The following is a 72089-nucleotide window of genomic DNA, read 5'->3' on the forward strand; positions in this document are numbered from 1 at the left end:
AGCTGACGGTGCGTATGTTAGAAACCGGTGCAGCGGAATGGCACTTGTGGTGAGAATTGATGGTTGTGAAACCGCGGAAAGACTCTCACCAGGTTCTGCCATCGAAACTGAAAGTGTTGGGAAGTGTTAATGGCCGGTTCAGTAACTTGTGATAAGAAGATGTGGTTAAGGAAGTGTGGGTGGGTGGTTGTGACTGATTGTGGATGGTACGTGCGGAGCGGAAAGCAATGCACTGGGTTGAGGAGAGATGCAGTAGGGTTGCGTCCCTGCCGCTTTTGTGGTTGGGATGTTGGGACGTCTGAGATGGATGGAGGTTCGGATGCTGACCTTGTGGGTGACGTGGGGATTCACAGAAACCTACGAACATCAACTGGGAGTTTTACAAGCAGAAGCTGGGTCCTTCAATCGTGAACATCTTCCAGGACTCCGTGAGATGTGAGTTTGTAGAATGTGGTCGTGTGCGTGGTTGGAGTTTTGACAGGGTTAGAGTGGTGGTTGTTGCTGGATGTGGTGTCGTGGTTGAGAAGGTCGGAGTTGGAGCTTTGTGTTGAATTGGTGTGGCGTTGCAGCACTGGAGAAGGAGGTGCCGGAGTACAAGGATGAGTACACCGCAGACTATCAAGCCAAGCACCAAGCATTGGTAAGCAATCGCGGTACTGAGGCAACGCGGGTTGTGCAGAAGCAAAGGATGTGTGGGGTAGTAGCGATGTGTAGAGGTGTCAGATGGTGGCGGCATGTTGTACGCGTGCGAACATGAGGAGGAGTCGGGGTGGGTGAGTTGCGTGGGCAGTAAGTTGTGGTCATGGTGGACATCCTGCGGAGAGGCAGTGAAGTGAAGTACGTGGTTGGGTGTGTTTGTTCACGAGCAGATGGCGAAGGCTGCGGAGCAGGAGGAAGACTCGAAGAAGAAAATCGTTGCTCTGGAGAAGGAGATCGCGAAGGTGCAAGAAAACAAGGTAACGACATTGCGACGGACGCAGCGTGGTTGGATTGAGTGGCGGGGCTTTTTGGGGTTGCGCCGGAGCTGAAATGTGTGCGTATGCAGTGCAGGAAGGTACAGCGGCGTGGTGTAGTGACGTGTTGAAGTTGGTGTTGGAATGTGTGCAGGCTGCTCTGAGAACAATGACAGTGGACGATTACTTCGCGAAGAATCCAGGAGCCAAGGAGAAGATCGATGATGAGATCAGGAACAACCTGTGGGGATACTAGTTGGATAAAGTGCGGGCAGCTGCGGTTGGTTTGGTAGGACAATAAGATGTGGGATTAGAGCTTTTGTTTGTTTGAGAGGAGTTGCAACGGTGTAGTCGCCGAGTGCTGAAATGCTGTTATAATGCGGCAATATTGAAGTTGCAGATTCAACTACGATGGGCTTTCGCGAAATACGGATTTCCTCCCGATAATTAATCTTGGAAAAGGAACGACCCCCGAATAATTAATCAAGTTTTTGGGAACCGACTCCAGCTATCTAGTGCGGTTTGTTGTTGTGATGATGACTAAGCTCTGATAATGAATAACCTGTGATAATGAATAACCTCTTATGCTCAACACTTTTTTTTTTTTCTTTTTTTTTTTTTTTTGCTGCAGCGGATTATATAAAGTAGCGGGGGGGTCAACTGTAATGAAGAGCATTATCTGTGATGAAGAGTATGTGAGAGCTTGAAATGTATTTTTCGTGAAAAACTGCCGTGTGGTTCCGGGAGCTTAGTCAAAAGCAGGAACAGCCTGGCGATTTTGTTGAGGTGGTGGCTGCGGATCTCAATTGACTTGGTTGACCTAGCGCTCATGGGATTGGCTGGACGGTACTTAGTGGTTGCATGTGGTGTTGGGATGGAAATGAGACGGATTTAGGCAGCAGCTGGCCGGCTTCTTGCAATGCAATGCTGCACACATGCACTAGTAAGAGGTGAGCAGAAGGAAAGGAGCAGAAATAGTAGTTGGGGACTGTGGGTTTACGCTTGGCATGACGGTGTAGCCGAGAGCACTTGGCAGATGTCCAGAAGGGACGCTGTGGTCGCTGTGCCGATAATCGAAGACGACGGGAATGTATCGCGTTGGGTGTGAAAGCACGGGGAGTCAATCTGCGCTTCAGGAACGTCCGTGTCGAGGGGGAAGTTAATTAGGTGTTGAATTACCTTCGGCTTAGACGAGGAAAGTGGAGGAAGAAATGGATTGATCAACTTTGTCACAGCATTGGCGAGGTTGACTCAGTGGTCTTCTGTGGGGCAACGCAGTTGTTTGGAGAGGAGATGTTTGCCCGGTTACCCTTAACATATGGACGAAAGCAGGTTCCACAACGTGAAGCTCACCACGAAGCGTGGCAGGAGACCGAAGGACACGAGGGTTTGAGAAGGCTCAACGCGGGTTTGCAGAACGTGTCGTGTTCACGTCACCTGTTTGAAGCTGATGGGTTATGCTTCAGGGGACCCCAAGAGCAAGATTCCGCTGGTAGTGATTGAAAAATGATCTATGTGAGACTTCAGTATAGAGCTCGGCGATGAAGAGGAGATCAAGAGTAGGTGCGCGGACGAGAAGAAAGACTCTGGCAATGATTGCCTAAAATGCGGACACAACATGTTGTAACGTTCGCTGCAATGAATGGAAGTGAGGTTTTTCTTTTTTTTACAATCTACAGACAGGGTGCGGTGTGGGCAGACTGCTTTTACATCATATTGTAACATGGTTGGGCACCATTTGAAACTAACCAGGTTGAAAGGCGTTTGGTATATTGCGCACCATCGCTAGGAAATGGAGCTGTACACTGTAGGCTTGGAAAGGATATGCCGAGATCGCATCTGAATGAACCCATGTTCAGAGCAGCAAAACCCTGTGTCTGTTCTGAGTTCTCTATGAGCTGGCTATTCCGTGAATGTCGACAAATTTTGCAACGTTTACGAGATTGCTGGTTTGCTAACTAATGTGTATACTGGCTAACTAGCTGTGATTGATAACCACCAATTACATTAGTCTGGTGTGGCTAATTTGCTAGCGATGGCGGAATGGTACTATTTGTCTTGAAATGTTTGAGTGTCGCGATTGCCCTACCTTAGAAGTCGAGCTTTCTTTGCAGTGAAAACCACCTGCCGGCCTTTCGGACGACGCTCTCTCGAGTCAGGGACGGCGGGCACAGCGTTGTAAGTTTTGTCCTTTTCGGCAATGGCAGCTATCAGATCTTTGCGAGGAAGGTTGAGCAAAGGATTCCAATAAGCCTGAAGGATCTTGACGGCCTCCTGGCTACCGTCGCTCTCACTTCCACTTGTTGGACCTTCGACACCTGCGTTCAACTGCCACAAAACTCGCACTGCCTTTGCCTTCTGTGACCCTCGAACTTATGAACCGATGGAGGATCGTTCAACGGCTTCGATCCTGCAAACGGCGCCGCAAGCTTTAAAGTCGACATTATTTTGGCACACAGATACACTCGGCCGGCAGCCAATGCGTTGAGGAAGCAATGGTGAAACGAAAACAATACGAAATGGCGGATATTTTTCTGCCATTACTGATGCAGATCTGTCTTTTAAGCCCTTGGAACTCTGGAAGGATTGCATCAAAATCGCAGCGAGTAGGACAGCAGAGCACACGATATGTGAGTATGGGCAGACTCAAGCTGGATAGACCTGGCCATTGCGCAAGGGTAGCAACCAGCAAGATGATTGGGATGCTGTCACTGAGATTAATGTACACATGGACGCGCTGCATATGTTACGTTGGCTCCCCTATTTGCGAAAAGGTTCTAAAAATATATCCCTGGCATCTCCCACTGTCGTACTCCCCCAGTCCGAGTCTTCCACTTCATGCTTCGTCAATTTCGGGATTTGCGCGGTGAATCGGGGATGGACGCTTGCATCGGACCACCTCGCACCGATCGCACCCATCGTGGAAGGAAATTGCGGTGTGGAGCTAGCGACGAAACCCTAATTCTTGATCCTACTTGAAGAAGGGAATCGCATTTTGGCCCGCCGGAGTACAAAGAGTACGACCAATATTTGGGAATTTCTGGAATTATGAATGTTGGGTTCATGAAGTAATGGATTGAAACACACTTTTGATTGCTTGTGATGTGGAGTAAGAAAAGCTGGTCAATTTCTGAAAAAGAATGTTAAAATGAAGAGGATAAAAAATTTAGAGAGGGAGTGTATGTTTTTATATTTTAATATTTTTTACTCTCACCTTTATTGGTATTTTTAAAAAAACAGATTATTATCATGTTTGAAGAACAAGAAATTATCGTATCAATTTGAACATATTTAAAAATGGAATACATTAATGTGGAGCTGATGGAGAAACATTTTTTTTTATTATTTATTTTATGTTGGTATTATAATCTCATTTTATATTATATTTATAATTTTTTTATATTGATATTATGTTTTCTTTTGATTTACATTTACATAGTTTAAAAATGATTATTTATGTATTTTATGAGTGGTAAAGAATTAAAATTATTTATTTCTAAATAAATATTTTAAAAATACTTTATTTTTTTTAATAATGTAAATATAAATATATTTATGTTTATATAAAATAAGTAGTAAAACATTTATTTTATAATAAATTAAGAATATTCATTATTTTATATTCTAGGCAAAGACCTAGTTAATACACTAATTGAACATGGTTGTTAAAGCAGATTTTTACCAAATAATTATCTTGACACATGGGTATTCTTTCTATTATTGTTTTGTTTAGGAGATGCTTGTCATAAAATTTCCTAATTGCGAGGTTATTAAAAAGTAGGTGGTAAAAAAGGGAAGAAGTGGAATAAAGTTTTCCAAGTAAACACAAATGGCCCAATGATGGTGCAATCAATACACAATGCATAGAGGTAAAACCTTTTGAAAATTTCAGAGAATTTGTGAACTGTAAAGATATAAAAATGTTTGTAGTACGGCTGTAATGTGGAGAAATGGTGCACTCCAATTCTAGAATTCATGAAAGTGTCAATAAATTGGTCCATCTTCCAGGAAACTGGAATGTTACAATCTGAACGAAAAATGCCACCGCTTAGTTTCACCCATCCATCCACCAACGTCATTCATTCATTCCTTGCCACCTCCGAACACGATGAGGTGGTTGACACATGTTTTAAGGGATAGAAACAAGGCCCTGCACATCGCGTCTGCCATGAAAGCTCGGTTGGATCCATCCATGATCCAATCGCACCATTTGTCACGAGAGAATGAATTCACGGCGTGGTTTTTCGGGGGAGATTTATTGCGGATGTCGGGCTAGTCTCCCGATCTTTCCGCACTCTATGATCGGGGAATGAATCCAGCAGCGATGTACAAAAGCAATAGAATGCGCTCATGGCTGATCGGTCTTTTCCCCCGCATCTCTGCCATTGGAGGACGCCGCTCCAGAGGCGGCAAGAAATGGAGCGGCAGGACGTGACAATGGACTGGCCTGCTTTTTGCTTTTCATTCTCTTTTTATTTTAACGCTCCGCGTTCTGACGAGGGAAAGGTCGCAAGCTACAACACTGGCTTCAGTCACTGGTCGAGGAAGCCACGAGAAATATCTGTGCGGTGATCGCTTTCGCACTTTTCGACTGCGGCATATACTGTGAATGATGATTGTGGCTGCTGCCAACACGTTCCGTCCGTTGAGTCTGCGGATCCGATTACTATTGTAGTCAGTTTTCTTTCGAAGTGCACTTTTCTTGCTTTACCTGGTAACAACTGCCTAATGCAAGTTCCGCATCATTCACAGAACGCCAACACAGTTTTGTTAGGATAGGTTAAACAGACATGAAAGTCTTTAATCGCCGTGTCACATGTGCCATGTGCCATGTGCCGAGAACAAAAACATGAGAAAGAGGCATAGATGTTGTAATAAGAATATATTGCGAATGTGTCTGACGACACTGTTTTACAAGGTGCAGAGACCCAACGAACTTCGATCCGTAGGTACTGCATTTTCCACAATTGATCCAGTACAAATTACAACTTCTGTTTCTGATTACCGAAGTCTTGATATGACTCCCAACGAGTTGCTAATTTTGAGAGCATCAGATTTTCTGCCTGCTCGAAAAAATATTTCTAGCAACTTCTAATTGCGGGAGCGATTGATGCATGGTGTGCTTAAAATATGTGTATCATACTGTGAATGTCGTCGGCCCGTCGATCTTCTAACTGACGGAGCCCTAGTAAATGTATATACAAACCTATGGAATAGAAATTGAAGGCATTCCTGTTCGGGGGTCGCGAGCCTGCTAGCTATGGCGGAGTGGTACCACTGGTCGTGGAATGTTTGCGTGGCGCGATTCTCCTTCCTCAATCGCTTGGCTTTCTCTGCTGTGAAAATGACAGTCTTCTCCGAACGGCGGCGGTTCCCTCGATGCAGTTCAGTCGTCTCGTACTTTGATGGGAGATTGACTTTATTATATGTTGGAGCTGCAGCGGTCCGGTGGGCTTCGTCGTGAACCTCACGAAACGTAGCAATCCAGGCTGCGGGAGAGATATTCAGGAGAGGGCTTCTTAAACATTGAAGAACGTTTTGGCTATCAGCGATGTCACTGTCATCAGCTCCATGTCCCACGGAAGTCGCTGAAACAGAGCTCTGAACGCTGGAAACTCGTAGCCTCTTCTGACCTTGGAGCCCTCGAAGCTCGCCAACCAAAGCCCAACTTCTCAAACCAATGGATTGCACAAATGGCGTAGCGCTCAATAGAGTTGTCATGTTTCAAATCTACGTCCCGATGCGCCAAAGTCGATAGGCACCGCTCCGCAGCCTACAACCCGTGCAGATTTTCTTTTATACTACGATATTGATGCAACTGTCAAAGACTGCAATTGCATGGCCGAGCGTGCGATTAGCAATATCTATGGCAAAACGCATTCGCAGAGACGTGCAAGACGAAACTCAAAACGGTAAATCGCAAAAGAAATTGTACGTTATATGACGAAACTTACATAAACATATCTTTAAAACATAATGATCAGACCTAAAACTATATAAGTAAGTCAAATATAAACAAAATGGAACTTGTAAACCTACGGATGACTAATAGTTTCTATGCGTACTGATCAACAGTAGACGGCAGACCTGAGGATTCTCAATCTCGATATCGACTACCAGGTGCCACCACCAGCCCACCAGGTTTCTCACTCCGCATAGAGCGATGCGCGTTTCTTGTAGAAGGCAACACGAGATTACGAATGCAGTCATGTGGAGTATCAGGACGCATTGGGCATACTTTTATACGCACTGGGGCAGCTAGTGGATAAGTGCAAAACCAACTCGGTGTTGGTGCAGGTGCTTCTGATGGTGCAAGTGCGCGAGGCGAAATAAACACACTCGCAACGGCATATTCTGGCGATGCGATGAAGTGTGGACCGAATGGGCATGGTAGCAGGGCCAGAGGAAACGCGTGCGTGAGAGTAAGCAGGGCGGTAGATTAAAAGAGGCTGTGACCGATCCACGGAGCGGGGGGCACAACGGCTCGTCCGATGGAGAAGCAATCCTAGGTGCAGCTGTGTCAGCGCCGTCATCATCGCCGTCGTCGTCCTCTTCTAATCGCAGTTCCCCTGCTGACCCAGCCGGGTCGGGCCGCTCACATCCCGGCCCCATGCTGATTGTGCACGTGCTGAGAACGGTTCAATTCATCTTTGGTACATTTACAAATGCTCATAACATGATGGCTTTAAATTTCTAGTGTATATATATATATATATATATATATATAAATACATAAGTAAATAAACAGGGAATTGTTAAATCGACCCACCCTTTTGCTAAATCAACCCATCATGTGACTAGCGTGATCTTTGCGCGTGTTTAATCAATGAAAATGATTTTCTTTCAAGTCCTACCAAAGCGCTCATCTAGTATTCAGTAGCAGTTTTTGAAGGTTTACAGCAGGACAACACACTTGTAAAAAATGAAACGTATGATGGCCACGCCAATTGCCACGCGATGGGTTAATTTATTAAAAGGGTGAGTTGATTTAATAATTTCTAATGTGTGCATATGTATGTATATATATATATATATATATATATTAAATTTTCTTTAATTTATTAATAAAAAATATTGACATTAAAAAATTATTCTTCCACTATACCTAAAGAGTGCAAATGATAAAATGATTTATCTTGTAAATCATTTCTTTTTGCTTTTTGTTGGGTGTTTAAAAAAGTGAAATAATAATAATAATTATAATATATCTCAAAATCTATTTCGTGTGATGTATTAATAATTTTATTTATTTATTTAGACTTCTTGTCATTCATCTTGATCTAATAATTGAATAATATTATATATAAATGACTAAAATCTAGCTTCGATGTTTTTACAAATATTAATATGATGAGTCAAAATATGTAATTAAAAATGATGTAATTTATATAACTATTAAAGATTTTATGAAATAACTAGCTGAACCCATGCCAATATCACAGAAAATATGCAAAAAATCAAGTGTTTGTTACAAAAAATTTATTATAAAGAGGACATGAACCCATGCATTTTTAATGACATGGGTTCAACATATATTTTCCATTTTCTCCCTTACATCTCCACCAATTACTAATCCTTCATTTTCTCTGTGCCTTGCACCTAGACTGTTAATGTTTTAAATTTTAAATTTTAGTGTCCATGAGTACTCTTTATCATCAGAATGCCTTGGTGTAAAGAGCTATTCTCCAAGGTTTCTTTCACGCTAAAACAAACACCCTATTTTGATATTTCATCATCAATTGGTAGAAGAAGAAGATCAAAAGAAGAGGATGATGATGATGGTCAAGTCCCTTGAGGAAAACCATTCAGAGAAAATCACCATGTTGGTAGCATCTCTTGTCAATAGAAAATTCTGCTCCTGTAAATAATTTTGATCTTTTTACAAATTACAACTTATAAACTGACTGAATTATGTAATTATTGTCCAGCAAAATTTATCTCCATGTACATCTTTTTATAAATACCTTAATATAATAGAGTTACAAATTATGTTATTGTACTTTAAGTTTAATCTCATACTCTCTGGCACTCTTTCTCATTACAATCCGTGCAAAATCCTTCAAAAGCTTCATCTTTGTCTATTCTACATATCTCATCTATTGATTAGCTCTAATAGAGTAAAGAAAATATATTTTTAGTTCATCAGTTCAAAGCATAATATTCAATGCATTATGTTCACAATTTTGAATACCCACCAAAGCCTATATAATTGTTCATAGACTCATAGCAGTTACAATTCAATGGTGTAAGAATTGACTGAAAATAGTTGCAACTCACTTATTAGATTATATGAATGATCAATGCAAAGTTGCTTTAAAAAAACCTTTAAGAATGCCTTAGTTGTACACAGATTGGTAAAAGAGCTTTTTTTTGCAGTAAAAAAGGCATGAGGTAGACTTTTTGTTGAAGGCTGTTGTGAATCTTCTTCACCAGCTTGAGATAATCGTGCTTACAACTTTGATTCCAATTTAGGAGCAGTTTTCAATACCATTTTATTGCAGAAGAAGTTGGCGATCTTCTCGAAGGAGGGGGTGGTGAAGTTCAACACCACAAGATGCTACGATTCCCATGCTCTCCGCCTATGAAAATATCTCAGGTACCAACCCGGCTTTTGTAGAATATGGAGAAAAAGTGGGAATACAAAAATGAGATTATATTCAGATATGTAGTCTTGAATAGGAGCACTTCTTTATATACAGTAACAAGGTTAATCCTAGGTTAAATGAATGTATCCAGTTATCTATGAGATTTCTACGCCAACACGCCCTTTTACTCTGAAACTATAAACTTAAAACTAAGAAAATCCTAGCGACGATAAATAGTGGACAGAATTGTGGAGATTTTTGAATTTTTGATTATTTCTATTCTGCTGTTCTTGATTGTGAAAAAGGTTATAGTGGTTACGATAACTGTCAAGGAGCGTCTTTTGTGTCCTGCATCGTTGATTTTTTTATCAAGGTTCTGAGGAAAAGCTGGTGTATCTTCCTGTTTTCGATGCCGAGAAGTGCATACAGAAGTGGTGTCATGTGGTTGTGGTTCTAATTTTGCTACATTTTCTGAGGTTGACTCCGCGTGGGACATTCACGTAAGTCCCTGTTTACTGGACTGTAATTTCGATTTTCAGGAGGCTGCAGAATTCAGTGAGGATGTAGGTAAATTGATTCGGGAATAAAACTTGAAGGTTGAAGTTGAGAAGAAGATCTATGGTTTGATTTTCGAAGAACTTCTACAGAATGCATTGTAGGAGATCGAGAGAAGCGCTCTTGATTTGCGTTCAGTATCGAGGGAACATTGGATGCCGTAATCATACCGCGGCTGGTTATAAATCTAGAGTGTTCGGACGACGTTTACAAGTTACAGCGAATTCTCGGTAGAGTATGTAGATTGTGAAAGAATTTTTATTGGACCAAGAGAACTGGTTCTGTAGTCAAGGAAAATATGTTGATCAGTGGGTTGTTATTTTCTCTAAGGATGTATGCAGCTCACTGGATTATGTTGGAAATTTTGAAAAGGGCTGGTGGTTGGAGTCTTCAATTTCGATTGAATGGATAATTTCATGATAGTCTGGCAATTGTAACCTTCGTCTGAATTTGTGAAAAGATTGGCCCAGGAGTTTAGTGAAAAAATCTGCCTTTTATTCTGTAGATGGAACAAAGTTGAGTTGTATGTCACCACTTGTGATCCTTTTGTTAATGATAATGTGCTGTGATTTGCTTTGTACGCTGATTTATATTTGGATTGGTTGCCATCTTTATTCTGGCTTCATTGTCGCAGTGAATAATAACTAGTCAATTTATCTCTAGCCCAAGATCCTTTGTTAACTTTTCTAGCCAAGCTACTTCTCTTGCTGCTTTTTCAGACATATATTCAGCTTTAGAAGAACTGAAAACAATTGTTTGTTGTTTCTTTGTCATCACTTGGACTAAATACATCACTTGACATCACTTGTGCTTCACTAAGACTAAATTCAAAACCTGTTGTTGATTTTTCATTTCCTATATCACGTGCCCAGTCAGCATCAACATACCCAAAAGTGTGAAGATGAACATTTTATAAAATATTCCAAAATACTGAGTCTCTATTAGATAGAGAAAACCACTTTTAATAGGTTAAAGATGTGAAATTTGAGGTCTTGCCATGAATCGACCACAAATTCTTGTTGTATAAGATATATCAAAATGCATATGTTGAAATTAAGTTAATTTTTGAATGAGTGATTGATATAATTTTGGATCACACAATGACATTTTCATGTTAGCTTATATGTAACATGATATAGATAAGATAATTATATAGATAATTAAAACCATGGAAGTTTCTAAAATTGGAGTTAGGTTAGTAAATCAGATAGGATCCACCGTAGAACATTCTAGAAAGGATTTAGGGCAATTATTTATGTAGAGCCTACCATAGAATCTTTTAGAAGAAAGCTTAAGGCATTTATCAAAGTAGGGCCCACCACCTAAGAACATTTTAGAAAGTCTAAGGTAGTAAGACATGGTATAAATAGGAATGGCCAAGGCCTTTTGGAGCATCTGGTCAGATATGGCTTTGGACTCTTTCTCTTAATAAAGTTTGGTTTTGCATCTTTTTATTTTGATTTGTTTTGTTTTCTTTCTGTTTGCTCACTTTTTTCTTTCATGCCTTATTTTGTTTAGTTCTGTTCAATTTTATTTTGGTCTGTTTTAACCTATTTTATGAAGAGGCCTTATGTTGTTGTGGATTGGAAGGATCTTGGGTTTTTGATTTAGTCTATTCTTGTTTCATTATAATTTTAATCTCTCTACCATAGATGTAGAAACATGATGGTAGTTTGTCATACCAAATAATTTTAATATTTGAATTAGATAAGCTCTTTGTGTCACAAAAATGTCCTAGAGTAATTGTGTGCATTTTGTTTTAAGAAATAATGTAATATTTCCTTCTCCTAATCCAAACATCTCAAAGCAAGATTCAAGTTGTGTTTTGAACCATTGTATCCATTTCACACAATTTCTTGTAAAGAAAAGATCATCAATATACAAAACAAGAAGAATTTTTTATTCATGCTAAACTATGTATAAGTTTTAGGCACCTTGACTTTTTGTAAATCCTTGGCCTTTGAGAAATGTGTCAATTTTCTTATATCATTATTTAGGTGCTTGTCAAAGTCCATATAATGCTTTGTAGAGGCAACATACTAAGTGTTCTTTACTTGTGATTTTGAAGATCTAAGATTGAGTAATAAATACTTCTTATTATAAATTTCCATATAAAAATGTTGTCTTCACATCCATGTGATATAGTGGCCAATTATGTTGTACAACAAGAGCCGATAGTAGCTTGATTGTTCTCCATTGGACAAGAGCCAGTAGTAGCCTGATTGTTCTCCATTGGACTACAAGTGTAAAAGTGTTTTCATAATCTATTCCTGTCTTTTATTCAAATCCTCTGGCTACTAATCTAGCCTTGCATTTTTGCAATGTTCCATCATTTTTGAGTTTAGCTTTGTATACCCATTTCGTGCTAATTGGAGTATTTCCTGGAGGTAATTCAGCGAGCGTCCACGTGCCATTTTTATGGATGGAGGATATTTCTTCTTGCATAGCTTGACTAGTTAGGTTGTATAACTGCCTCATGAAAGTTGGAAGGTTCAATAGGTATTTCGCACAAGCCAACAAAGTATTCATGAAGCCATCTTGGAAGGTGACATATCCATTCCTGTTGTTAAGAATATTGACTTGTTGGTTGAGAATCATCGGTGATGTTGATAGCAGTCCGATCCGATGATGAAAGTTGATCGTCAAAGGCTTGCGATGATGGTCACGAATCGAGGTCCTCGATAGCACTCTGGTAGGAAGCCAAATGAGGAGATTTGGGCGGCATTGGAGCAGATTCAATATCACCTGAATTTGGTGAAGGAAGCGGTCGCGGATTCTCTTGAGCTGATTCCTGTGGACTGCCGGTTGTGTCAGGAGCTGGTTCTGATGAACCGTCGGGGGTGTCTATATGCAGAGATATCAAGGGTGTTGATGTTGGTAGCAAAATACGTTATGTCTCGTTGGTAGGATCCGAAATAGATAGCCCTGTGATATCCTCGTCGGAAAGTGTGATTTCTGAATATGGTGTATCGAAGAACCTGTCTTCCTCGAACATGGCATTGCGGGTAATTACAAGGTGCTGCAGGGAGGGAATCCAGACGCAGTATGCTTTGGATTTGGAATCTGTTCCGAGGTAAATGCCCATGACAGAGCGGGCTTTATCCCCGTAAAGAGCTCCTCGGATGTTGCATGATGATTGGATCTGGTGGGTGTAAGATTCATGAGCTGGATCGCGGTGCGCGCTGCTTCTGCCCATACGAAGGTAGGTACGGGGCAGCCGAACAGCATGACCCGCACTTTATTAAGAATCATCTGATTCTTGCGCTCTGCAGTGCCGTTCTGCTGCAGACTGTGGGCGGCGGTGAGCTCACGTAATATGCCGTGTTGTTGTAAGTGTACGGTGGATTTGGTGCTAAGGAACTCCCCGCCACAATCGGATCGTAGGCGGAGGATTTTGTGCCCACTCTTTCGTTCCACCATGGTTTGAATTTTTCTGAATTTGCTGTGTTTCTGCTTTGGTAGTTAGAAAGTAGATCCATGATTTTTGACTGAAATCATCAGTAAATAGAAGGAAGTATCGAGAGTTACCTGAGTTTATCGAAAGCGGACCGCAGAGGTCAGTGTGTACAAGTGCGTGGTGCAAGGTTTTTCGATGTGTGGTGAACTGTGGGAAGTGTTGCCGGGTCTGCTTGGCCTCAAAACATGTGGTACATGCTTGGTCGATAACTGGAAATGCAGGAATGCCGGTTGCTAAATTGCAAGTCTTGATTAATTTCAAGCTTGTGAAGTTAATATGGCCCAGGCCTTAGTGCCGAAGGCTAGACAGAGTAGACGCGGCGGTTTCTGTATGTTTCTTAAGAGAGTGAGCCTCAAGATGAAAATTTTCTCAAAGTATGATCAACTAATAGAGTCCAGTACTGCTGTCTCGTCGGCCAGAGGCTAATGTAGTGCATGGTTTGGCTCGAGATAATATAATACATGATATATGATCAAAAATTGCGAGATGCCTCAAAAGCAGCCTCTAATATATCTTCAAAATAGTTCGAGTCGTCAGGATATTGTTCCAAGACATCGGCTCTAGGGTGATCTAGAGGCGGCCGTGCATTGTTGTATGAGATTTCAATTCTGCCCGAAGAAAAGGATCTGTGTGGTGGCCAATAGATCGATGGTGGAGCAGTGTAAAGCTTTTTAACTTGAGAATGCACCATGCACCTAACTATGGAATATGGAAGGTAAATAGGAAAAATGCAACAACAAGATCCTGACAAGTCTAATAGAATCTTGAATAAATTTTAATTAAAATTTAATAAATCTAATCAAACTTGAATCAATTCAAAAGAAGTTAAAAATAAATTACTAAAAAACTTAAAGAAGTCATAAATCAATCTTAAAGAAAAATAATAAAGAAGTCCTAAAACAAAATTCTTAAAGAAATAACAATAACCTTAAAAAAAATATGAAACATAGGAACTTTAAAAAAATGACAAAGAATCCTAAAATAAAAATCATAAATAGATCCTAAATAAATCTTAAGTAAATACTAATCATATCTTAATATAGTCCTAAATAAATTCCAATAAAATCCTAAAAAAATCCTAATGAAATTTTAATTAAATTCTAATAAAATACTAATTAAGTCTTAAATCCTAATAAAACCCTTATCAAATCCTAAACCCAAACTAATCCCTAATCAAATCTTAAATAAATCCAAGAAAATCTTAATCAATTCTTATAGTTGTTTTAAAATCTCAATAATTATTAATCAAATCATTGATCTAAATTAAAATTTTGCTTATATTTCAATCCAGAAGAAATTCAAATGTAAAAAAAATTTGAGAAAAATCAAAATTACCAATAAAAATAAAAATAAATTCTAAACCCATTGTATATCAACCGAATTCTTTCTCCAATATAGATATTGATCTTTCAACAATGATTTCTTCTTATTTAACTATTCAATTGCTTCAAAAATTAATTCACATATAGATTTATAAGTCCAAATTGTTCTTTCTAATTTTTGCTTCAATTGAATTCGAAAATTTTGCAAGATAATAAAAAATCCTCATTAATCCTAATTTCCAAATATCTGAGATTCTAATCCAATAAAATTCTTACATCCTTTAATCTAATCATTTGATCAACATGAAATTTTTCAAAAATATTTAAGTCAATTACAATAAAAAAAAATTATAAATTTTTACTTATAAATGTACTACAACATTTACACAATCCTTAAGATTGTAATTTTCATTTTATTTTTAATAGTCCAACATAATTGAATATATCTTTTATTTTTAAAAGCCCTTAAAAACTTAATAGGCCTACAAATCACATGAAATCAACCCTCAAAAAAGACTATTTTGACAGCATGTCAAAATCTACTCTTTCATCAACCAAATAGTCTTAAAATTGCCATAGATGCATGGTTATGTACCTTAGGGTCTGATTTCAATTCTAGTTTACAATTGGTCTACTCTACATATAAATTCTTCATATTTTAAGGTAAGTTTTACTAGAATCTATTTTCAACTTCCTTTTAAAGATTCTTACATGATTTAATTTCTTAATCTATTTAGTTTTACTTGATTTATGGACTTACAAAGTAAACATTTATTTTATTTTTTTTTGTTTTGTTTAAATAAGCTGTCTTTGTATATTATAAAATTTAGTCATAAATATCATTATATCTATGTTATTCAGTATCTGTAATGTTTTCTACTTATTAAGTACAACTATCGTATTGAGAATAGTATTTGTGACATACATGGATTCTAATTTATTTCATGTATTTTGCAAGTTGATGAGCTCCTTCATAAAGACCTATAGCTTACATGAATGTAGTTGATGGTGGAATTGGTAATTTTTTAATATTGTCTTGGTTGTTATTTTAAATTGTTGAGCTTGTGGCTCTTGAAGTGTCTACTTGGGGTGAAGTGACTATAGAAGAAACATCTTTGTTGAATACATCTTAGAGATCATTGCAAAGGAAGATGTTTTATAAAATAGATCTCCATAGTTTAAAGTTTGGAGGTCTCGATTGTCACTTGTAGGTATGAAAAAAATAAAGATTCTTTTGTGATTTAGAACTATATAAGGAATATTCTTTATAGAATTAACTACAATGTTGACTAATAGAGCTAACTATTTTTTATTTAATACTTCTAAGAACTAGAAAGAATATAAGACCCAATATGTTTTAATATTAAGTAAAAATATAAGAATAAGATTATATTTAGATGTATAGTCCTACATAAGATCACTTATTTATGCAAAGTAACAAGGTTAATCTTAAAGATGGATGACACAAATGAATGTATTTGGTCATCTATGAGCTTTCTATGCCAACAAAAAGGCCCATAGGATTGAGATTTTGGCCAAAAGTCAAATTCTACCAATCCTTTTTCTATCAACCAAAAGAAAGCTAAAAAAGCTTCACGTACAGTATATAAGTTTACAATTAAACTTTGAAAAATAACAAATTGGTAAATCTATGCAAGACAACAACTTAGTTTGGTCTTCAAATAAAAAAGTTTGAAACTGAAGTATTGAATTAAACTTAAAACTTGTAAAGTAGTATATTCAACTAAATACCTTTCAGATCACATTAGAATGAAAATGCCAATATAAAAATAGATAGTGATTAGTCATACAAATAAACTTGCACAAAAAAACTATGAAGTTTTTTTTTTTTTTTTTGAAATAAATCTAAATTTTTTATCATTATGGCTAAAGCCTTCAAATTCTACTTGATATAACACACCTCTAGACATACATTACTACCCCACTTTAATTCAATTCATGTGCTTTAGAATTGTAACTTCATTGTTGGATTCTATTCCACTTTGAATGTGTATCAATTTACTTTTATGAAATCTTTCTATTGCAAGAGCTTCATAAAAATAATTTTACATATGATTTCGTGCACACACAATGTTGTATAGCAATGCACACATAATGTACTCACATGCACATAAGATGTTCCATTAATCTGCATGTATAGATGAACTTGAAAGAATTACACACATAGTCAAATAAAAGCTTTTATTTTCAATACTACCACTGACCTTGATAATGACATCAGTTTGAATAGAATATCAAGTCACATTTTTGGCATATTACATAGTTCTTACTACAAAAAAATTGAACCATATTGTATCAATATGAGGAAAGACACCACTAAAAAGTGAAAAGATGTGATGGATCCATACTTGAATTTAATCTTCTTACTTATGCACAATCCTCATTGTAGCTTGGATTCTTTCTTTGTTGCATTGTAACACATCATTTTACATCACAAATGCAAGCAAAATTTGCATCACCAAAAAAATAGAGCAATTGATTTAATACGACCAAAAAATAAAAAATATTTTTTGAAGCACTATTATTAAAAAATAAAATGGGAGAGAGCTATGGTGTTATTGCCACATCTCACCCTTGCAAAGTCTATTAATTTTTTATTTTTTGAAATAACAAGGCAATGTTTCCAATCTATACCTTCATGCAATTATCAAAAATTTTGGCATTTTGTTTCTATCTCATTAGTGAAATCCTTGATTTTTAGAATAATATGTTTAAAAATGGTGCAATAAATAGTACAATATAACAATCCTAAATCTTATGTTCTAAATCTAAAGCCATTTAAGTACGTCTATTATCTTTGCAATTAATCAATTTTATGCACATATTGAAGTATATTAGATTCACTTCAACAACTTTGAGATGAAAATTTTACAATGTAACTACCTTGTGTAAAAAAGTAATGTAGGCACTATATATTGGACCTGGTTGGATTAAATATCAACAACATTTATAAACCTTTGTGCAACCTCCACCAAAGTTTAATGCTTCAAAGCAAATTCTATCATACTAAATAATTAATAGACTTCTAATTGCAACATATTATCAATCACAATTTCATTTGATTTGCGGTTCTATTAAGTTCTATTCTAGTTCTATTAAGGCCATATGAACTCAACTCTTACTTTATTTTTGATTAAAACTTTTGATGAAAACAATGAGACATAGAGCAAATCAAAGAGGGTTTTTGTCTCCTCTGGTATATCTTGTGTATTTGTCTTTTTCTTCTTCCTTGAACTATTTTATATAAGAGATTATATAAGTCATTCAAGTATCACAAATGAAAATAACAAAATGAATACTTTTGATAAGTTTTAAAGTTTAAACTTATACATAGGTATAATAATTATATTATATATTTTAACTAAATTATATTAAATTAGTATATTATGTTTCTTGCTATAATTTTTCCAAGTTATAACTATTTTTTTCAAAAGGTATATATTATAGTAAAATAAAAATTCGGAAAAAAATCCCACTAAGTATCTTAGAATCAATTTCTACATTAAATAAAGAAAAAAAATATAATTAAAATTGGTTTCAATTTTTTTTCTTTAAAAATTAAAGAGAAAAATAAAAATAAAATCTTATAAAATATTATATTCGATATAAATTAAAAATAAGTAAAAAAATTCTATTATTAAATCAATGCTTTTAATTAATAATTTAGTATTCTTAGCAAAAAAAACTTTGTATATAAAATAGACACAATTTATTTCTTATCTTTCTTATTAATATAAATTTAATATAGTATGATGATAAATTTTTTATAATAGACATCTATTCACACTTGTTGGTATCAATAATTATGTTGCTAAAATCCAAAGTCTTTAGTCTTTTGCTTACAATAAGCTTAATTGGAAAAACATTATACACAAGATCAACAATGTGTATATAGTATAAACATAGTGAATCTCCCAATCTTATCTATCTCTATTTTTTTTTAATTTTTTAATTTTTTTTAATTTTTTAATTTTTCTATAAATCTAATTAATCACAAATAATTTAAGTTTTTTAATTTTTTTTTAGTTCATTTTGAATCCATTTTTCTTACATAAGTTCATAAATATGTAATATCTTTTCTTATCTTAAATTGATCTAATTTTCCTACAATTGAATGTTAATTTTTTAAAATTAATTTTTATTATTTTTTTTTACTTATTTTAGTAATATTATATAAAAAGATTAAAAACTTCAATCACTCTTATAATTCGTTTTATTTCGATAAAGAAAAATTTGATGGTAATTCATTTCTCTTCATAGTATTTTTTTTTTAAAATTTTTTTTGCCTTTTAATCTAAAAGAGATTTAAAGCTAAGATGTAAGTATTAAGATTTTGTTCTTGTACATAGTTTACTATTAAAAGAATTATTAGAATTATAAATTTTATTAGTTTTTAAGAATAAGATTTAAAAAATATATATATATATATATATATATATATCTTAAAATATAGTATATCCTTCACTAATATACTACTTGAGATTTTATATTGGATTTATTTAGAAAATCTTTAAAATGATTATAATATTTTTAGAAAATATAAAACTTCTTATTGTAATAACTCTTCTACAAATAAAAAATGGCTTCTACTATTAATACTTCTTCTTTTCAAACCAACACCTTTATAAGTTTTTTATTTTAGAGTTTTTTATTTTTATTTTTATTTTTTATTTTTTCCCCCAAATTGATAAGTAATATAAAAAAATAAAATACTTTTAGATTTTATATAAAAATATACTTTAATACTTAATATCCAAATTTTATTTTCATACATTAGCTTGAAAGACACATAAAAAGCATTTAGTGACTTTCTTTATCTGTCAAAATATCCTACATATTTTAATACCCTTATTTTTGCTCCAAAATACAACTTATTCAATTTACTACTCATTTATGATTCTCTAACTTCTGTTCTATTATTTAAGTACCTTATCCTTGATTTCCTTTGTGAACAATATAAAACCACTATTATTTATTGGAGGTTTTCCATTAGTCAACTAATAAACTTTATTATTAATCTATTAAAAATCTACACTTGTCTACTTTATCTACTGCCATCTTATTTTGTTCATTTAAAAATTTCTAGTTATTAATCTAATAACCAATTATTTACTAACCATACTAATTAAGCTGCTATATATTAACATCAAATTCTATTTTGACATTAGTCTAGTTAAATAACTAAAATAACATTAAACATATATAACACCAAGCACCAATGCAATGTCATTAAAAACAATCTCATGACTACATAATTATTTAGAAATTACAAATTGTCTTGATAACTATATAAATTTAATTCCTAGAAAAATAGAAGGAAACAAATTGGTCTCATGGATATTTTTAAATTCAAACTTTGGTCATCATTCATCTGCTTCTATTTTGGTCAAAACGGTTGTTATTGACTACTTGCAACATGTAAAAGTCTATGATACATTTTCATGCATACATCATGGCCCACAGAATTAAAATTTTGAGGTTGCCCTGTGTGTGTTGCACAGCCTGCGGTAGCTACAAGTTTATAGCTGCCCTGAGTAGTTTGGGGTAGATTTCTTTGAAGTTTGGATAAGAATAATTGTGGGCGTGACTATTTCTTTCTGCCAAGGGGTTCTATTAATCCTGGAATCAATTGCTGGGAAGTTAAGTTTTCATTGGGCAATTATTCAGTTTTCTCGTGGTTAGTCTTTGCAAATTTCAGCGGTCGCTGAAGCAATTTGCAACCTCAACATGAGTGTCCATTGAGCATTTCAATACACTGTGAAGAACCAGGTGGTACAAATTCCAAACCATTATTACAGTTTCTGCAGCGACGAGCTAAGGGTAGGATGGAGTGGACTTTCACACTTCAATATTGAAAGTTCAGCCTGGTCTACTTCTCTCCATCCGATCAGACATTGGAAAATCATTACAATGCTCGGTGATGTATCAATCCTTTCACTCAATTCATGTTATTTTGTTTCTTTTTAAATTTGTTCCATTTGTTTCCCAACGCTTCCTACACATCCATGATGGGAAGAACTCCAAGATACCCTAAACTCCAAAATGATTTCCTCAACATCAAGAACGCCTATTTTCCTGTAACCGAGAAACCAAAGTTGCAGTCCTGTTTCAAAAGAATAATTCCAAAACATGTTACAAAAGAATTAAACACGTTCAATTCCTATTTTATTATAACAAACGTTTACTGCAACATATAGGCGTCTCAGGGCATGTTTCGAAACACATGAAATCACAATTTTGATCGTTCCGTTGCAACCATGGTTACGCCGGAGGATAAACCCTTTTGCTATATCCTTTAACTAGGCCTGGCTGCTCAGATGGCACCAAGTGCCTGCACATGGAACAGGAGCATGGAAGACTACGATACTTGAGTTTTGTACAATGTACTATCGATCGAGTAGTGCTAGAACTAGCCAGACTGTGCAAGCCACCTGAAGCTGGACCAGTCTGATAACCAGTACGAATACTCAATTCTTGCACGGTGTTCTTAATATCTCGCAAGAAGGGCTTCAAATTTGGCAAGATGGCTTCCCCTTTCTGCTCAGCCGATTCCTCTTTGAATCTCTTCACCATATTGGTAACTGTTTTCAATGGGATTCCATAATTAATGCCGGAATTCCGGAATCCGCAGACTATGACTCCAACACACTCGCCTCTTGAGTTGAAGATCGGTCCGCCTGAGTTTCCGTGGTTTATATTTGCATCTAGTTGGATTGCATCTCTAACAAGGGATCCATCAACATTAATGGGTTGCTCCGGGAAACAAGAGACATGACCATAAGATACAGTCATCTCGCAAGAGAGTGGGAACCCAATTGCGAACACAAAGTTCCCGACATTCAAGGCCTGTGATATCAAGAAAATGAACCCCAGTCACTAACTAATCCTAATGGTCGACAACTTAATTGGCTTGATCTGTCACTTCGATTGCAAGACAAGGCAGCTCCAAAAGAATGAAACAAGGGAATCCAAGGAGAAAGGAGGAGCAGAACTAGACGTAGGGGCTTATCTCCGAGCATGTTACAACGGGGACCAGTTTGGAGCAACATCCCCGCAATTTGATCATGGCGAGATCCTGGCTTTTGTAACGTTTCACAACAACAGCCTCGTATTTGGTGCCATCCGGAAGCGTGACTTTCAAGTTATCACTGATTAAGACGTGATTGTTGGTGATAATATGCCCGTGAGTGTCCCATACACTCCCACTCCCACTCGAACTCATTTTCTCGGTGGAGGCCATGATGTGAACCACGGACTCTTTACACTTTCGCGTTATATCCTCCATATTATACTGTATGGCTGCGCAATGACAAGGGCCAACTAACTCTCATCACAACTTGATTCTTCCAGGTACTCTAACTGGCATATGAAATATCAGCATGTTGGATTATCTTGCTTCTTTATTCATTGACATAATCAAAATTTAAAATTTACGAATTTAAAAACAGAGCTTTGAACACCTCAAAATATGTGCGATATCCCCGCATCACCGAAGAGGTATTGCTTCTCAAGAGGATCTACACCAGATCAGAATTTAAGCGTGACTAGCTATACAAAATCGCAGATTGTCGGTAGATACCTGGAGCAGGCGATGTGACAATCGGCGACGCAGATACGTGCGGTCGTGCTGGTCTATGTCCAATAATAAGCTGTAGATCAACGAATTGGGAAACATATTGTCAGAAGAGTAACCTTGCGCAATTTTTGTTTGGTGAAACGACCTCAACGGACCGTGTCGGCAAGAATGAATCACTCCGAGCCCAGCGCCATTTCCACCCAATAATTGCAAGTTGTCGACATGCACAATCTCAACTGCGTTCAAGACACTTGCAACAGACAACGTCTCCGGAAGGTGCACGAAACTGGAATTTGAATCCAAGAATACCACGAACGATAACTACAACGAAGCAGAGTAGTTGCATGACAGTAATCAAACTAACCTGGTCTGTTGATGATACGGACCTTCTTTCCGCTGGACTTGTTCACATCAACAAACATCTGACCTTCATTGACGATTTCATAGGATGGTCTCTGAGAAGACATGGCAGAACCAACAACCAGTAGTTGATGACCACTACCAACACCACCACCACTACAAGCGTCGCCGGAGCAGCTACCCCTTCACCCTTGCCTAGTTCCCACTTCCCCTGAGGCAACTTGGTACGATTACTACCATCACTAGCAACACTAGAATGGTTGATGGAGAAACTGGCCCTGCACCCTGGCCACCATCCAACTTCCCCTGAGGCAGACCAGGACATGAACCAAATAGACCCAGAAGTGCTCTCCTCATGTTGCACGGTCCTTATTATCTAACGGGAGTGATGGTCGCTGCGAAAGGTTTCCCTATTGACTATCGTAGCGCCAAGATCTTTTCTCTGTGCAGACAAGTGCAGACAACAAGTGCAGGAAAAATGCTGAAGTTTGTTACGATTTTTTTTTTACGTTAAGTGAGAACTACATAAATAACCGACATAACTTTTAATCATTGCGGCAAAAGTTCCCTCAAATTAGGATTTCATTGCAGGATTCTACCTAAACCAGGGTTCTGCGCAGCCTGCTACCCATCCAATGCCTTAGAACACTATGTTGAGCAGAATTTTAATAAAGAGATATAAAATATAAAATCTTGCAACATTTGTAAGACTTAGCAACAATAGGGTAGGTTAAAATGGGTGTTGTGGGGGATATTATGTAAACCACTATGTGCAGGGTTCAATGCCTTATAGCAGTAGGGTCTAATGGGAGAAGGCATTACTTGTGTACATTGATGTTTAAATTTGGATTGATCACTGTCCTTTCCTTTCCTCCCTCTTCTTGGTCTCTCCTCCCTTGGGACTCCAAAGTGTGAGGCTCATTGACTTCTTGCATGCGGGGCACGGGTAAGTAGATCAAAATAAAATCAAAACAAATTAGCCTTGCCCAAATTAGATGAAACTAAAAAAATTACCAATTCTTAGTCCAGAGGACACTTCTGATGAGTTTCTTGTTTAGAGAATAACAGATTAACATTGCAACTATCGATATATTACATCAGCCATTCAGGAATTTTAGAGTAAAATAATATAACAAATGATTTTCGTTGGTTTTCAAGTTTTAGCTTGCACACAGATATGATAATTATATTATACATTTTTGGATGAACTGTTTTACTTCAGCATTTTTCACTTTGTGAACATAATTCTTCCAAGCTTAAGTAAAATTAGAGTTTCGAAAAAAAAATCCAACAAGCACCTCGGAGTCAATTCCCACTTTGCATGAAGATGAACCTTGACCACTGAAATGGATCTCAATTTCTCTCTTTCAATTGTAACGAGAAGAATAAAAAGTAAAAAAAGTGACTTAAAAAACGTTCTTGTATGCTTATGATTGAAAGATTACGTCATCTTGTAAGTCTGAAATTCACAACTGTGAAAGCTTCAGACCGTCACGAATTAGGGCAGACACAACAATATAGGCTCAATGATACGTGATATCATTCACCGACAGTTATGTTTGGCACTTCCCATACGTAGTAGTTACTAGGGAACAGGGCTGCCTAACGCGTTCAATCAAAGACTTGAATCTATACTTAGCAATTCTAAGCAAAATAGCTTGCACTTTTCATTCCATTTCTGCATATGAAACAGTGGCAAATTATCACTTAACTTGCAGATTAATGATTTTCTCATTTACCTAAAAGAGTAAATAACGTCCTCTGAAGAACCACAGCAAGTAATGAAGACAATGCAGTTGGAAAGTTCAAGGATACACTGCTTTATTAACAGTGCAAAGTACAAGGATTGCAGGATGAAGAGACTGAGCTTCAAGCAATGAATTTTTAACTCCATTCAAAGTCCGGCTTATCATAATACAAGCTGTACACACAATATGACGGCCTTGTGTGGGGGGGGGGGGGGGGGGGTCTCGACCACCCAAAAAATACTCCGTTGAATCTAAATCTTCAAATGATCACTGAATTATCTTACCCTCCAGCTGCTTTTTCCTTTCTGGTTCCTTACATTCATCGCATCACAAGCGGTGAGTAAGTTCAGATACGAAATACGACAGCTTGCCTGCAACACAATTTAATTCTTATCATTCCAGTAAAAGTCTGCATTATTTCGACGCTACAAATCACCCAACCTTGAAGTTTGAGGCAAATCACCGTGCGGTGATGGCTCAAATTGACATACATACCGGTCGATTTGCGGCAGCAATTTCAAAAGAACGTGTTACTCTCAGTTGTCCGAAAACTAGGAGATCTAAATATCGCCATTTTTCTGCAATGCAGAAAACAAAATGTAAGGTTACAGTCATAAACCTAAAACTTCTCACGTCATGAGGACTTAAACAGACACCGCCTGATATGTGGAGCAGGAAGTGAATTCATCCACTTCAGGGTTGGATGCTCGCTCGCCAATAGGGTCAGCACTGGAAGAAACGCTTCAATACTACAGTGCTGAGGTAGGAGAGAGGAAGTCATGCAAAAATGCTCACCATTATTGGAGCCAGCAGACGCCACCTGAAAGCATTATGCGAACTCCAAGTTCCAAGGAAACACGATTAGAATCATGTTAGGAACACTCGTAAGAAGAATTAAAAGGAGTCTAAACCTCAATCATTTCCAAGAAATTGAATCCATCGTGCTTCATTAATAATTCCAAGTATCGTTCAGAAGTGTTCTTCGAAGAAATGCAAAGATTAAATGATAACAGCTCCAAGGAATCCATTCTACATTTGGTTTCTGATTATTATGCAGAATTATCTATCATTATAGTGTTGATTAACACAGTTTACTAGATAGAACAAGAGCAGGTGAGAAAAAGACCAGTATTTGGAGCACAGCAGAGGTGCCGGTCGTCAATATGCACTGTATCCAAGCTCAGCATCCAAGCTCCAACCGCAACGTCCTCATTCTTGTACTCTTTTAGATAGGCACTGCATAAAAGGAATCACATGTTTAACGAGATCAAACCCACACAACCCTAAGTAGAATGACCAGCAGAATGGGTACAACAACGAAACCGATACCAATAAATAAATAATTGCAAATACTGGTACTCACCTGTTAATTGAGATATACTGAGCCAATGATCTCGAAAGACCATAAACTTGCCCAGCAGCATGCCGATGGTACCTGACCCACAAGCCAACGCAAGTCCAGGTTAGGCCAAGTATGGCATCTAAGATATCATAAACATAGTGATGCTACCAACACAAGCGACATGAAGGTCTCTGACATCACAGTGGAGTTCAAGCATTAGAAGATTTAATTCAAGCGTCCATGCTTACTCTGACTTTTCGTCTCCAAACTTCCACCAGTCAGGCTCATACCACTGTGCGTTTCTGCATCACAGCAATGAAAACGATGTGTTATGTGAACAGGAAAACTTCAAAACGATTGATACAAGCAATCATAGAAATGTTGCTAGAATAGTAGGCTGAAGTGAGAAAGTTTAAATAAGTAAGCAATATAATCAACGATTAGCACCCATGAAACTTCAAATAGAAAACTCTACAAAACTTACGGATCATTTACAACCGTCCCGGATTTCATGCAACCCACATAAACTCTGGGCTTGTCTAGGTGACTGGATAGCATGCTTCCCACCATGTCTGCTCGATGTCACGTGTATACAACATCACAATCATATGAGACCGTTTAAGTTATGGGAATCATATGAATATAAAACAAGGAATTGTAGCTTCAACAAAATGCACATCGTCGTAATCATCTGGCACAGACGATCGTCAAACCATCAAATAGTTGGAAGATAGACTTCGTTCCACTTCTTTACAAGTCCTCAAAGGGACTTGATAATATAAGAACTTTGGATTAACAGAAGTTTCCAGTACACGTGCAATGACTGTGAAAATGCAGCAATACAGATAGAAATGATTTTCTCACCTATACTCAGACCGACATTGTCATCCATCTTCACATAGAAATCTGCGTTCCACGTATTGACCACTTTGCTAAAAAACGTTTTAGATTTCAGCGTCAAGTTATCATCACTCTCGACGTAATTTTCCTGTAGAGATATGTATCACCGTAAGAAGGAATTGATGACGCATTCAATCTAGCAGCATTCATAAACCCTAAACATGGGGATAACTAAACTTAACAGCAATAGCAAGGTCACGAATTTTGTTATATATTCCTGAATTCTACAGAAGTTAGCTGGGAAATAGGAGAGAAGAGCAATGCGTGCCAAAAACGGACAACACAAATAGATGAAAAAGCTGAGTTCGGAAGGAAACTATTTGGCAATATACCAAGATAAGGAAATCGTCCGTTTCTTTATTTTCTTGATCAATCTGTCGGTCCAATATATCTCCTCTGTTTGAGCTGCATCAATCCAAGATTAAGTCTTTATTATGATAATAATGATGATAATAATAATAATAATAATAAGAAGAAGAAGAAGAAGAAGAAGAAGAAGAATGTGAAAAGCAGAAGCAGAAGATTAAAGAGAGCACTGAGGGATGTTTAGAAAAGTTGAAATAAATAAATAATAATTGATGCTTTAAAAACTGTCAAACGGCGAAATAGCAGAAACAAACCTGCGTCCAATAACATAGCGAATGATGATACCTTTATTGCTCTCAAGCTCCTTCAATGCAGGACCTGACATCAAAAGGAATTGCAAATGGGAGGCGGCATGGTATGTTACATACTACTGAAGGATGTGTTTAATAAAAGAAACGGTGGAGTAGAACTCTATTTATTCAACTACTTCTCATAGTTACTCCCACACCCTATTCATAGTATGTATTAAAACTACTTTACCTCTTGAGACATAAGAAAGATCTCAAATCATAGAATCTTATACAAGAGAAAATGAACCATCAAGTACCATTAGGTATCCAACTCTTCCGTGAGGATGCGCGGCGAGACTGCCCACTAAAACTAGTGAAGATTCCGATGACTACAAGTTTGTGATCTTGAAAAAGAGTTTTATTGATGGGCTTGTACCCTTGGCTCTTTGCTGCAGCTAACTCTAGTTCTGTATCTGCTAGCTTCTTCTGCTGTTCTCTGCAAAATAAAGTCTTCGATTAGTCCACAAGCATGAAATCATGATCTCCAAAACCTAAGTGCTCATTCTCAGCCCAATTCTGGAATGAGAATTCGTCACATTACAATGTAACAAATTAGATAAAATTGATGTTTGAAATATCTGTTGCTGATTTCTAGATATGGAAGGCATGAGGCAAATTCATAAAATTCGCATTAAGGTCAAAATCCTCACTTGCATTGTATCAATCTCAGAGATTCATCCACTGAGATTGGATCTCTTGCCTGCAATGAGAAAATAGATACCCAAGTATAAATCACTGCACAAAAATAACGCCAACATAGTTTCTTGTAGAGTCGAATTCTCAACTCCATGGTTAAGCAAAGAACAATCGAAGATCCTGCAAAAAATCGAATATAAATTCGGGGATTCGAACGATAACCTGGCGACTGATGCGTGGATCAATTGCGATCAGCTGGGACCGTATTTCAGCATCCTGCCACAACCTATAGTTCAACATTGCAAAGGAGTCAAAGGCTGCAGTACTCCGGAAGTGGCTGAGGCTAATCAAATACGAACACAAGATGGATACTCGTAGCCACTTCACTTCTATAGGACTAATGTTCAATTATTCTTCGGGAAAAAAAAATGTGGTTATATGCTCGTTGCAACAAATAAGATAGAACAGGGCTAGATAACACGGCGTTTAAACTACACACGAAACGAGAATATGATTCCTAACCCTCGGCATGGTCTTCACTCAATACAAAATTTTAAACACGATCTAGGTGGAGAATTGAAAGATAAAATTTATGACTAATATAGAAAAATATTATTTAAAGAAGAAAAGAAAGGCGACAACGAAAACTACAACCCTAAATCTTTAGATGATTTGTAACACAGAACAGAGGAAAAAACCGATCCTGTGCTTTCGACAGACTAGTAATGCTATCAGTCAACACTCTACCCTACACTCACAACACTTTGTACTACAGTGATTTTAAAATCCCCATCCCCCCCCCCCCCCCCCCAAAGCAATCGTTACTAAAGGAGAAGGAGATCGATTCGGACAAGGAGCGTATATTTTGCAGCGAGCAAGAACGACCCGTTTACGTAATGCCGCACATCTCCTTGCAAACCCCGGAGCATAGGGCTCAAGACTCGCGTACCTGCCGGCAATGTAGGAACAGGCAAAGAGGGAAACCATGAGCATGACGATGCTGGTCATGCTGTCGTTCTTCACGCTGCTCTTGGGCAGCATAGCAGCACGGCCGGACCTCATCGGCTCTCCCTGGATCTACAGTGCGAGACTCGTCAGATAGTTTCCAAGTTTCACTAAGAGCACGAAGGTTTCTTCTCGAATGATAGTGCTTTCCTAAACAAGTGAGACACACAACTAGCACCACGGATGCGGAAGAGGACAAGAGGAGCCATCCAGGATCTGGACGCAGGTGTTGCGGGAGGCTGGGCCCGCCATCTCCATAGCTATCGCCCATTTCAACTCTCGCAGCGTATTTTGAAAAAATACTGTAGCCACCCTAGAGAGTCTCACGTCCCGTCTCTGCCAAGTCTCTAAATGAGAGACCATTACCATTTCATCATCTCGATCATTGCCCCTATCTCAAACTGCGGAATGAAGCTCACACAATTCCAGTCACGCACCTTCACAGGAGCCATCGTCTCATCCTACAGTGTCTCTTTTTCGTGAATAACTTTTTAGGGTTCTCTGCAGATTCTAAAAATCATTCACTATCGTCGTCGAGTACTCCTGTGACACCTCCTGTCTCCAATTTCTTTTTGTAATCCCTTCGATGATTGCCCAATTCTAACATTCTATCAGCAATTCAGAGGTACATATCTCTCTCTCTCTCTCTCTCTCTCTCTCTCTATATATATATATATATGTGTGTGTGTGTGTGCGCAAATTGGCATCGCCAACGAATCGTATATCAATCCGAATCAGCTCACAAGGTTTGCAATGTGACGATTTCAAGAGAGGAGTGAACAGGTAGCAGAGCAGAGTCCCAGAGTTTTAATTCCATTTCGTGTTCCAAATTCATATAGACACTAAAAACTGCAGTCCAATTGAGTGGATGAATAATAGCCGCTCATGAAAATAGTTGCACCGTTACTAAGGAGGAAACGTATGTCAAATTTTCACATCTTCATACGTTTTGTGATAATGTCAGTAGTAAATAATTTTCATAAGAAGAATCTATCCGAGCGGGTTCTTCAGTGACGTTCTAAGAGGAGCCTGTACAAAAACAATCCTGCTGCTACACTCTATGGCCTGCGTACAAAGGCATAAATTGACGTCAGTGTCCAATGCTAGAACATGAATCAGTGTAATTTCAAAAAAAAAAAAAAAAAAAAAAAAAAAAAAAAATTGGCTATGAAGGACTAAGATGGCTCAGGAGATGTCTTACCAGCTGTGAGCACCAGATGTGGAAATTGATTCAACTCGATGCGTCAGCCTCCTCTCCTTTAAATAGTTGTGGTGTTGTGTCACAACCAATTTGGGTGATCCAGAGGAACGCGAACAAGATCTGTATCAAAAAGCTCAATGAACTGCAATCATTCCACAAGAATCAATCAATCAGTTGCGAGACATGAGTTGGGTTTATCCTCATGAACAAGAATGTACCGAATGTGCAGCGAAAGAACAGACGATATTCAAATGGAGTAAGATCTTTGTTTATATGTTGGCAGCCTACTAAGATGGACAATGTCAAATCCAGTGCATCTGCGCTATTATTGTTTAGCACACCATTTAAGGTTGAAGTGCGTAGACCTGACTAGATCTCCAAAGAAGAATATAATACTTGTTTCTGGATTCACCTGTTCGTTGAGGAATTGAACCTTGCTGCCAGCATACCGTCGGTACTCCTCGAAAATGGCCGTCAAGTTCCACCCCTGCAGCTTTCTCAAACACCCTATCACAATGCCTGCAAGAGAATTGGCAACATCGGAATTACTTGGAAGGTTATGAGTTTAAAAAACCATAGACGCAAATACTTTTGTATTCACTGAACATTCATTTGTGCTCAACCTCAAAAGGCATCTGATGCAAATTGTTTTTATGTGCAAACGATCTGAAAAATACCTGTGCGCTGGTGACCAAAGTTGCACATTACATGAAGAGGATAATATTGCGAAGACAGAATCACCTGAGCACACAAGAAACACGATAGAGTTTTTTCCAGTATCAATAATTCAAATCCCAGCACAGTCAGAAAGATTCATAATCTCATTGCACATTGACCGCAAAGGAGAAGAAAGGAAACTACGATCAAAAGCATTGTCACAACACGAGTATGATTGGCTGCAGAGATGCTGACCTGCAAGGCAGACAGAACTTCCGCCTCAGACATTGAGGAGTTTGCTTGACGCTGGATATCGGCAAGCTCTGCCGGGGGCCGAATCAAGTCAATCCCTTGATCCTCCAAAAAATTTAAACTGCAGCCAAGTCCAGGAATCAGGTTTGCAAACAATGAAATGAGTTCACAATATCGCCCTCAAAACAAACCAAAATAGCTAAGTAAACAAAAAAGATAAGAATCTGGAGACCTAGCAGACGAGAAAATTGCGATGTCAGTAGAATTTAAACGTCCAACAACCACTACAAGAGCGAGTTCAGGCGAATTTGACACAGCGTTTATGAAATTTAATTTGCAAACATCCTAGTTACGACAAACACTCACTGAAGCGTAAGGAATAGTCCTTTGAACCGCTACCTGGAGTTCAAACAATTACAGAGAGCAAGTATTTGCTTACAATGGTTGAGATGGCTCGTCGTGGGATAGATAGATGACGGTCTTGAGATTATGGCGCTCAAGGAACGGGAAATTGAGCTGGTGACACTGGCCAGATCGGCTCAAATCGTATTCTGCCATCCCATAATTGCACGGCGGCACAAAGTACGACATGTTTGTCTTGCGCACCTGCATGATTTCAAGTTTGAGAGACGGCCAATGGGAGTAAATCTCTCGCATGACACATGCAGATCAAATGCAGCATTTGTTCTTTACTTTTTTAAATTCTCATGTGTTTCAATTGCCTCACAGAAAGAAAGTTTGCACGTGACTGTCCAACCCATCAAACCAGGACGAGACTTGCTTAAACTCATGTTAACAAAGTAGCTGCTTCAGAGAAAATGCGACAATGCATAGAACTGATGCCGACAAAACAAAAAATGCACACAAAATCAACAGAATCGCACTTCGCAACAAAAGAAAACACCTCAGTTCATAGCAACAGAACCTCCAGCAAGCAAGGCTATGGATAGAAAACCCCAAAGTCAAAAAAAATTCTCAATAACATCCCGAAATACCACCGAAACGGTGGTGTCTCTAGAAGCACAACAATCCGCGAAATTTTCTAAAAAAAACAATATTACTCCAAGAACAGACCTCGAAGCTTTCCTCGACTCAATCAACTTGACAGCACATCCAGGAGCGCGATCTCGACTTCCACGCAAAAACCCAGTTCCATATAAATGCTGCCAACAAAATGAGCGAACTAATACAACTAAGACAAGATTCGTACCTAAGATCCAGATTCAGACGCTTATGCTTTGCACATTCGAATTCCGAGACCTCGGAGATTCTAGGCTACGTAAAGCAACCATGAAAGAGGGAGCACGCTCATGGCAGATCAACCAACTCGCCATTCCTCTTTAGCAAGGTGGATTACCACTGCGAGCAACCGAGTGCTTTGGATGAACAGAGGGCACGCAAAGAATGGCTGCGCCAATGAACAGCCACACACCTATGGTTTCCGCGTGGGTTGTTCGTCCGAAGAGTTTTGGATGAAGCAGGCCATTGTGGATACTGCAAGCTCGCCACCATCCGCAGACGAAGGTGTAGAAAAGCCATTAGAAAACTTCGTAAAAAAATTCATTCCTAGGTAGGTCTCGGCAACCAATTTGTGGGATGGCATGGTAGTGAGTGTCTGAATGTGAGGCCCGAGGTGGCAAGAAAGAAAGAGTCCCGGAATGAGGAAGTCGGAGAGGAGGACCAGTTGCCATGCAATTGCTGAGATGGTGCTGGTGAAGGAGATATTGACGAGGATGATGCTCAGGAGGTATAAACTTTGGCGGAGCCAAATTTACGGGAGTGTTGCATTTTTCCTGGAGTGGAATGTCGAAAAAGTAGCTTGTTCTTGTATATATTTGAGCGCTGGCTCATGCCCATGCACGCGCCCGTCAATGCTCATGCCTCCTGTTATTACCCAACTGCAGGCGAATTCATCTCACGGAGAGGCATCTCTAAATCAAGCCTACTACACCCTGCCGGTTGTGACAAACTTCGGCGATTAATTGTCGCTCTAGAGAACGCAATTTGGTGGCCAGACAGCTCTGGCTCAAATGCTCTTGGCATCCTGCCGTGAGTCCTGCTGCTTCTCGCTTGGTAAACCTACATGTAGTCTACAGTGTTATTCGACAAGATTAAGGTGGAGAAGTAAATTTTTAAGCTGGCAAGGTAGTTTTGAGTTATAGCTTACAACTTACTAAGGCATTAGTAACCTGATTCAACTATATTTTACATAAGCTAATGGTTTAATGCAAGCTTTTGGCTATTTAGGTTCATATGTGCTTCTATCATCTATTTTGTGACATATAATGTGTCACTTGCTGACTTCTACACAGTGTAGGCTTTGCTCAAGGTGGTTTCGTTATATTTGACATCCCTTAAGTGGTGATCTAGCATTGCATGGATACATCCTACTCTGAAGGTGAGGTTGCTATTGGCAATTTTGGAACTACTAGGTTTTGCAACTACTGGGTTTTGTTGTGGCATGCTCTTTTTATTTTTATTAAACTAAATAAAGAAAAGTGAAAATAGAATAAGTTATTTTGTAGAAGATATTATCTTAAATAAGTTGCTAATAGTCAAAAGGTTGTCTCTTGGTATATGAAAAGGCCAAGAAACAAAGTCAAGAGGATAAAGGATCAACTAAAAAATATTCAAAAATTAAATAAGATTATAAAATATATACCATAGGATATTATTGATATAAATGAATAGACAAAGGATCTTAGGAATATATAAGATATGCTAAAATCATATCTTTATCATAGGTAAGATATCAATGGATAGTCACAATATAATTTTGGATGGATGTATTCATTAAAGATAGAAGTTATTTATTAGGCCAGCAACTACCACCTATATGTAATAAATATTGGAAGTAAGAGTTATCTTACTTTATACTCTCTTTGTGTGCAATCTTGTTGATGCTATATATTGTGACTTCAATGTTGTTTTTCTTCAATAGATTATGGATCTATTCACCTTTATTTATGAGTTTTGAAGTTCTTTAAAAACTTTCTTATTATGAGTAATAGATCTCATAGTTGTTGCTAATATTAGTATTTGGAATCTCCTAACTCTATTTTTTGCATCTAATTGTTGATGTAGTATTACTCTTACTTGTTGTCAAGTGCATACATGGGCTTGGAATTTATTTTTTTACCTTAGAATGATATTTTAAAACACTAGAGTTATGTTTTTTTTTTATTGAGCTATAATATTGATGCACTAATATTGTGCTTTTATATGATAAAGAAGCTTAGAGAACTTAATAGATCTTTTATAGTGATTAGAGATGTTTTGTAAGATTAGAAGTGATTGAAGAGTGGTAAAGCTTATAAAAGAGATTTATATAGTATATAAGACTTGTGAAAAGTCTTATAAATGAAGTTGAAAGTAATTAAAGAATAAAATTACTAATTTAATCATAAAGAGGCTATTTTGGATTTCTGAGGCAACAACACCTTCTTGTTGATTTTAAAACCTCTATAATTTTTGTTTATTTGTTTATCTATTTGTTTTTTTTTTCTTGATTTTTTTTAATACACTTCTTTTTTAGACATGAATTCAAGTGACGATGAAGACTTGAAAGTGATTGAAAAGTTAAAAGATGATAACTTCTACCATTAGAAGAAGAAAATTAAACTTTTTTTTAGTATCATTGGATTTTTTAGATATTATTGATGAAAGTGAAGAGCTTCCAAGCAAAAATGTTAATATAAAAGAGAAAAAAGAATAAAAATGTTGTGAAAAGAAGGCTTTTTGACTGATTGCAACCAATCTTGATGATGTAAACTTTTTATACATAATTACTTGCAATAGACCAACTAAAGCATAAAAGACTCTTTGCAACATCTATAAGAATAGAAACCTTGTCAATATTCTATAGACAAAGAAGAAGTTCTTAATAGTAAAGATAGAAGAAGATGATGAGCTTATGGTTCATGTCAACAAAGAAAAAACTCTTGCAAACTAACTAGCAAATGTTGACAAGTCTGTTGAAGATTATGATATTTTAATGTAATTATTCTTGAGTCTTCCAAAGTTGTATAACTACCTTATTGTAGCATTGGAATCCATCAAAATCAAGGAGTTTACATTAAATTTGGATATATTTTTAAAATAAGATAAAGGTAATTATTCTAATCAATCTAATAATATTAAAAGAAATATAAGTAATTACTATATTTATAAAAAATTAGGTCCATTTATATAAAATTTTTACAAAGCTAAGAAAAAAAAAAAAGATAATGCAAACAATATTCATGATAATTTTTGTAGAGATGATTATACTTGTATGGTAAGTAAAGGAGCTTCAATGGTTGACATGTCTAAGTAGGTTATAAATTTGGATGCTACGAAGTACATGATACTATATAAAAGTTCATTTGATACTTATGAAATAATTCTAGCAACAAAATTTTGGTTGAGAAACAATGGCATGGTAGAAGCCATTTGAATAAGCTCCATTGTGATGAAAATTCTTATGAAGGATCAAATCAAGAAAATCAGATTGAAAGAAGTCTTACATGTGCAAAAAAAAAAAAAAAAAAAAAAAAAAAAATCTTTATGTGAATTAACTTATATCACATAGTTATAAGGTTCAATTTGATATGAATGGGTGTTTTGTAAAGACATTGGATAAACAAGATGTTACCAAAGGCTTTAGAGTTAGAAATCTTTATTTCATCAATTGTAAGAAGGTTAATAGAGTTGAAGAGGCAACATTTGTTAAGTTTCCAAAAGATCAATAGTATAAACAATGAAGTTGAGTAAATGTCAAATCATTTTAATGAATTCTTAAAGATTCAAGGCATTACAAGACAAACTTCCATTGTTTATACTCCACTTCTTATACTCTACAACAAAATGGAGTTGCTAAAAGAGAAAATCACACCATTATAGACATAGCAAGGTATATACTTTATATTTAAAATCTTAGGTATGAATATTAGATGAAAGCTATCATAAATATAATATATACAAAGAATAGGTACTCCATAAGTGCATTCACATCAATGACTCTACAAAAAGCTTGGAGTGGCAAGGAACCTTATGTTTTACAAATGAAGATTTTCAGATGCATTATTTATGTAAAGATATTAAATTATATGAGGTCCAAATTTGATGCAAAAAGTATAAAATTTATATTTGTTGGATATTGTGAAGATTCTAAGACATATAGATTAATGTATTTAAAACCCAAGAAGACCATCAAAAGTTGTAATGTTGAGTTTTTGGAGCATAAAAATACTTGTGAGCACTTGGCAATATGTTCAAGTAAAAGTAATGATATATTTGTAGATACATCTTCAATTTCAGCAAAGAAAGAAGAAGAAGAAGATGACAATAAAAATAGTGGAAATGCAAATCAAGCTGAATAGCCAAAGAAGATAGACTAAAATATATTTTAAAATTTAAAAATTAGAAATGAAGACAATCAAGCTATTGAAGATGATAATGATGAAAAGTACCATCTTTTGAATGTGAAGAGACAAGTTTTAAGAATAAAGTAGGTTGCAAGTCTTTAGAGTACATAAAGGTGAATCTTCATTAAGTGAAAGGAGATATCTTTTGAGAGAAAAAAGACTATTTCGTGAATAATTGAAGAATCACATATTTTTTGAAATAAGTGAAGAAAATACCAATATTATATTTTTTGCTAATCAATTGAATTTTTGTGATATAATGAAGTTAATAAATTCTATGAAGTGAGAGAATGTTATGGAAGAAAAATAAAAATCATTCATCGATAATAAAACATAGGAATTGATTCAACTTCTACCAAATTTATCTTCAATTAGTTATAAGTGGGTGTTTAGAACCAAGAAGGATGCAATGGACGATGTATTAAGCATAAGAACTCAAACAAGGTATGCAAATAAGTAAAAAAATGAATAAAAGAGAGATAAAAAAATTAAAATAAGAAAGTAAATATATTTAATAAGAAATTGGAATGAGTATTTCCAAATGCTAGAAAATTAGAGACTCTTGAAACTAGACTAGTAGCAAAAAAGAAGTTGATAAAAGTGAAGAAGGCTTCATTCTTACCTCTATATATACTATCTATTTAAGAACTATGTGAAGAAGGCTTTTTTACAAGATATTGTTAAATTATATTATTATTATTATTATTATTTATTTTTATTTATTCATATTATCTAGATAACTATAAGTAAAGCCTTTTTTATTCTTTTCAATGTTTTCTTAGTCTTTAGTCTTATTTCAAGACTTTTTAGTCTTCTTGTTTTTAACAATAGCCATTCTAATTTAATATTATATCATCTTTGAATGATTATTTAATCTTTTTGAATTTCATAAGAATATATTGATTTTTTAGTTCTTTGAAATTCATGTCTTTGATAAATGAAAATCAAAAAAAATTCATTTAATTACATTATATATATGGAGTGATCAACTTCATTTCCTATAAATCTTTCATTCACAAAAAATATGTCAATAGATTAATACTATGTACTTGATAATTTTTTGAGTCTAAAAAAAGATTTTTTAAACTTACAAATAAGATGTTGTTTGCTTTCTTCAATAAATCCTTGATGTATATCTATGTAGATGTCTTTTTTCACCTTTCTATTCAAAATAGATGTCTTCACATCTATTTGTTATATTTTCAAGTCCATTGTTGTCCCAATTATTATAAGTATTTTAATCATGGTAAATTGCCTCCATATATACTATCTAATTAGAAGCTATATAGTGATGTCCTATAAGATCTTCAATATATGCCCAACTTGTAAGACATATGTCTTAATTTGCAAGGCAAGTTTTCTATGTGTGCACCACATAATTAGCTTATATAACAAGCTACCAATACGTATAATATGTGACTAACTTATTAGCCAAGTTTTTAACCTATCAATAAACTATAATTATGTATAAAATCAAAGCTATATTATGAAGCTTCTAAGAAGCTTTTCTATAAAATATTAACAAATTTATTTATTTTAATTTACTTCTACCTATTCATATTATTTATATAATTATTAAAAAAAATATATATATATATATATATATATATGAAATCATCTTTTATGTTAATGATTTGATTATCTTAATCAATATTTTAAGGATAATAAATTGATTGAAGACAAAGTTAAAAGAAGAATGTGAGATAAGTGAATTAGAAGAGTTTTATTATTATTTAGAAATAAAATTTGTAAGAAATCATGCTATTAAATCAATTACAATGAGACAAAGTAAGTACATTAAAGAGGTATTCAAATGATTCAACATGGAAGAGTGTAAGTCCATTAGAACATCTTTGGAGGCAAATTTGAAGTTGATGAAGCTCATAGATGAGGAATTTTCTAAAATTGAAAGTCAAATGCAAGGTATTCCATACAAAGTAGCAATAAGATTACTTAGGTATGCAATGGTTGGTACAATAATGGATTTTGCATATACAATGAGTATTATAAGCTAATACACATCAAAGGCTAGACCAATCCATTAAAAAAACTATCAAAAGGATTTTGAGGTATTTAAAAGACACTTTGTACTTCAAATTGTGCCTTAGAAATGATAACATTACTTTGTATGGTTATTGTGATGCAGATTGGATTGGAGATATAAATGATAGAAGGTCAACAATGAGCTATGTATTCTTTGTAAGAGTGGAAGATATTTCATGGAATTGTAAGAAACATTAAACAATTGCAACATCTCCAATAGAAGCAAAGTACATAGCAGCAAGTCATGGTACAATGGAGGTAATATAGCTAAGACAATTTTTAGAGGACATTGAACTTGTACAATTAGAAGCTACTTCAATAAAGTGTGACAACCAAAGATGACTTGATTTTGTAAAGAATCCAAAGCATCATTCAAAGACCAAGTACATTAATATTCAACATCACTTCATAAAAAAATAAATAAAATGGGAGTGATTGATATAAAGTATTATCCAACAAAAGATATGTTTATTGATTTATTGACAAATACACTAATAAAGAATAGATATCATATATTAACAAAGGCATTAAGATTAAAATCTTTTGATCAATAACAAAGTTAGAGTATTAAAATAAATAAATAAAAATAAAAGTAACATAAATTATCTTATAGAGGATATTACCTTAAGTTGTTAATAATCAAAAGATTGATTCTTGGTATATAAAAAGGTCAAGAAATAAGATCAAGTATCAACTAAAAAATATTCAAAGACTAGATAAGAATACAAATTATATACCATAGAATATCCTTGAGATAGATGAATAGGTAAAGAATCTTAAAAATATAGAAAATTTATTAAAAGCACATTTTTATAATAAATAAGATATCAATAGATAGTTTTTGTATAATTTAAGATGGATGTATTTATTAAAGGATAGAAGTTGTTTATTAAGACAACAACCACCACCTATAAGTAATGGGTATTGGAAATGAGAGTTATTTGCAATAGTTTTCAACTCTAGTAGTTTTTTAAAAGGCTGATGATGCTTGCCAACTCCTTTTCCTCCAAAAAAAACAGTGGATTTAAAATTGGTTACATCCAAAAGTGAGTATAGCTCTAGAAGTATTTGAAGCTAAAAGTTAGAAGGAATTAGGAGTAGAGATTGGTGGATATGACTGCCTCAGCTTGGGATTCTTAATAGCTTATCTTTCTAAGTATGATGTGCAGACGATTGTCACTTCTAGATCTCGATTTCAAGAGAAAATTCAAGAATGCTTGATTTTGTGCAGCTATAGATCCTTGTGGTACAATCTAGTGGTCTCGTTTTGCCTCAGGACAAGTTCGACATACCTTCGAACTCTTCTTTTTCTCTTCCAATTAGCCTAACTTCATATGCCATTGGATAGATTACTGGAGCTACATAATGCTGATCAAATAACATGACGACCAATTGCTAAAGAATTGCACACATTTGTTGTTGCAAGACTGCATCATTGTTTCTGATGTCGCACGAGTGTAGCTTATCATGGATCGGGGCTATAATTGCTTTAATATGTGTAACTAGTACTTTTTCCAATCGATACGTTGGACATTACTGGCTTCTTGATGGAGAACAAGACATGGTTCACATTTTGGTGATTGGAACACAGAGGAAGTCAAACTTGGTTTAAGTACATGAATATTTTACTAGACAGATGCAGACTGTGCATTTCGGTGGGAAATGAGACGGAACTGTCAAAAAGATTTGCCGTCAAGATTCAAGCATAGCATCTTGTCGATCGGTCAAATTATCATTAAAACAAATTCCTCTTTGTTTTTCTTCCTTCTGATTTCTTTGGTTTTCCTTTCTTGATTGCCAGCACTACATATTTTAGTCAAGGTTATACACACTATGCACTACCCTCGGGGTTCCGTGCTTGTTCAAAGCTTGACACAATCCCTTGCACACTTCACATCAGATTTGAATTGCCCATTGCTCGCTCTGAGGTAATCGTATCTGGCTTCCTGGAGTTTGGCACCTGTCGTAGAATTGCATAATCCTGCTCCATTTAGATAATTGGTTTGAGGTGATATTCACCACAAGCATGATTCTTTGGCTCTCAGAAACTCAACTGTTATGTTTTTGTGTCTTTTGTGTGTGACAGTAGCACTGTGGAACGAGCAAAGTTGTGCTTGGGTGGGGATTCCCTCGCGGCCACCACCACCGCGAGAGCCTGTCACATTGCCGAGCACCATCTTCGCTGTGATTGCTGTGTTGTGACTGTTTCAGTATACCCGATATGTTGTGAGTGTGGAATTGAATTTTCTCCCTTAAGTAGGCGATCTCAGATCTGCTGTCGTAGACCATTTCTGTGCAGCTGCAACACTACAAATGAGGATCTTCTTGCATTCCCGCAGCCCATCCCCTTATTGGTGTGTTTCTTCGTTTACATGTGCTTCGTACACATTTGTTTATATTGTGCTATTCCACATAAAATAATTGAGCGTAATACAAATTATCTTTGGATGCTGGTTTCATAAAGACATTAAATGAATGTCTAGGGTCAAAAATTGCCACCTGTTTGCACACTGGGAGCTCTCCCAACTTAGTACTTGACCTTTCTTAGTACGACCCACAGCCATGCATTGATGCATTATTAACTCACTGCTGCAATTGTACATAATTGTTATGCCCAACTGTTTTCTTAAAATATGCTAATGTTGCAGTCATTCCAATTTTAACGTGTATTACTAAATGTACTTCGTCTTGCAGCAACTTGTGGTCTTTTTTGTTGACGTATGGGGGCAAGAGGGATTGTATGAGCGAAGACAAACTCAGTGCATTACAATTTTTAGGATGATATCTAGAAGGAACATTGTTCATGGTGACATTAGATATCTAGTGTAATGTACAGTATTCTTTTCTCATTTCTGCCAGCGTGATTGAGCAGATGGCTAATGAAAAAGCACTCATAAATTCGTCCGTCGATGAAGTAGCCTGGAGACGAATGGTCCATGACGCTTAAGTACACCTTATCTCTCTTTTTTTAATTTTTGTCCATTAACCAGATCTAACCAAGTGATAGTCTTGAGGAACCTTTAAAATGAAGACACATACACAAGAATCGAGATAGGTTATTCTCATCCATCTTTATCTCTTCATACATCAAAAGGTAGTCCACCAAATCAGTAATGCCAAATCAGATACGCCAGTGATGATTTTAAATTTGGTGTTGTCGCTGCAGAGAAGGATGTGGAATTCTGAAATATAGTTTGGCCACGAATTGTGGCTCGAATAGTGAGTCCGCCGTTGTGCATACCGTAGATTCGCTGGATATAGTTACATACAAAAATGAAATACTAGATTTTAAAAATTCTTACTGATAACGAAGAAGTACAAAAATAATTCTGAGAAGGATAATTGATGTTTGAAACGATCCTTAATGCTTGAAGCCAAATTTGCTTGCATGTGCACATCGAAGTTAACTGGTGAAAGACTACCTGTGCCACCTATTCAATAATGATGAGCTTGTCTCAAAAAAATTTATAGCAGAAATGCAGTCGACTGACCTAGAAGTCATAAGTTTGACAATGGATAACATATCATCTTACTCTATTGAACAATGTTGATCCTCTTGTCGGTAATGGGCAAAGGTGCTGGCTGCTGGGCAACATGAGGATGGTCAGAGCCGTTGTACACCTTAAGATGAGTGAATAGTCTTCTCCCAAGCTGAATTACAGCAAATAAAACACATCCGTTCAGTATTTCCACATAGAATCATTTCTACTAATAACAAAACAAATGAATTCAGAAGTTCCATTGCTCATTTATTGAAGATCCATATCCATTAACAAGTCAAATAGTAGTTTCCTTCTAGGATATGACACCTCGAGCGGTCAGTTACATGAACTGCTCATGACTGTTAAAGTTTGCAGCCAACAGGTATCACTTACCCGACCCTTGGGTAGCATTCCTCGCACAGCATGTTCGACGATGCGCTCTGGTATTCTTTTCTGCAAATTATCAAAAGTCTCTTCCTTCATTCCCCCAGGCCTGCCCGAATGCCTCCTGTAGAGCTTCTGGTCCCTCTTCTTCCCGGTTACCGCAACCTTACCCGCATTAATCTAGTGGCCAGGCCCCACATATCACATGTTAGCCCCACAGACCACATCCACCGGTTCAACGTATTGACATGCTTACAATTTCATAATCGGAATAACAAGGTCAAATGCATCCCAAGAATCCATAGCTCTGCGACAATGATAAGAGAGGATCATGTTACTTACGACGACAACGTAGGCGCCCATATCAGTGGAAGGAGTAAAAGAGGGCACATCCTTTCCACGAATATGAATAGCAATTGTGGACGCCAAGCGACCAAGGCGCTTGTCAGCCGCGTCCACTATATACCACTTTTTCTCCACATTCTTGTGGTCGTCTGCCTTGGGGTAATAGGTCGAATTCCAGACATCCTGCCATTTAAAAAACAAATATATCCTACAATGTGAGATCTTATATCATCACGAGGACTATGTATTACGAAAACAGGGCAAATCTCAACCTCCTACTCTAAAGAAAATTGAATGTGGGAAGAGTACCCTGAAGGTTGTCCTACACTTTAAGGGGAAACCTCCACAATCTCTTCCGTTTGTTCAATTCTTGCCCCCACGACAAGGCTCATCCACAATGAGCCTTTCTCTGAGATTCAGAGTTCAGGCGCATTGCAGCAATAGCGACTAGAAACAATCAGCATGATAATTGCGACGATAATTCAACATGCTAGTAACGATAGATAGGCTATAGCAGTAGACCGTATTAATCCCTCACACAATAACATGAGGTTGAGCAACAATTCAGTCCCAGATTTTCTATTGTGCTGGCACCATCACTAGACAAAGTGAAGGTATGGGCAAGCAGTATAAGTTGACCCTAATTCCCTCATTCACGGGGCAACTGAGCAGGAGCAGTGGCTCACAGCAGCGAACCATTGACAAGAAGACCTAAATCCGGGCATTCCTTACGGACGTAATACAGAAAACAAGTAGATTAACCCCAATGAGTTCTCATCAGTAATTACTAACGCAAGCTCGCAAAAAATTTGTGTTCAATTCTAAGGACGCGCATCTAGTTTTGCTTCCTGACCCCAGCTTCTGCAAGAAAGAAACAAAGGCGTACATTCTTTGGAGACTTCGCAAGAACACGAACCCAGCCAAAATTCAACAACGAACCACACTTCTAAAAGATTCCAAAACGCAGACACGATGAAGTGGTCAAGAATCGACTTACAGGGCCCATCTTCTCAATGCCTTCGTACATCCACCGGTGCTCGGCGGGAATGAAGCCACCCTTGGCATGCACTTGCAAGTTGCGAGGGCGAACAAGGGGCACGGTGACGCGCCTCCGGAGAGATAAGAGCGACGCGCTGTTCCCGGTGAAGGAGGACGAGAGCTTGACAGCAGAGGTGGGGGTGGTGGTTGAGGAGACCGACATGGAGGCGAATCGTGCTGCCATGGAGGTGGGTGCAGCGGCAGATGCCATAGCTGAAGCTCAGGAACTAGACCCACAGAGGCAATGCCAAGACCATGGAGCAACAGCAGCAGCGGCAGCTGTGGATTGTGTTGCAAGGAGGGGGAGGTGCTCGACAGCTCCCAGCACATGTATCATCGGAGGAGAGGATGGATAAGGCACCCCCGACATTACCATCCCAGGTGCTGTCTTCATAATCCCAAACATTTTGGGGATTTCGCTGAGGTGCTGACGCAGCAGCTTTTTATTTTTGTCCTGCCCGAGATGTTTTCTCTCGTCCTTTCAATCCCCGCTCTTTTGCTTTTCCTGCCCAGCGTTTTTACGTCTCATCCATTTCTTTCGGCTTGGTGTTATTGGATGTATTTCTTTTATTCTCCTTTCTTTCTTTCCCTCTCTTTTCCGCTTCTTGTTTTGTGCGAAAAGAAATGTGATCCACATGTATACTTTCATGTGTATATGCCAATTATTATTAATTTTGGTATAGAATATGAGCACAATTTAACTTGGCATACATGAATTAAATAATTTAAAAGAATTAAAATAAAAATGAATAGAAATGTACATGTTGCTACATTATAATTAAAAATTATTACATTCTAAATTAAAAATTATTAATTAAAAAATTATTACATTCTAAATTTAAATTTAAAATTATTATTTAAATTAAAAAATATTACATTCTAAATTCTAAATTAAATATATTTTATTCTAAAAATAAATACATGTGATAAATTTTAATTTAATTTATGATTATTTATTAATTAAATAAAATTGAATTTTTTTTTTTAAATGTAAAAAATCATGTATGAGACTATTTTAAAATAAGTATGATAATATAGAAACACTACTATGGATAGTTTAAACATAATTAAATAGTGAGGCTTTAATCCTTGACTACTTAAGCAAGTTGACCTTGAAATAATATCTATTTATTTAATTTTTTATTTTCTATTTTCTATTTTCTATCTTTAAACCTTCATAACTTATTTTAAATAACTTGGAGTTATATTTTCTATAAATTTATACCTAATAAAAATCTATTAAATAAATTGTAATAACTTATTAAGTATGTATTTATTTTATTTTATTTTATTTTATTATTTTTCTTCTTTTTTTAATTTCTTGTTGATTGTGCTTCTCACTTCACACCACCAATTATAAGCAACTTTAAATTGAGTCTATCTTGTAATTTTGTTTAAGAGTTGAATTTTACTCTCACAATAAATACACATAATAATACAATTTCAAAAAGTGAACTAAGATGAAGTGATTTATACACTAATTTTAAGATACTAAATATAATATAAAGTTGATAAAGTAAAAAAATAGATAATAATAAATAATAAATAATAAGTCCTAATAAAAAAAATCTAAAGAAGAAATATTGAGACAAAAATAATAATAAGATAGTAGATTTTAGCTAAGAAAGACAAAGAAAAAAACATATACTTACAAGTCACTGAGTGTAATTTATTGAAGATGCATAAGCTAACTAAATTTTTATAAAAAATAATTATTGGCAACTAAATAAGAATATGAATAGAATATTTTATAATCCTATTTTATTAAATATTTTATATTAAAATTATTATTTTTAAAAAATTAATAAAATTATTTTATAATTTCTTTCAAAAAAACACTCCACAAATTAGAAAAGTATAGATTAATAAAGTAAGTTCTTCCAATTAATAGATTAAATTGCTAAGATAAAATTTCTTATATATTTAATTATTAATCAAAGATTAAAAAGAAAAAAAACAAAACAAACAAACAAATTCTTGTACATAAAAAGATAAAATTATATCTAAAATTTTATACCACATCTCAAAATCTAAATTTTATTTCAAAATATCAATAGATCTTAAAATTGGTGTAATATTGCTTAGATAGTTGGCCATACAATTGAATTTCAATGGCCTATAATAATTAAAGATATTCATAATATACTTTTAACTTAAGAGTTTATAACAAATTTAATTTAGCTTTAATTTTTTTATATTATAAGGTATTAGAAATCTAAAAAATATATGTATAAAAAACCTAAAAGCTATAGGTGTTAGATTTACTTGACTTAAATATGTTAGATTTAGTAGCTTTTAACAATTTAAGCATCTACAACATAACTTTAGCTTTGGTATTTTATCACAAATCTAATGCACTTTTAAATATTTTATATATTATACCATTTAAAATTCCTAAGGATGAAATACACATAAATATTTCATAATATAGATTTTAAAGTCATATACCACTAGTCGTCATTTTTTGTTTTTATCTAAGGTTTATAAGTCTTCAATCTATTAGCCATTGACTTTACAACATTGTAGTTTTTTAGATAACAATTTTTTTCCAATCCTATGTAAAAAAGAGAATAGAGGAGTATAAAAAAAATCCTAAGATAAAAAAAAAGATGAAAAAAAAAATAATAGAGGATTTTCTAAAATTACTCAATTTAATTAAAATTTTATCTTATTAATACATTTTTATGAGATTTTTTATTCTTTCTATTAATTATTTTAATCAACTTCTGTTTAATATTTTATCTAATATTTTATATTAAAAATGATCTAAGTTGAATTTTTTTTCTTTTGTTGCATCTAATTTTTCTACTTATTTAGTTATCATTCTATAAATTAATCATTAATTATTTCTACGATCTTAAAATTCAAAGCCTTGTATTTTTTCTTCAAACCAACTTTATATTATTCTAAAAATCGTCTTTATTATATAAATTTAATATACTAAGTATATTATATATTTCTAGTTATTTCAGTTTCTACTTCACTACTATTAATTTCTCTCATTTATTATATTTTTTTCTTAAATAATTATATTTTTTATATTTATTTTTATATATAATTAGTTTTTTTACTTAATTTCTTACCTCAATTATTAGATGAATTTTATTCTAAGCTATATACAATTTGTGGGACTTATAAAAATCAACATTTAATAACAACTTTATTTGTAATATGATGACTTATAAGAAACTTATTAAATGTATTTTTTTAAATTCATAGCATGAAATTAAAGTAAAATAAGACCCTAAAATAAAAATAGTAATAAAAAATAAAAATAGAATTTTTAAAATAAAATTTTTACTAAATAAAATATAATAAAATATTTATTTAATTAAAAAACTTTTGTGCATATAAAATGCATGGCAAATTCAATCTTATATGTACATAGTGTGGATGTGAAAAAATTAAAGATGTTACAAAATAAATTGAACAAGAACTTTGGTGCATTCAATTTCTGATTTTGAATATATTTTTGCAACCATATTGTCACAAAATATTTGATTTTTGCAAGTAATTATATATCTAAATGTATTAATTTTTCTTACTTCTACAAAGTATTTCAATTGTAGAAAAAAACCTTATATCTACCCAAAATGAATCTTCTTCATAATAATTCTTCTATATTAGTTTCATTATAGTAATAAATTTCTATAAGAAGCTTTTTAATCCACATATTTTGTGTAGAAGTATCTATAGATTTATTTTTCAATCAATAAAAAAATAGATAATTTTTGAAGAAAATATTATTTATATGACATATTTCTTCTTATTTCTATTTAATTCTATTCATATAAATAAAACAAATGTCTATAGCATCTTAAATGTAAACATCTTAATATATCTATTTTTTAAAAAGGCATAAGTTTATCCAATCCAATTAGAAAGATGGATTAATTTAAGTACCTAAAGATATTAAATAACTAAAAGATAGAAGATTATCAAATTTATTTTTTAAAAAAATTAATTATCTATATTCACATGTATAAAGTATAGTCAAAGATGTAACACTATTTAATTTAATTGAAAATGTTTTCAAACTTTATAATTAAGACATACCAAATAAATAGAAGATTCTAAGGTCTTTAAATCCATTTTGTAATTATATTTAACTTTATCACAATAATATAACAAATATAGTCAAAGTTGTGAGATTGCATAATCTATTTGGCAATAAAATCAAATTAGATTATTAACAAAAATATAATATAGTCAAATATACAAGCTTACTTAATCTATTAGGAAAATATTTTAAACTTAAGTTATAGAATAAAACTAAAATAGTTAAAGATGTAAGGTTTTCTAATCTATTTAGAAATAATATCAAATTAAATACATGATAAATTTGATAAAGTGAAAGATATAAAGATTACCTATTTTATTTAGCAATGATGTTAAGCTATATCACTAAGATGTATAAAGTGTGTTCAAAGATATAGAACTAGTTTATAAGATAATAATGTCAATTTTGAATACTAGAATATATTAAATATAATTAAAGATATAAGATTATTTAATTCATTTAGCAATGATATTTGGTTAGAGCACTAATATGTTTTAAATATACTCAAAGATGTAAGGTTGCTTTGTTCTTTTGATAATGATGTCAAGCTAGAGAACAATATATATCAAGTGTAGTCAAATGTAAGGTTGCCTAGTTCATTTGGCAATGATGTCAAGCTAATACACTCATGTATATTCAATTGTTTTAAAGTAGTAATTTCTTTCTAATAATTTTGGTAATACTTTTAAATTTGAACATCTTAGAATATTGAGATTTATTAATGATAATTTAATTTATATTTTTTTATTAATATAAGCAAGTTTGTATATCCTTATATATCAAAGTCCAATAATATAGTATTTTTTAAAATAGGCTTAAGAATGTCTTTTGAAAAATCTTAATTTTTTAATTACAAGATTTTTAAATTTTTGCAATTTATCTAAAGTTTTCTTTTGTTTAGCATATTTTTTACTTTTTTGAATAATTTTATGTATAATTGTCTTAAATTTGATATATTTATTAAAAAATATTTTAATTTATAATATTATTTTATTATTATAATTAAAGTGCTAGATGATTCAATAAAATCACTAGATGTTTTTTCATCAAACTCATAGCTCAAAAATCAAATAGAGCAAAACAATTACTTTCAACTTTATTAAATATATTGTCATTTTAATTACTATAAATAATCCTTTCAAATATTTAATAACACCATTAAAAAAATATTATATTTTAAAAATATTATGTATATATAAAATCATCATTTTAATAAAATAAACTTTAAAATTTTATATTATTTAATTAATATTAAAAAATGGCATATTTAATATTTTGATATTTTTTATTTATTAATCTTGTAAATTTTATTTAAATAAGAGAAAAAAATGATATCTGATTTGATAATTTACAAATTGTCTATATATTCATATTCCAAATTTGCATACTTTTGTCTTCTTTGTCAGCTTCAATAGTCTAGTGACCCATATTTCATAGTTGATCATGTATTCTTAAAACTACTTTATTATCTATCTTTATCTATGACTTTTGAATTAATGTATCTAATAAAGTGTCTATATCTCCTTCCAATTCTTCTTCTTTTTTTTTTAGCCCATATTTGTGATGCTCTTTCATTTAGCATGCCTTATGGATATACATCATTATAAAAAATAATAACATATATCCAAAAATATGTTCTTTTCAATATCTTTTAAATTATCAAAGCTTATTTTTAAGATGTTCCAAATCTTATAGTTACCATCAATTTTATTTATATTTAAATCTCTTTTTTTTCTCAATATTTGTAAAACTTGCTTCCAATATCTCAACCTTTTTTTCCCCTTAAAAATGCACCATCACTTTTAAACTTAAAGTCAAGCTATTACAAGCTTTTGTAATTTTTGCACACACTTTAGCAAATTCATTATCCAATTTTTCTTAGTGTCTCTATGAATAAATGTTGAACAACTCTAAATTTAAAATTTTATCAAGTTTTTTAATATTTCTTTTGTAAATTATCATAGAATATTTCTCCATTGATTTTAAATCTTGAATTGTCACAATCAATATACTACCATTACTAGCATACAAAACATCCATAGATATAACTTCAATTTGACTTTAGTTTTTCACATTATCAAAGATAAAAATGATCTTGTTTTTAATGAAGGATGATTTTAGTATTTTTTATACTTTTAAATCTTTTGGTTTTTTTCCAATCTTGAGTTGTTATTGCCACTATTTTGAGCAATTTCAATAAAACATAAAGAATCATGTATATGCTTTACATCATTAAATGCAAACATTGCTATTATGGTCTTGCCTATTCCACCCATGCCTATAAGACATATGACCTTCACATTTTTTGTGAAACAATACTTATTTCAAATAAGTTGTCTTATTTGAAATAAGTATTGTTTCATATCCAGTAAATGTTCTTTAAATATATCAACCTACATAAAAATAAAAATACAAAATTAAGTAACTTCAAATTTAAATATGTTCTATTCTATTTTAATTTGAGGCAAACAACTAAATATGTTATAGTATTTAATCATCATTATGGAATATTTAATTTGTACACAAATAAAATTCAAATAATAAAATAATTCTATACTTGTTATATATGAGTATTTGAGGGAGCTTTACCATTAGTGATCTATAGTAGGTTTTTTTTGGATATATGTTTTGGTTCATATTATTCCAAATTCTATCAAAAGATGGTAGTTTAAATAAATATTATTCAATTATTATTATTATTTTTTTTTAATACAATTAATCTTTCACAAATATTTACAAAGTCTAGGTAATGTGAAGGATTCCAATTCCAATACTCTTGAATAAGCTTGTTCAATTCATCACAATTTGACCAAAGCTTTGATCTTTTATCTTTTTGTATTCTTTCTAATATTTTTTTTATAGAATTAATACCATCAAATGGATCTTTTTTTTTAAAAGAATCTTAGAATACACCATTGCAAATAAAAAATATATATATCTACTTCAAAAGAATACACCTTTATTTTTTCAAATTTATTTTTTAACACCTTTGGAGCCATGTATTGTATACTACCATAATCATATCTATTTTCACTAACTTTTGGATGTCTTCTAGCATTCACCTTAGACATGCCAAAATCTATGAATTTTATTATAGAATATTAAACAAGATTATTTAATATTTTATCTTTAATAATATTGATTATTCTATTATCAGATTTTAGATCTCAATGTACAATTTGCATGACATGCAAGTAATACATACCTTTTAAATTTTGTTAAATAGTATCAATAATAAATATAAATGATATTAATTTTTTTTTAAACATGTGATCCAAGCTTGTTTGCATCAATTCTATTTCCAAATATAATTCTCTATTTGTATCATATTCTTTAAGTGTTTGATTATTTTGATTATTTTTAGGATTTATAACAAAGAAATATTTTATTATATTGAAATAGCTTAAAATAGCTAGAATAATTATTTCTTTGATAAAAACAATATTCAACTTTTTAGTTCTACACAAAAGTCCCCACCACTTAGATTTATAAACTTTTTCAAAATTTCTTGCACCTAAGTATTGTATGATTTGCAAAGATTTCATATCCATTAAAAGTTCCATTGTATCTAATTTTCTACCTTTTATGTGACATAAATTCTTCAATCTCTATAATAAATAATTTACTAATCCAAAATATTCAAATTTATCATCTCCAATTGTATAATTCAACTTATAACATAAGCTTTTATCGTCACCTTTTATTTTATCACAGGTGGCAAAATCAAAGATAATGGATGAGAAGTCTTCAAATTCTTTTGGATTATGCTTCAAAATTATATTACTTGCTACATCATAGCAACACTTCAAATCTCAAAGTAATTCTTGAAATGTCTCTTTATTCTTCATTTGAAAGATAGCTACTTAGCACAAATTACTTTCTCTACAATTCTTTTTCAATAAGCCAATTTTCTTCACTATAGGAAAAAATTCACAAAATATAAGTCTATACTCCAAATCATTATTGCTATGAATTATTAGATATTGAAATATATCCATAACAAGATGAATTTTCTTGTAAATACTTATACATTGGTTTCTATTCAATATATCTTTTTTCTTCAAAAAATTCTTCATCTTTCCAACATAAATTTTATATTATCTCCAATTGTCTTTATTAATCTCTTACATCTTTGTAGAGGTGCCAATTTCTTTAAATATAACTATAATATTGGTTCAAAAATCTTAAAAATACTTATTTTTGAAAATCCTCTCAAAACATCCAAATCATCAACAAATACTTAGTAAATAATTTTCAAAGATTGGTCATATTGTAATATAGTGGCAAATATAATTATCCAAATTATTTCCTACAACTATACAACTAATATAATATATTAGCTTTAATTCATGTCTTTATTATTTATAACTACAAATTCTAATAAATAAAACCAAAAACTTCTTTACAGCTTTTAGAATAATACAAATTCTTTACTTTCAATATTTTCAAAAATAACTCAAGACTTTAATTATAATTTACAAAAATTACATTCTTCAAAGCACTCACCAAACAATCTTTACAATCTTGGTCTATCACATTTTTTTCTAATTTCTTATTAAAATATATATCTCCTATCTTATATAACATTTCCAAAGTAAAAAATCAATCATATAATCACATAACCAAATAACGAAAAAAAATCTATAATCTTTGAGATTATATTTACAAAGATGATATCCAAAACAATCAAAAAAAATAATATTAGCCAAAAATCATCACAACATGATATAACATAAACCAAAATTAAATCAAAACTTCTATCTATATTAATCTACACAATGATGATCCAATAAACTTGTTCTTCTTTACATATAAATCTTACAATAATAATATTCTTTTTTTAGAATTATCAAATCTATTTCACTCTTATTTATAAAACAACTAATCATAATAAGTATAAAATTAATATATCAGATATGCAATCATTTTAATAAAAAATTAAAAATATTAATAAATTAATATTAAAAAATTATATTTAATAAGATTTTATCTATTAAATAAAATCTCCTTCTATTATTTTAAAATTTTAAAAATCAATGGTAATACCACAAAATCCAATAAATGAATTAGATAAATTATAATAACAAATCTAATATCCATTACAACTACAAAAAATAATATATTAAGAAATAAAATATTCTACTATGACATGTTATATACCAAAAACAAATATTTATCTCCTTCAACAATCCATACAATATTAATACAACAAACTATTTTTTTCTACAAAAATTCTTCAAAAATATTATTCTTTCATCATATATCATGTAAAATGTTTTAATTTCTTGTTGCAAAACTTCTTAGCATCTTCATAATTTTACAATTCCACAAACATCTACAATTCATTAAAACACTTCATAAATTTAGTATTTTTAAGTTAATCCTAACTATGGCAATAAATAGATGATAATAATTCCTATGCATAGAAGATTAACATTCAAATAAAATACTTATATATCAATATATCATATTCATATTTACAAAAATAGTATTAATTTTTAAGACCCTATACACTTAGCATCCTATCTCTCTACCACACTTGAAACAATTTAGATAAAAAGTGGCAAACCTTTCATTGGAAAATTACAAAATAAATGTCAAGGACAAGAACTTGATGAAAAAGTAATTCAGAAAAGTGAGCCTTCACTCAAAGAAAGGTAACAAAATATATATAAACAAGTATGTATATTGAAAGAGAAACTGGAATGGCTATTGCCAAAAGACAAGAAAACTAGAGACCCTTGAAACTAAACTGGAAGCAAGAAAGGAGTTGACAAGAGTGAAGAAGGCTTCACTCTTGTCTCTATATATACTATCTGACTAGGGGCTATGTGGCAACATTCTATAGGACCTCCAATATGTGTTGACTTTGTAGGACACATGCCTGGACTTACAAGACAAGTTTTTCTACATGTGGGCCATATAGTTAGCTTGTTCTTCAAGCTAACATGTGTGGCTTATGGCCAACATGTTGACTATGTTTCTAATCCAAAAAGTCAATTAAAGACACCTATGAAGTCAAAGCAGTATCTATGAAGCTTCTAGGAAGCTTCCATATTAAATACTATAGAATTAACTTACTTTTATCTACTTTTACTTACTTCCACCTATTTGTATATGTAATTACTAGCTTACATGAGTATGTCCGTGACATTACCCTCCTTTCTAGGGACGAGTTCCACGAAGAGCGGTAATCATATGTTGAAGAAATCTATGATGCGACGAATTATATTTGCCACATACTCTGATCTTTATTCTCTTCGAAGATGATTGATAGGGCCTCTCAACCATCGGTAGTGTTCCATATCAGGGCAGAAAGACCACCCAGTTATTTGATCATTGTTGAGGCCTTCATAACTTCCTTCGAATAGAATATTTGGAATACCATCAAGAGTTGTTCCTACCTCTAGCAAAATCACCAAACATCAGGAGTTCCTTCCCAAATTGTGATACCAAACATGTTGTATCTTGCCATCTATTCGAGGAAGAACATGTCATTCTTGAAGATCTTCATCTCGATTGTGTCGACTTGAAGGTTGTGACAATCGTAATGTCTCATCCGACAGGTCAACAAATGAAGGCTCTTGAGTCGAATCCGCTAGTTATTGGTTCTCCATCTCCTGAGCGTCACAACTACAAAGAAGCTACGAACAAGGATTGAAAGTAGAATGTTATCTTGCCTAGATGTTGTTTCTTTTATAAAGAAGGTTTTCATCTTGATTTTCATGGATGTTGTCGATGAAAAGCCTCCACCGCCTTTGCTACATTTACAAGATTCTTTATTGGCTCCGATATGCATTCACTAATATCATATCCGCGTCAATGGACAAGATATTTTAATTTATTTTGACGCCGCCTTGAATCTAAGATTTCTTCTACTTCAAACTCTTCATTATTGTCCACTTTTATAGGAGGAGGTAGAGCTTGTTGTCTTCTTGGTATGTCCATTGTCTTGTATGGTTCAAGAAGAGACAGGTGGAATATTGGATGGATTTTCATTGACTTCAGTAGATGTAAATGATATGCAACTAAATTGATTTGTGCAGAAATAGAAAATGGTCCAAGTCTTCAATAGTCCAACTTGTCACAAGGACGAGTGGTCTTGATATTATGATGAAGTAGTCATACCTTATCACTCAAGTTGAATGGTGGTTGTTCCTTTCGATAGACATCCGCATTGACCTTTTGTTGTTCTTGAGCCTTTTTTAACTACGCCTTCATCGTTGCATGTAGCTCTGATAAATGAGTTGCCAAATCTTTCGCAACAGGATTATCAACTTTTGAAAAGTTAAAAGTATCAAGTCGTGGATGATAACCATAATTAGCAAAGAAAGATGTTTATTTTGTAGAAGAATGTACTGTATTATTGTAAGCAAACTCTGCCAATGGCAAAAGAGTTGTCCAATCATCTTGTTGATAGATGATGGTACATCTTAAATATTGTTCCAAATCTTGATTAACACGCTTCGTTTGTCCATCAGTTTGAGGATGGAATGCCAAAGATAGTTTTATATCCACTTTTAGAATCTTGAAAAGAGTCCACCAAAATCTTCATACAAATTGAGTTTTTCTATCTGATATAATATCCTTGGATAATCCATGATAGCGATAGATATTGTCAAGAAAAAACTTAGCTATTTCTTCACATGTGATAGATTTTGTACATGGTACAAAATATGCCATCTTGATAAAACGATCTACTATCATGAATATAGAATCATAAGAACCTGAGATTGAAAGGTCCATGATAAAGTCCATAGAAACAGAAGACCATGGTTGTTTTGGAATGGATAATGGTTGAAGAAGTCCAAAAGGTTGATGACGAGGAGTTTTTGATCTTGAGCAAACATCACATGATTGTACAAAATCTTTGACTGCCTTCCACATTTGAGGCCACCAAAAATCCCTAGATATCAGCTCCAAAGTCTTGTTGTATCCAAAATGTCCTGCTGCTGGGAAGTCGTGACAAGCTTGAAGAATATGTAAACGTGCTTCTCCTTTTGGAACATATACGCGTCCTTCGAAATAGATTAGGTTATTTTTGAACTCGAATTTAGAGGGATCATGAGATTTAGAAGAATTATTCTTGATATCATGAACAAGAGGGTCTAAAGACATACTTAACTGGACTTTCTTGATAAAATTTAAATCAACAGTCAATGTTGAATTTATTGCTCAAAGATGAAATTGCTCCGGCTTCAAGAGAACTGTTCTTTGTTGCTCAAAAGCTACATCTCCTTCTTTTGGTGCAAGATAAGAACGTCTAGATAAGGCATCAAATAAACCTTGTTGTATTCCTGGTCGATAAGTGATGATGAATTCAAATCTTGATAAAGACATGCTCCAACGAACTTGATGCCAATTTAATATGCATGCTAACATAAAATACTCGAGGTTCTTGTGATCCATATACACGGTGATTGGACTGGAAGCGCCTTCTAGATAATGATGCCATTCTTGAAAAGAATCCACAATTGCAAAAAGTTCTTTATCATGGATCTCATAATTGATTTCTGCTACTCAAAATTTTCTTGAATGAAAGGCTATTGAATGAAGTTTGTCATCTGTTCCCATTTGTGATAAAACCGCACCTAGAGCAAAGTTTGATGCATCTATTTCCATAAAGAACGCTTTGGAAAAATCAACACGATACAAGATTGGTGAAAAAACAAATGCTGTCTTCAAAGATTCAAAAGCAACTTCCGCTTCTTGATTCCATTGGAATTTGTCTTTACAAGTCAAACGTGTAAGTGGAGCTGCAACTCGAGAGAAGTCTTTGATAAAGATCTGATAGTAGTTGGCAAATCCCAAAAAATATTAGATATCTCTTACCATTTTTGGGATCTTCCAATCTATAATAGTTTGAACTTTCTTAGGATCCATCATAAGTCTATCATTTGAAATGATGTAACCTAAAAAATCGACTTGAGTAGTGTGGAATACACACTTTTCTATCTTCGCATAGAGTCTTGCATTTCTTAATTTTTGTAACACACAATTAACATGAAGTTCGTGTTCTTCTGGATTCTTAGAATAGATCAAGATGTTGTCTAGATAACAGACTACAAAATCGTCCAAAAACTCTCAAAAAAATATCATTCATTAGATGTTGAAAAGCTGCTGGTGCATTTGTAAGTCCAAAAGGCATGACATTGTATTCAAAATATCCATACGTAGTTCGAAACGTAGTCTTCTATTCATCTCCTTCTTTGATGCGTACTAGATTATATGCTCCCCAGAGATCTATTTTTGTATAGATTTTAGCTTGATTCAGCTCATCAAGAAGTCCAGATATTAAAGGTAGTGGATACCTGCTCTTGATGGTAATCTTGTTGAGTCCTTGATAATCAATACACATCCACAATGATCCATCTTTTTTCTTCACAAATAGAATTGGAGCTCCTGTCAGAGATTTAGAATGGCATATAAAATTCTTGGCTAGATTTTCTTCAATATACTCCTTGAGTTCAATCAATTCATTTTGTGATAAACTGTAGATTGGTCCAAATGGCGGTTGTGCTCCTTTTTGAAGATCAATTGAATAATCATAAGGATGATGTTCCGGGAGTGTATCTGCATTCTTTTTTTTGAATACATCTTGATATTCTTGATATTGGTTTGGAATGCCACTTGAAGTCTTTCCACCAATACAAACAGGTGTCGCATAAATAATATATGGTGATTCTTTCATAGTAGCATGCAAGAAAGCTTTTGCACCTATAAACACGGGTTTAATTGAACTGGACTTATGACTCTCTACTTGATTAACTACATTGTTAGTTATACTTTTAGAGAAAGTAAGAGTTTGAGAAATCCAATCTATTTGAGGGTTGTATTTTTTTAACTATGATAAACCTAAAATAACTAGATTAGAGGAAGATCTAATGATATTAAATACTACAAAGCTATTATGATCATTGATTATTACTTCTATAGGAAGGGTTTCATGAGTAATATCTCCAGAAGATAATTGACGACCATCTATGACTTCTACATAAACAAGTTTAATTTTCTTTACTAAAGATATGCTATGTCTTTTGATAAATTCTTCATCTAAGAAATACGCTGAGGCTCTTGAATCTAACAAGGTAGAGGCTTTGTAATATTTAGGTTCTAAAATAACATTTAATGTAAAACAAGAAGAGGGCTCTGAAGAGAGAGTAGGATCTTTACTTGATGTTGTGCAAGGTTCCAATCGCACGGTCCCTATTGTAACTGGACAAACTCGTTTTCCAACATATTGTCTTCTTTTACAGCCATACTCCTCATTTTGTGGTTGCGTCATTTCTTTGGACAATGTTGAGCAGTGTGTTTTGATTCTCCACAATATAAATATAATCTTTCTTCACGATGATGAGTCTTTTCTTACTCAGTAAGAGGTTTGAAATGTACTGCATCAATTTGCATATCCTCTACTTTCGAATATATGTGTTGAAGAGCTGTTGGTGTTGCCATTGAATTATAGTAACGTTGAGGTCCACTTGTACGGTTTTCAAGTCGAAATTCAAAAAGACAATTGTTGCACTTCACAGCAAAGTCAATATCTTGACTCAATGTTTGAGGATCAGGTAAATTGAACATTAATTTTTTTACCTCATATTGTAATCCATAGAGAAATTGGCTAATAAGTGTACTATCATTCCACTTAATATCAGTTGCAAGTTGTCAAAATTGTAAAGCATACAATCCTACTGATCGATTACTTTGTCGTAAAATACGGATCTTATTGGTTGCAACATGAATTACATCATGTTCTCCATACATGGATCGATACCCGCCAAAAAAGCCTCTAAATTATCCAATATTAGATCTCGTTGTTCAAGAAAAGATGAAAACCACGATAGTGCTAAACTTGAAAGAAGCATACCAATGAATCTAACTTGCGATCCTAGAATTGGATAGCTTTGGGGTTGAAGTTCAATCACAAGTTACACTTGATTAATAAATCCTCGAAACTTGGATCTGGTGCCATCAAACTTCTTGGGTAGGGCAATTCTTGGTTCTCTAACATTAGAAGGGCGTTCCATTGTAGGAAAAAGGACTTGATTTGGTGCAAATGTTGAAGCAGTTCCAACTATTTCTATATCTTCACTTCCTGCCAATCTTGTTGCTCCTTGTGGTGGTAAATTGAGTTGATGCATCACAAGCATTAACTCCCTCAATTGCTCTTGTATTTGTGCCATTGCACTCTTCATTTCAACAAGTTCTGCTATGATAACATGTAGAAAAGAGAAGATGTCTAATATCGCTCAAGACAAATAGAAAAGAGAACTTGAGAACAAAGAAAATACTAAAGACAATATCAGTTCAGAAGAGGGTAATCCGCAACTTCTAATATGCTTATATCTTATCAAGAAAAAGGGATAATCGACTCTTAATCAAGATTAGACAAAGCTCTGATATTCTAGGTGTACTCTTGTCAATCTGTCAAGGACAAGAACTCAATGAAAAATTAATTCAGACAAGTGAGCCTTCACTCAAAGAAAGGTAATAAAATATAAATAAAAAAGTATGTATATTGAAAGAAAAACTGGAATGGCTATTGCCAAAAGACAAGAAAATTAGAGACCCTTGAAACTAAACTGGAAGCAAGAAAGGAGTTGACAAGAGTGAAGAAGGCTTCACTCTTGTCTCTATATATACTATCTAACTATGGGCTACGTGGCGACGTTCTATAGGACCTCCAATATGTGTTGACTTTGTAAGACACATGCCTTGACTTACAAGGCAAGTTTTTCTACGTGTGGGCCACATAGTTAGCTTGATCTTCAAGCTAACAACATGTGTGGTACATGGCCAACTTATTGACCACGTTTTTAATCCAAAAAGTCAATTAAAGACACCTATGAAGTCAAAGCAGTATCTATGAAGCTTCTGGAAAGCTTCCATATTAAATACTATAGAATTAACTTACTTTTACCTACTTTTACTTACTTCCACCTATTTGTATATGTAATTACTAGCTTATATGAGTACGTCCGTGACAATAAAGTCTCAATATAAGAATTTTTATGCATTTAATTATATTTCTTAATATATGCTATAAAATTATACATCAATCAAGTGCATTTATATACCAAACATATTTTAACTTCCAACTACTATTAGAATTTCACATATTGTATCTTTGCTAGCAGTACTACATAAGAAGCAATTGTCAACTACAAATCTACACTCCTCTCACATACATGTTTTATTAATCCATCTACATTTCAATAAATTTATATATTATTATAGGCCAATCTAATTTCCAATACAATTATGCCAAACCAAATCCATAGTGACACCAATGCTAGCCAAACCACATTTCATAATAACTCAAATTAAATAAATAATAATAACATACTAGGATTTATACTCCATCGCTTTTAAAAGATTCAATTGCTTTCAATAAATAAGTTTCTTAATGAATTACATGACCAATTATCATAGATATAAATATTTATTATGATATTTATTTATATGATTAAATAGAAGTATGTAAAAGTAGATTTATTTCATAATATTTTTTAGAAAATCTTTTTAGAAGCTTCATAGATATTGCTTTGAACTTACATATATTTGTAATTTATTGATAAGATAAAAACTTAGTCAATAAGTTAACTATGTATTGATAGCTTGTGAAATAAGCTAATTATGTAACATATATGTAGAAAACTTATCTTGTAAATTAAAATACGTGTCTTACAAAGTCAACATGTTTTGGAGGTTCTATAGGATATCACTATAGAGCTTTTACTTAAGAGTATAGATGGAAGCAAGAATAAAGCCTTCTTCACTCTTGTCAATGCATGTCTAGTCCATAGTCTTGTTTCAAGACTTTTTTGTTTTTTTATTTTTGACAATAGCCATTTTAGTTTAATACTATACCATCTTTGAGTGACTTTTTAGTTCTTTTGAGTCACACAAGAATATATTAAGGATTTCTTTCTTCAAGCTTTTTATCCTTGACAATTTAACAAGAGTGCTAATTTATTATTCTTGTCTTGTTTTCGAAGTGAATGGATTATTCTACTTCTATTATTATATTTTAAAGGTTGCAGATTATCTACCTTTAAACAAACTATTGAGTTTTCTAATACAAAATTTTTTCCTTAAAGAGAGCAAATTATCCTTCTTTGTGGAAATTTTTATTTGATACCAGAGGTTGTAGATTACCCTCTTCTAATTTGACTTGTGGGTTTGTTAAGTTATTTGAAATGGAAGAAAAAATCATGGATGCTACTCTTGGTGGGAGTAAAAATAGATTTGCAACTATTATAGATCTTTATGAACTTGTCAAAATTTTTAGAATAGAAATTTTACATTGTCATATTACATGGTATTTGACTTGAGAATGCACAAAGCATCTAGTATAGAAGATACAAGGAAAATTGTAACAACAAGTCCTAACAACTCTGATAGATTTTGAAATAAATTATAATTGAAGAATAGCAAATATAATCAAACAAAAATCAAATTTAATTCAAATTTCAAAAGAATTATACAAGAAATACAAAGAATTCATAGAGACCTTTTAAAGAAATTATAAAGAAATAATATAGAAATTCAAAAAATACTAAAATAGAAATTTTAATAAAATATTTAAATAAAAAATTTAATTAAACCTTAGTCAAAATCTAATAAAATCTTAATTAAACCTTGATCAAATCTTTTTTAAATCCTAGTCAAATCCTAATAAAATCTTAATTGAATGTGAATCAAATCCTAAACAAATCCTAACCAAATCCTATTCAAACCCTAAATAAATCCTAGTCAAATCTTAGGTAAAATCCTAATTGAAATCCTAATTGAAATTTAATCAAATCCTAGGTCTAATCCTAAATAAAGCTTCATCAAATTCTAAATCTTAAACAAACTCTTAACAACTCCTATAGCACATTGAAACCTCAACAATTAATGATTGAACTATTGATATTAATTTAAAATTTTCATACTTTTTAATATCTTAGTTAAAAACAAGCACAAGAAAGATGAAATCAATTGCACTTAATAATTGAAAAAAATACAAGATAATCCAATCAGGTGTTGAAAAACCTCTTATTTCAAATTGAATGTTAAATTTGTGATGCCAATATTTCCTTCTTGAATTCTTGAATTACTCTCAAAATTCACAAAAATATTAGAAATCAAGTCTAATACTTATATAAAAAATATTTACTTCAATCTAATTAATAGATTGCTATAGATCTTAGAAATACTCATTGATTCTCAAACTTCAATTTCTAAGACTTCAATCCACAAAAATCCTTATATACTTCAATCTAGTAGTTTGATTGATCTCAAAATTTATATATATATATATATATTCATAACTAGCACACCAATATATTGCCTAAATTTTACTTATATACACACTAAAAAACTCAAAAAATCTTCAAATTTGTGAATGTATTTTTATTTTTTAAATCCTAATTCCACCAAAAATATTATTAATTTTAAAAATTCCTTAAAATTTCGATATTGATCCAAATAACGTGAAATTAATGCTTAAAAATCTCTCCTCAAGTTTGCTCTCAAATTCCACTCTTCAATCTACTAAAAACTCTTGGAGTTGCTAAATGGATGTAGCTTTGGGTCTTAGGATTTGATTTTGATCCAAGTTGAAAACTAGTCTTTTCTAAGTATCAATTTTTGATAATTTGAGGTAATTATTATCTTAATCTATTATTGATTATTTTTTAAACATGCCTATATTAATTTCTTATCTTATTTACTTTGATTTGGCTCATTTATGCTTCTACAAAGTAAACAGAAGTTCCTTCTATAAAAGATAGTATTAAGACTTAATCTTTTATTATATTTCTATTATTTATCTTTATTTTTCTATTACATCTTTCTATTAGGCTCTTTTATGATAACATCCATATTTTTATTTTTCACTATGTAGTTGTGTTATGATATGATAGTGGATAATAGCTCAACATAGCATAAATGTTGATATTGATGATAATAATAAAAAAAAAACAAAAAAAAAAAAAAAAAAAAAACAAGCATCAAAAGCATAGGTATAAGAAAAGAAATGAAATCATAATATCAAAGCAAAACTTGTTGCAAAAGCAAACCACATGGAGTATTGTTGCAATAATATTAGATAATTATTGGCAACAAAAGTAATAGTATATGAAAGCATAAAGAAAGCAGAAGCTTGGGATCATGGGGGATAAGATGAGATGAGCAATAAAAAAATTAAAGAGTGTTAGTTATAGAGCATCCATGACAACAAAGAAGATTTTAAGAAGAAAAAAAAAAAAGACAAAAACAAAATTTGATGCAAATCTAGAGGAGAAGGAAGACAATAACAAAGTCTTAGATGGACCAAGAGAAAGATAAAGATGACAATGATAATAACAAAGTCTTTGGTGGACCAAGAGGTATTATTCATTCTAAAGACTAATAAAAAAAATTCTATCTAAATTCATAATAGAGTTCTACATTCAAAGTGCAGCATTATTATAGAATTAGTAGTGAAAGAACAAACAGGCTTAAGTTACAAGCAATATTACAATCAACATTAAATTTTTAACAGAATAAAAATAATCCTTGGTATTCATGTGACTCTTATTATATTCATGCTTGGATGTACTTCCTTCCTTAAATAGGACTGATATTTTCTAATAAGAAGGCAATCAATTTAATATCTAAACTTAAAAAAGGATGAAATTAAATTGCTCATAATAAATTTCTTAAGAATATAAGACTTGAAGCCTCTAGCAAAGCTTAATCTATAAATATCATACTCAACTTACTTTTACCTACTTTTACTTACTTCCACCTATTTGTATATGTAATTACTAGCTTATATGAGTACGTCCGTGACAATAAAGTCTCAATATAAGAATTTTTATGCATTTAATTATATTTCTTAATATATGCTATAAAATTATACATCAATCAAGTGCATTTATATACCAAACATATTTTAACTTCCAACTACTATTAGAATTTCACATATTGTATCTTTGCTAGCAGTACTACATAAGAAGCAATTGTCAACTACAAATCTACACTCCTCTCACATACATGTTTTATTAATCCATCTACATTTCAATAAATTTATATATTATTATAGGCCAATCTAATTTCCAATACAATTATGCCAAACCAAATCCATAGTGACACCAATGCTAGCCAAACCACATTTCATAATAACTCAAATTAAATAAATAATAATAACATACTAGGATTTATACTCCATCGCTTTTAAAAGATTCAATTGCTTTCAATAAATAAGTTTCTTAATGAATTACATGACCAATTATCATAGATATAAATATTTATTATGATATTTATTTATATGATTAAATAGAAGTATGTAAAAGTAGATTTATTTCATAATATTTTTTAGAAAATCTTTTTAGAAGCTTCATAGATATTGCTTTGAACTTACATATATTTGTAATTTATTGATAAGATAAAAACTTAGTCAATAAGTTAACTATGTATTGATAGCTTGTGAAATAAGCTAATTATGTAACATATATGTAGAAAACTTATCTTGTAAATTAAAATACGTGTCTTACAAAGTCAACATGTTTTGGAGGTTCTATAGGATATCACTATAGAGCTTTTACTTAAGAGTATAGATGGAAGCAAGAATAAAGCCTTCTTCACTCTTGTCAATGCATGTCTAGTCCATAGTCTTGTTTCAAGACTTTTTTGTTTTTTTATTTTTGACAATAGCCATTTTAGTTTAATACTATACCATCTTTGAGTGACTTTTTAGTTCTTTTGAGTCACACAAGAATATATTAAGGATTTCTTTCTTCAAGCTTTTTATCCTTGACAATTTAACAAGAGTGCTAATTTATTATTCTTGTCTTGTTTTCGAAGTGAATGGATTATTCTACTTCTATTATTATATTTTAAAGGTTGCAGATTATCTACCTTTAAACAAACTATTGAGTTTTCTAATACAAAATTTTTTCCTTAAAGAGAGCAAATTATCCTTCTTTGTGGAAATTTTTATTTGATACCAGAGGTTGTAGATTACCCTCTTCTAATTTGACTTGTGGGTTTGTTAAGTTATTTGAAATGGAAGAAAAAATCATGGATGCTACTCTTGGTGGGAGTAAAAATAGATTTGCAACTATTATAGATCTTTATGAACTTGTCAAAATTTTTAGAATAGAAATTTTACATTGTCATATTACATGGTATTTGACTTGAGAATGCACAAAGCATCTAGTATAGAAGATACAAGGAAAATTGTAACAACAAGTCCTAACAACTCTGATAGATTTTGAAATAAATTATAATTGAAGAATAGCAAATATAATCAAACAAAAATCAAATTTAATTCAAATTTCAAAAGAATTATACAAGAAATACAAAGAATTCATAGAGACCTTTTAAAGAAATTATAAAGAAATAATATAGAAATTCAAAAAATACTAAAATAGAAATTTTAATAAAATATTTAAATAAAAAATTTAATTAAACCTTAGTCAAAATCTAATAAAATCTTAATTAAACCTTGATCAAATCTTTTTTAAATCCTAGTCAAATCCTAATAAAATCTTAATTGAATGTGAATCAAATCCTAAACAAATCCTAACCAAATCCTATTCAAACCCTAAATAAATCCTAGTCAAATCTTAGGTAAAATCCTAATTGAAATCCTAATTGAAATTTAATCAAATCCTAGGTCTAATCCTAAATAAAGCTTCATCAAATTCTAAATCTTAAACAAACTCTTAACAACTCCTATAGCACATTGAAACCTCAACAATTAATGATTGAACTATTGATATTAATTTAAAATTTTCATACTTTTTAATATCTTAGTTAAAAACAAGCACAAGAAAGATGAAATCAATTGCACTTAATAATTGAAAAAAATACAAGATAATCCAATCAGGTGTTGAAAAACCTCTTATTTCAAATTGAATGTTAAATTTGTGATGCCAATATTTCCTTCTTGAATTCTTGAATTACTCTCAAAATTCACAAAAATATTAGAAATCAAGTCTAATACTTATATAAAAAATATTTACTTCAATCTAATTAATAGATTGCTATAGATCTTAGAAATACTCATTGATTCTCAAACTTCAATTTCTAAGACTTCAATCCACAAAAATCCTTATATACTTCAATCTAGTAGTTTGATTGATCTCAAAATTTATATATATATATATATATATTCATAACTAGCACACCAATATATTGCCTAAATTTTACTTATATACACACTAAAAAACTCAAAAAATCTTCAAATTTGTGAATGTATTTTTATTTTTTAAATCCTAATTCCACCAAAAATATTATTAATTTTAAAAATTCCTTAAAATTTCGATATTGATCCAAATAACGTGAAATTAATGCTTAAAAATCTCTCCTCAAGTTTGCTCTCAAATTCCACTCTTCAATCTACTAAAAACTCTTGGAGTTGCTAAATGGATGTAGCTTTGGGTCTTAGGATTTGATTTTGATCCAAGTTGAAAACTAGTCTTTTCTAAGTATCAATTTTTGATAATTTGAGGTAATTATTATCTTAATCTATTATTGATTATTTTTTAAACATGCCTATATTAATTTCTTATCTTATTTACTTTGATTTGGCTCATTTATGCTTCTACAAAGTAAACAGAAGTTCCTTCTATAAAAGATAGTATTAAGACTTAATCTTTTATTATATTTCTATTATTTATCTTTATTTTTCTATTACATCTTTCTATTAGGCTCTTTTATGATAACATCCATATTTTTATTTTTCACTATGTAGTTGTGTTATGATATGATAGTGGATAATAGCTCAACATAGCATAAATGTTGATATTGATGATAATAATAAAAAAAAAACAAAAAAAAAAAAAAAAAAAAAAACAAGCATCAAAAGCATAGGTATAAGAAAAGAAATGAAATCATAATATCAAAGCAAAACTTGTTGCAAAAGCAAACCACATGGAGTATTGTTGCAATAATATTAGATAATTATTGGCAACAAAAGTAATAGTATATGAAAGCATAAAGAAAGCAGAAGCTTGGGATCATGGGGGATAAGATGAGATGAGCAATAAAAAAATTAAAGAGTGTTAGTTATAGAGCATCCATGACAACAAAGAAGATTTTAAGAAGAAAAAAAAAAAAGACAAAAACAAAATTTGATGCAAATCTAGAGGAGAAGGAAGACAATAACAAAGTCTTAGATGGACCAAGAGAAAGATAAAGATGACAATGATAATAACAAAGTCTTTGGTGGACCAAGAGGTATTATTCATTCTAAAGACTAATAAAAAAAATTCTATCTAAATTCATAATAGAGTTCTACATTCAAAGTGCAGCATTATTATAGAATTAGTAGTGAAAGAACAAACAGGCTTAAGTTACAAGCAATATTACAATCAACATTAAATTTTTAACAGAATAAAAATAATCCTTGGTATTCATGTGACTCTTATTATATTCATGCTTGGATGTACTTCCTTCCTTAAATAGGACTGATATTTTCTAATAAGAAGGCAATCAATTTAATATCTAAACTTAAAAAAGGATGAAATTAAATTGCTCATAATAAATTTCTTAAGAATATAAGACTTGAAGCCTCTAGCAAAGCTTAATCTATAAATATCATACTCAATAAGTATAAAAATCTATCAATGTTGATTTTTTATTTGGCATGAGATAAAACAATTTGCCAGTATTTTCAAGACTACTACATCAACGGCAATACCAAATTTAACTTCAACAATGCTCAGATAATCTTAGAGCATAATTATATAAATTACAAATCTAGTAGATTCATTACAGTGCCATTCAATAAGAATCTTGAAAAAATTTGTTTAAAAAGACACATGGAAAAATAAGATAGAATTGATAAAAAATAAAATAAAATAAAATAAAATAAAATATATCCATTTATAAAAAGCATTTGGATCCAAAAAAGACAATTGATGCAAATATTAAAAACTTAAGCAGATACTTCTTTACATGTAGTTTTATCAATATTCTTCCAATGCAAAACAAGACTTCTTATTAGTATAAATATATATATATATATATATATATATATATATATATATATATATATATATATATATATTTATTTATTTATTATTTTTCTTATTTAGAGTGTATAGCAATAATAGATCAATTTTTTTTACTTTAAATTTTGATTCGTGTTTTCTTTTTTGTAGAAAGTGGATACTTAGAAGATGAGGCTAAAAATCTTAGCTCTTATTTTAGTAGTAAAACTACTAAATATTAATTCCTATGCCTTTTTTCTTTCTTTTTCTTCTTTTCTCTTACTTGTTGAGAGAAGTGGTTCCATTTAGATGTTTTTTGTCAATAGGACTAAGTTCTAATACTCAAATTTTAGTCTCAAGGATTGCTTGTGGAACAAAAGATGAATCGAAGCAACAACATAAATAAAAAAATTTCATTTATTAATTCAAATATATATATATATATTTAGAATCACTTATCCAATTATATATATCAACCTTAATTCAATCTAATGAACTATTGTAACAAAAAAATACTATTTTTTATATGAATCATCAATATCAATGAATATTATTTATAAAATAATATCTATTTATATATATATATATATATATATATATATATATATTTATTTTTTTTAATTTTAATTATATTCATTCATCTCCTTTTGTTATATTTATTAAGTATTGAATTTCAAGATTTTAGTTAGTAGTCAAGATAATCTTTTGATATTCAATATTTATAGAAATATAATAATTATTTTAAATTATTATAAAATTTTAAGATTATAATAATTTAACAAAAAAATAATAATTTTTAATTTTTAATTCAAATTGATTCATATTATAATAAAAATTTAAAAATTTAAAAATTATATAAAAAATTAAATATTTTACTTTGAAGAATTTATTTTTTTGGTTTTTAATGATGTTTCTTTTGTTAAAATTAAATCCTTTAGATGATACAAAAGGTTTTTTTAAGATCTTAAAGTATCTATAATTTAGCATTTTTTTTGTAAGCATTAACATTGGAGTAATGTAATAATTTAAAAAATATATCTATAATATGTATACTTTAATAATTTAAAAAATATTCTTATATCTAAAATTTTATATATATATATATATATATATATATATATATATATATATATATATATATACTAACAAAAATCTATGCCTTTAGGCACTACAATCTTTGGCATTATTATCCATTTCTTATTTATCCATACTCATCTATGTTCATCTATTTTTGGCCAATAAAAAATCTTTTTTATATCTTTATCTTATACTTAAAATATTTCATATAATAATTAATAGATTTTATAAGCTAAGTATAATTATAATAATACCACATCTTATTATATCAAATTTAATAAATTTCATGGATTGTTTTTAAATAAAAATTAAACTTACTACTGGTATAAACTTAAAGTCAGCGAACATCTCAAATAAAAAAAAAGAACATTGTATAACAAGTAAATAAATCAATAGAACAAAATAAAACAACACACTTTATTCTATATTACAAAAACCAGTATATAATATGCGCGTTTAAATATAAAACAATGATTTTGTTTTGGCGTTATGCACCACATTATTTCAAATTCACATTCTAAACTCATTGATTTTAAACTAATAGGTTAAGTTTTGTTCTCAAGTTCCCGATGGACGATCTCAAAGGTTGTTCCCTAAGAAAGTTCTCGACCATCAGTAGAATCCATTAGCCAAAGAAAAATGTTGCAATAAGACTCAGCGACAAAAGCCGCAGATCATGTGACCCATTTGCAATCTCACCGACACTGCGGCCGTAAGAATCGTAGCAACGTGCTGCCAAGAGCTGTCGAAAGCCAAACAGAGTGAATCAACCAAATTCTTGAGCAATATTTGAAGTGCACCATCAACTATCAACAAGACGACTGGACTCTTTACTTATCATTGACGAAGTTTACATATAATAATACAATCTATGCATCTATGCAACAAATTCCATTCTAATCAAACTATGGTTATCATCCAAAGTTGAATATGATAGAGCCTTCAAAGTAGACAAATCCAGTAGCAGAGAAATTTGCTACAAAGATGGCTGAATTTCAAGCAACCATGAAGACTCACCTAAAAAGGGCTCAACAACGTTATAAGCTAGTAGCAGATGAATTAAGAAAGAAACATCCTCGATTCGAAGTTGGTGACAAAGTGTAGTTTCTTTAGTGCAATATAAAAACCAACATGCCATGTAATAAGTTGGATTATCGAAAGTTGAAACTATTTGTAGTTTAGAAAAAAATTAATAACATAACTTATTGCTTGGAGTTACTTTCATCCATAGAAATTCATCGAGTCTTTCATGTTTCACTTTTGAAAAGGTATAAAAAAATCAAACATACCAGGTTGAAGACAATCACTACTTTCTATGGTTGAAATCAATGATCATATTGAATTTGAGGTAGAAGAGGTATTAGATTCAAGAATAAGATATGGAAGGCTTGAATATCTAGTCTATTGGTACAAATATGATATCAAAAATTACACGTGGGAACTAGCTGGTAACCTTGTAAATGCACAAATGAAGGTTCAAAAGTACCAACAATGACATCCATCTAAACTAAAAGTGGCAAAATGAAGAACAATAGCTTGGTAAGATAGCTTTACCATGAATATTCTTAGTTCTTAGCTTCATAAAGAAAGAAAGGAGATACCCTCCGAAGAGGCAATTTTTTCAATTGTTTAGAATAATATAAGTCAATAGTTTGAGTTTACAACTATAGTTTGTTTATATTCTTTTGATCTTGTATATTTTATGTGATATAGATAGTCAAGGCATAGACACTCTACCAATTATATCATCTCAAGTAAGTAGCTCACAAAGACAATCTTAACATGAAGAATCACTTGAACTACAAAGACGATGAAGGATATCCAGTAATAAGTGGTTGATAATTGCATTTGAGGTAGAACCTACCTATGAAAGATACCCAGAAGAAGTGTTTGCATGACAATTCCATATCAAAGATACCAAAGTTTATACTTGGTCATAAGTAGAAGGCTTGGAGTACTATTGATGGCTATAGGGACCTATGAACTATTTGCCTTGTAAAAAAAAATTAGAATATATAATAGACACCATGCAATAGATCTTCAATTTCTTATACATATATTGACTTGTAGCAACATTGCTTCTTGGAGACCTCAAAGCTAGAAGAAGAAATGATGTCACGAACATATAACCGAAGAAGATTTGTGAAGGTTCTCAAAGATTTTAGAAGCTTTTAAAAGATTTTAGAAGATTCTAATAGGTTCTAAAAAGATTCTAAAAGATTCTTATAGATTTTAAGAAAGTTCTAAAATGTCATAAGAGATCTTAAAAGATTTTAGAAGACTTTTGATGATTTAAGAAGTTGTTGAAGAAGGATCTTAGGCTTGCTTTCTTTCCAAGCCTCATAGAAACTTCTCAAGAAGCTTCTTAAGACCTAGTATATGTCAAGGCTAAGAGGATCTTTAGTCTTGGAAATTTATTGCTTATGGTCTAGCTAGGACCTTCTTACCTTGTATTTAATTATTATTTTAATGTTGAGCTAACTCTATTTTTTAGTCTTAAATCCTTATCTTGTATAATTTTTCTAAAAATTACTACAATAGTTTTAATAGTAGTGAATTTGGCCATGGAAAAAAATGTCTCATTGAAATCAATATCAATAACTTATAAATAGCTTTTGCCAATTAATCTTATCTTACATCTCACAACTTTGCCTATTGCATTTCTTTTGATTCTAAATCCCACTTATAACCAATTAAAGATTGATTTAATAGAAGTTGAATCAATTCTTATATTCAATTTTCTATAAATGATTTGTATTCTTCTTCCATGGCCTTCTCCTACTTCATAGTATCTATGGACTTTATTGTATAACATAAATTCAATAGAACAGTAAAAAGTGCAACATTGACATATTTTTCACTTATTTGAAGAAAGATGTACTTCTTCCATTATTCACCACATGGTCTTATTTTTATCAAATGATATCTTCTTTCATTTAAAGAAGATTCATCTTGTTGCACTCTATACTTTTTTTATGTTTTTTTTTCCTTAAAGCTTATCTTTTCTTACATAAAAGATGGTAATCTTCATCATCATCATAATCTTCAATATCTTTATTACT

At 32.6% G+C, this 72089-nt stretch overlaps 6 protein-coding genes and 1 long non-coding RNA gene across 13 annotated transcripts in view; 2 read left to right on the plus strand and 5 right to left on the minus strand.

Annotated features, from left to right (window-relative positions):
• LOC112273418 (ATP synthase subunit d, mitochondrial) overlaps positions 1-1455 on the plus strand; it is a 2613-nt gene extending 1158 nt beyond the window's left edge. The window contains exons 1-5 of one of the 2 annotated variants that reach the window (XM_090245202.1): positions 1-92; positions 354-435; positions 570-640; positions 870-956; positions 1108-1455. The exon at positions 1-92 is cut by the window's left edge and continues 456 nt beyond it. In XM_090245202.1, coding sequence (XP_090101328.1) covers positions 60-92; positions 354-435; positions 570-640; positions 870-956; positions 1108-1209 — 375 coding nt within the window. In that variant the 5' untranslated portion in view covers positions 1-59 and the 3' untranslated portion in view covers positions 1210-1455. The remainder of the gene's footprint in view (positions 93-353; positions 436-569; positions 641-869; positions 957-1107) is intronic. The other variant, XM_024502175.3, reaches the window with a different exon arrangement.
• Positions 1456-5820: 4365 nt separating this feature from the next.
• LOC112273009 (uncharacterized) lies at positions 5821-7153 on the minus strand. The gene is made up of 2 exons (XM_090245201.1): positions 7041-7153; positions 5821-6781 (listed from the first exon to the last, which is right to left on the minus strand). Exon 2 carries the CDS (start codon positions 6672-6674, stop codon positions 6045-6047), a length of 630 nt encoding a protein of 209 aa, XP_090101327.1. The 5' UTR covers positions 6675-6781; positions 7041-7153; the 3' UTR covers positions 5821-6044.
• Positions 7154-8398: 1245 nt separating this feature from the next.
• On the plus strand, positions 8399-10655 carry LOC141044635 (uncharacterized). Its single transcript, XR_012216268.2, has 3 exons — positions 8399-8643; positions 9330-9549; positions 10078-10655. It is a non-coding gene; the product is annotated as an uncharacterized LOC141044635 (long non-coding RNA).
• A 10381-nt stretch (positions 10656-21036) lies between these two features.
• On the minus strand, positions 21037-23175 carry LOC112273066 (putative protease Do-like 14). The gene is made up of 3 exons (XM_024501413.3): positions 22834-23175; positions 22473-22542; positions 21037-22192 (listed from the first exon to the last, which is right to left on the minus strand). The coding sequence occupies exon 3, from the start codon at positions 21683-21685 to the stop codon at positions 21155-21157; it is 531 nt and encodes a 176-aa protein (XP_024357181.3). The 5' UTR covers positions 21686-22192; positions 22473-22542; positions 22834-23175; the 3' UTR covers positions 21037-21154.
• A 1450-nt stretch (positions 23176-24625) lies between these two features.
• Positions 24626-29491, minus strand: LOC112273669 (hydroxyproline O-galactosyltransferase HPGT1). Of its 5 annotated transcripts, XR_002967114.3 has the most exons (14): positions 29061-29491; positions 28334-28397; positions 28126-28175; positions 27733-27911; positions 27440-27503; positions 27152-27224; positions 26784-26907; positions 26404-26491; positions 26168-26221; positions 25941-26012; positions 25704-25813; positions 25373-25397; positions 25073-25155; positions 24626-24948 (listed from the first exon to the last, which is right to left on the minus strand). XR_002967114.3 is itself a non-coding variant. In XM_024502706.3 (13 exons), the coding sequence occupies exons 1-12, from the start codon at positions 29171-29173 to the stop codon at positions 25375-25377; spliced, it is 1014 nt and encodes a 337-aa protein (XP_024358474.1). In that variant the 5' UTR covers positions 29174-29491; the 3' UTR covers positions 24626-24948; positions 25373-25374. The 5 variants fall into 5 exon arrangements, 3 of the variants coding, with proteins under 3 accessions (XP_024358474.1, XP_024358473.1, XP_024358470.1); XR_016498825.1 differs by lacking the exon at positions 25073-25155 and having other exon boundaries at positions 25197-25397; XM_024502706.3 differs by lacking the exon at positions 25073-25155.
• Positions 29492-29892: 401 nt separating this feature from the next.
• Positions 29893-32574, minus strand: LOC112273670 (uncharacterized). 2 transcript variants are annotated; one of them, XM_024502707.3, is made up of 7 exons: positions 32437-32574; positions 31666-31832; positions 31230-31347; positions 30995-31058; positions 30730-30836; positions 30318-30459; positions 29893-30181 (listed from the first exon to the last, which is right to left on the minus strand). In XM_024502707.3, exons 2-6 carry the CDS (start codon positions 31815-31817, stop codon positions 30397-30399), a joined length of 504 nt encoding a protein of 167 aa, XP_024358475.1. In that variant the 5' UTR covers positions 31818-31832; positions 32437-32574; the 3' UTR covers positions 29893-30181; positions 30318-30396. The 2 variants fall into 2 exon arrangements, with proteins under 2 accessions (XP_024358475.1, XP_024358476.1); XM_024502708.3 differs by having other exon boundaries at positions 32301-32543.
• Positions 32575-42001: 9427 nt separating this feature from the next.
• Positions 42002-44213, minus strand: LOC112272952 (uncharacterized). Its single transcript, XM_024501167.3, has 4 exons — positions 43883-44213; positions 42883-43068; positions 42550-42720; positions 42002-42325 (listed from the first exon to the last, which is right to left on the minus strand). Exons 1-4 carry the CDS (start codon positions 44132-44134, stop codon positions 42209-42211), a joined length of 726 nt encoding a protein of 241 aa, XP_024356935.1. The 5' UTR covers positions 44135-44213; the 3' UTR covers positions 42002-42208.
• Between the last annotated feature and the right edge of the window lie 27876 nt (positions 44214-72089).

The sequence above is a fragment of the Physcomitrium patens genome, chromosome 20 (genome assembly GCF_059467195.1).
Source record: "Physcomitrium patens ecotype Gransden chromosome 20, ASM5946719v1, whole genome shotgun sequence".
NCBI classification, from domain to species: Eukaryota; Viridiplantae; Streptophyta; class Bryopsida; order Funariales; family Funariaceae; genus Physcomitrium; species Physcomitrium patens.

Excerpts from the sequence above, each read along its gene's own strand:
- LOC112273009 (XM_090245201.1), bottom strand. The coding sequence starts at position 6,674 with ATGACAACTCTATTGAGCGCTACGCCATTTGTGCAATCCATTGGTTTG.
- LOC112273066 (XM_024501413.3), bottom strand. The coding sequence starts at position 21,685 with ATGACTGTATCTTATGGTCATGTCTCTTGTTTCCCGGAGCAACCCATT.
- LOC112273669 (XM_024502702.3), bottom strand. The coding sequence starts at position 29,173 with ATGAGGTCCGGCCGTGCTGCTATGCTGCCCAAGAGCAGCGTGAAGAAC. Across the intron at positions 27,912-28,125 it reads CTGAGATTGATACAATGCAA|AGAACAGCAGAAGAAGCTAG; the intron begins GTGAGGATTTTG and ends TTTATTTTGCAG. Across the intron at positions 25,416-25,703 it reads CTGCTGTGCTCCAAATACTG|TTCGCATAATGCTTTCAGGT; the intron begins GTCTTTTTCTCA and ends TGGAACTTGGAG.
- LOC112273670 (XM_024502707.3), bottom strand. The coding sequence starts at position 31,817 with ATGTCGTACTTTGTGCCGCCGTGCAATTATGGGATGGCAGAATACGAT. Across the intron at positions 31,348-31,665 it reads GACGAGCCATCTCAACCATT|TTTAAATTTTTTGGAGGATC; the intron begins GTAAGCAAATAC and ends ACTTGGCTGCAG. Across the intron at positions 30,460-30,729 it reads TTCAATTCCTCAACGAACAG|TTCATTGAGCTTTTTGATAC; the intron begins GTGAATCCAGAA and ends GAATGATTGCAG.
- LOC112272952 (XM_024501167.3), bottom strand. The coding sequence starts at position 44,134 with ATGGCATCTGCCGCTGCACCCACCTCCATGGCAGCACGATTCGCCTCC. Across the intron at positions 43,069-43,882 it reads GCATTGAGAAGATGGGCCCT|GATGTCTGGAATTCGACCTA; the intron begins GTAAGTCGATTC and ends TTTAAATGGCAG. Across the intron at positions 42,326-42,549 it reads GAATGCTACCCAAGGGTCGG|CTTGGGAGAAGACTATTCAC; the intron begins GTAAGTGATACC and ends GCTGTAATTCAG.